The sequence below is a fragment of the Brachyhypopomus gauderio genome, chromosome 10 (genome assembly GCF_052324685.1).
Source record: "Brachyhypopomus gauderio isolate BG-103 chromosome 10, BGAUD_0.2, whole genome shotgun sequence".
Taxonomy (NCBI): domain Eukaryota; kingdom Metazoa; phylum Chordata; class Actinopteri; order Gymnotiformes; family Hypopomidae; genus Brachyhypopomus; species Brachyhypopomus gauderio.
The window spans coordinates 9776542-9848630 of NC_135220.1; the positions used below are offsets into that span (position 1 = coordinate 9776542).

The following is a 72089-nucleotide window of genomic DNA, read 5'->3' on the forward strand; positions in this document are numbered from 1 at the left end:
ATATGGTAAAAATTACCTTCATAATAATAAACCACAGGGGAATAAATACAAAGGCAGCTTCAAATGATAGTTAAGCAATTAATGAAAAAAAAAATTGTACTAACTAAGTTAACATATAGGCTAACATGTTGATTTAGGTTACTAAATAAATATTAGTTGTAGCGAACCAGACAGCTCTCACATTCAATGCTAGCTAAAACTTAATGGTGTAGTACTGGTTTTCAGAGTTAGACATCTAATCTGTTAATCAATCTGAAAGTCCACAGAACAAAACACCACTTTGTTTGACTGAGGCAGCTTACCTTGTTAATGATACACCCGGGAAGAGTAATCCTCAGGGCTTTTTTACAACGGCAGCATCTGAATGTGGGCGGAGCTGAAGGCGGCTTTGAGAAAATACTGTTCTGTACCGTAAAATGATTTACTTCTTTTTAGCATACGGTAATACTGTAAATAACTATTTCCTTTTCACAGTATTACCGTATTTTACAAAAAACAGCATTTTACTGTTGTAATTTAGCTGTTTTTTTACAGTATTACCATATTTTACAAAAAACAGCATTTTACTGTTGTAATTTAGCTGTTTTTTTACAGGAATTTTTTACAGTGTAGATTTAAGTGCCGCTTTTGACACTGTTGATCATGAAATATTTCTTGCTTTTAATATTTTTATTGAGGAAGAGTATCATACACAATTACAGCAATAACAGTGAACAAAGTCATATACAAAGATAGTGCACACAGTTCCTTCATTTAAATTTTTTTTAATTAAACCCTAACACAGACAGACAACAAGTCACACGGGAAGGGGGGAGAAAAGGTTTCCATTTGGAATAGAATGCTGCAGTTTTGCCTCTAACTGTACATCTTATATTTTCTTAAATTGGAGAAAATAAGACGTTTTGGAGCCATAGAGAAAAAGATGGGGGCCTTGTTGACTTCCATGCCAATAGAATCCGACGTCTTGCTAATAGAGATGTGAAAGACAAAACATCAGACTGAGGTGTAGATAGCAAGGGAAAACCAGTAGCCAGGCCAAATATGGCTATTGAGGGACAAGGATCTATATGAATCTTGACAACTTTTGACATAGTGTCAAAATAAAAAGACCAATATTTGTGCAATGAAGGACACAGAAAAAACATATGACAAATTACAAGGTGAGGCATGGCATTTGCCACAGCAATCACTGATTGAATTCTGGTAAAATTTTGCCAATTGGAATGTAGATCAATGAACTCTATGTAAGACTTAAACTGTATTAATTGTAGTCTTGCACATGGTGCGCAGCTACGTATTCTGCTAATAGCTTTGTTCCAATATTGGTGAGAGAGCACAATGCCCAACTCATTTTCCCATGAGGCTTTGATGTTGTCAATAGAATGAGCATTTAGAGCCAAAATATTGAAATAAAGTTTGGAAACAAGACCTTTACAACTGGGCTCCAAAGTGACAGGGCCATTATAGGTTGGAAAGAGAGATGAAACAAAGTGCCTAATTTGAAAATACCTGAACAAGTGTGAAGAGGGTAGTCCAAAATCTGAGCTTAACTGAGTGAAGCTGGAGAAAGTGCCATTCTGGTACAGATCACAAAGGGAAACAATACCTTTGTTAAACCACAATTTAAAAACAGAGTCATGACAGCCAGGGCGGAATAAGTGGTTATTCAATATAGGCATTTTATAAGAGGGAGATATCAGTTTAAACAGAATAGTAGACCCGCAGCAAAACTGTGTTGCAAGAAACTAAAAAAAATATATTTGAAACATAACATCGTTATCATATTATATAAAACAGCAGTTCAGCTGTAACAACCCAGGAAAGCCAAGTACAGTACTGACCTATCAGAACGTCCGGGAAATAATAGTAATAGAGAAAGTACTGTAGCCATCAATTTCATGAGGATAACAACACAGTTACTTAATCAATATACTAATAAACTTTTTGGCCTCTTTTGGCCTCTGATGTAAAGTCATGATGTTTACCATCGCGTGTTATCCGAAGCCGTGCAGAATAAAACAGGCCATATTTAATTCCCTCAATGGTCCGAAGTTGTTTACGGGCTCCGTTGAAGGCAGCACAAGCTCTCGCAGTTTTAGCAGTAAAATCCGGATAGAATGAGTGAGTCATGTTGTTAACTGTAGCGCGCTGTTGTCATCTGGCTTTCGTGAGGATATTTGCACAATCTTCATAGTTATGGAGCCTTGCAATAACCGGTCGTGGCGATTCACCGGGCCCACCTGTCCACCTGTGGACTTTTATCCAGGTTAAAAGCTTCTATAAGAAGTGTGGAAACTGCACCATTAGAGAGTGCAAAAGAGTCACCCTCCAGAATTCCAATGATCCGAATATTTTTTCGTCTGGATCTGCCCTCCAAGTCCTCGCTATTATCCTCGAGTTGTTTAACATTTTCAGTTAAAGGTTCAACTTTAGCCTGTAGAACAGTCGTTTCATCCATACAAGTTGATAAAGAGTGTTCAATATCCGCGACGGTATTTTTAATAGTACAGAATAGGGGTGTATTCAACTAAGGATTTTCATAGTCGAATCTGATTCGTCAGCTTTTCCCTTTAGTCGACTAATAGTCGAATCGGGTTTATTTTTATTTTTTTATTTAGAGCACCTTAAACGGGATCCCGTTCTCATTCAGGACTTTTTTCCTCTTCAAAGTAAAAACCTAAAACACTCAGATAAATGAATAAACACGGTAGGTTGGCTTTATTCAGCTTTTTTTTTATTACTTATTAATTTTTTAATGAAACGTTAGAGAACATTAACCGTCAGTGCGCATTGCGCATATCGAACTGTCAGACAGGCACTGTGCAAAATGTCAAAAATATTTTAAACAAAATATGCCTGCGTGAAAATACAAAAACAATTGCCACACAACAGCAAGGTTGTGTTACGGTTCAAGCAAACAACAACAAAAAATGTTTATATACTTGCCGAGACGCACCGTGACGAGACGACACGACTGAAATGACAAACTTTGTTTCGCCTTACGCGTTTTAAATGGTATGCCATGTTGGTTGTTGTCGTGCGAAATGAAAGACGTTGATGACATAACTTGCACTTTACTTTGTTTGATTCATCTTTGTTTTTCAAAATACTTTTGAAGTTTTTTAGTAGCTGTTATAATCTCGGCAGATGCTACGCGTATTGCGTGTTCAGCTCCGCTCGTTTGGATTGTACAACTGCAGGTTGTGATTTATTAATGTGTAGTAAGGAAGATGACTATTGTTAATGGGCAAACATCATTTTAAAATATTTATTAACAGAAATTAGGATTATTTTATTTGACAACAGGCAACTAATGCTTAGCTGCATCCTTGGGCACCCCCATGTAGTTAGAATTGTACTAAAAAAAAAAAACTAAAACAATGGAACCAAAAACTTGTCAAAATGCAAACGAAAATAAGTTTCAAATAACCAATTATATTAAAAAATATATACTTTTGATATATTTTTTTCTGTTTTGCATTCATAACATATACTTTCTGCTCTTGGGTTTACTTTTGCTTTTGTGGAACTATTGTGTGACGGGCAGGTGTGAGCAACAAAAAGGAAGCGATCACGCCAAGTCTCAGGGAAAAAGGATGGTTTAATATAAAGTGTGCAAGCCTAAAACCCGTGCAATAGATCCAAATTAAGGATATAATGACCAGCGGTCAACTGGTACAAAGACAAGACATATATAGACAGACAAACGACCATCAGGTGGGAACGTGAGGGGCGTACACGACGTCACAAAACAACAACAACACAGCCGCTGTGGACGGAGGCGGCCGGTAGGGGGCCGCCTCACCGTGACAGACCCCCCCACCAAGCCGCACTCCCCTCCACTGGGTGTGTGGCACACAGCGGCTGCACAACAACACGAAGGGGCAGGAAGGCAAGGACAGGCAGGGACACACCTCCTGCAGTCCACGAGCTGAAACACAAAACACATAACATTAGTCAGCTCACCTCCCTGGGCGGGACCCTGGACCGACTGGGCCGTTAACAACACATAACCACGCCCCGGTCGGTCACAGGGCCCTCACGCCCTAACCGGCATTCAGCTGGTAAGCCCCATGGGTGTGAGGACGAGGGGCTATGGCTCCTCTCTCGTCCCTCGTGTGTGTGTGGGTGTGCAGGCTACCTCTCCAAGGCGTGGCTACTTCACCTCCTGGACCTACCTCCTCCCCGAGCTGACCCCTGCCTTCTGCTAGGGGTCACCCCAGCCTCCTGGGGAGCCAACCCCTCCCGGGGCCTCTCATCTCAAGGTGGACTCCTCCACCCAACCCAGGAGCGCCAGAGACCGAGGCCCAGAGCACCCCCGACGCGGGCTAAGGAGCAGCCCCAAGGGCCTCCTGGTCACCCCGGGCAGGAGGGAGGATCTCCATCCCCAGCAGGAGCTTTTCAGACCGGAGCCCCATGGTCCCCAAACATCCGGGGGCCCCAGCCCTCTAGGGAGGGGCTCTTCACGACCGGGCTCCGGTCACCCCACAACACAAGGGGGCTCCTGCCAGGTGGAGACCCCCACAAGGTCCAGGAACACTGCCAAGGAGAAGCACCTGCACAAAGAACACAACCTCACACACACACACCACACACATATACAAACAAGAAACACAAACGTGCCCTTACCCCATTCAGGGCCTCCCTTGGGAGAGACGCCCTCCGTGCCACACCCCCTGGCACGGGACCACAGCCGGTCCCCCCCCAAACACACATTTAAGGGGAGGAGCATGCGTGGAATTACATGTAACAGTTGACAACACGCTAGGACAAAACACACACGCAACTACTAGACAAACAAAACAGTGTACAAACAGACAGACGGGACCCACACATGCGCGCTCTACATACACATACACAATAGTGACGCGCCGCTCCGAGTCGCAGTCGCTCCCCACATAAAACACAAGACACACGGGGAGCGAGGCGACAGTGACGAGCGGCGACCGCGTCACACATGAAACACTTAACATGAAACAACGAGCACGCACACAGATCCACACGTCCGTCAACATGTACACATTTTTCCCACACAAAACATGAAGAGCGCTCCCAGGGAAGACGTCCTGGTCCTCGCCGCACCACAAACACAAACACGGCGGAGCTCTTCAAACAAACAACAAAAACGAAGAGTATTTCCAGGGCGAGAGCCCTGTCCCTCGCCGTGCCACAAACAACACAAAAGCACGGCGGATCTCTTCAAACAAACACCACGCAGACAAACACTTACCACGAGACATGACCACGAACGAAGGAGAAAGAAAAAGAGACTCGGCGGCTTCCGAAGGGTGGCTGGTCATTCTGTGACGGGCAGGTGTGAGCAACAAAAAGGAAGCGATCACGCCAAGTCTCAGGGAAAAAGGATGGTTTAATATAAAGTTTGCAAGCCTAAAACCCGTGCAATAGATCCAAATTAAGGATATAATGACCAGCGGTCAACTGGTACAAAGACAAGACATATATAGACAGAAAAACGACCATCAGGTGGGAACGGATCACGGGCTCCGCCCACCTGAGGGGCGTACACGACGTCACAAAACAACAACAACACAGCCGCTGTGGACGGAGGCGGCCGGTAGGGGGCCGCCTCACCGTGACATATTGAAACAAAAATCACTCCATAGCAAGCTGTCTTGCATCTCTTGCAAGAAGTCTGCTCATCTCAGGATATGTTTGAGATTTGATTTGAGAAAGGTTGAATTATAGTGGCATATTGAATATTTAAAATAGCTCTGATTTTTGTTTTTTTTTACCTTATTTGAAATAGTTTTTGTCTTTTGAAAAACTGCCACTAGGTAAAGATATGTTTACATAAATTTATACAAAAAAACCCTCAGCTACTTGAAATAGAATAATAATCTTCACCCCCCCACCCCCACCCCCACCCCATCTTTGGAGGTCAAATTTATTTTTATGTAAGGATCAGAAAACAACAATTCTGTACCACCACCCTCACCACAGAGAGAGTAGCCTGTTCAGCCATACCAGTCTTATGAAAATGAGGCCATTACATTGATCCTAAATGCAGGAGTACTGTGTGTGTTTGTATGGGGGAGGGGTGGGGGTGGGAATATGCTGGTCCAGAAGAAATCGTCCTCTGGAACAAGGTGAAGGTGAATTGGTGAAGCCACCCCCCACACAAAAAAAAGTCAACATTGCCAGAAATTTATATTCAAGTTAGCTTTATTGGTATATAGGTGTATATATAAATACACCTATAAATATTCTGCACACACCTGGCACTGCCAGATCATCTCTTTTCTGCACTTTCCACATGTGAACCTATCACAAGACACACAACGATTAGTGACACGGTTACTCTTGCAACCACGCCTGACCTGGCACAATGCCCTTTTCCCTGTGTCAGGTGTGGGTGGTTGCTGCTGCTGAGCCTTTTACTTGGCCACCTCCTTGGCTGCCACATGAGCCTGTGCAAGCTCTTCTGTAAGGTTCACCAAAAACTCCGACCGTCTCTCCTTTACCCCAGTGCATGCTTGAAAAAGCACATAGGCATTCAGTGCTGCAATGTCAATCATATTATAAAACACAGCGACTGGCCAACGCCGTGTTCCGCAACGTACAGTGTACTTTCATACCATCTGGTCCATCATATCCACACCACATTTTAGGGTGTTGTAGTCAGTGATTGTGTTGGGCTTTTTTTTCTGTGTGTCCCCAGTCTCCACCGTACTGTGCATGGTACTGAGGATGCATACAGTCTTTCTTCGTTTGGGTGCATAAACGGTCAGTGTGGCACCAGAGGTTGAAAACACCTGTGTGCTGAATTCCTCACGGTCCAAAGTCTTTTTGGCAGAGTCTGGAAGCTCACAACGAATTCTGTTTACTGTGCCAAGGAGGGTGGTCTTCCGGCCCAGCAATCGTTTTGCTAGTGACAGTGAGGTGAAAAAATTGTCTGTGGTAACAGCTCTACCTTTGTCCATAAATGGTTCCATGAGCTTCATCACCACATTTTCCGATTTTCCGAGATATGCTCTCTCCTGCTGACAGTGAAAAACTGTCCTTGTTTCTTTTTGAATAAGTGGACGAATGAGTACGTGTTGGAGGGAGGGGATATATGGGCATGTGTGGGTAAATTTGGAGGTGTATATATGTGCACAGGAGTGTCTATGGGTGTGGTCGAATGTGTGAAGGAATTTATGTTGGGTGAACATGCATGTAGGTGTATATGTGTAAAGGTCTACACATATACACCTACGTAGACCTTGGGGTTCCGGGGTCCAGATTGGCTCCCCGGCGGGGGGGCGGTTGGCCCGCTCTCCTGGGTGGTTGTGGTTCGGGGCGGCCGGGTGCTCCTCGGCGGGAGGTGGGCCCTGCCGGGTGGTGGGTGGCATTCTGGGCGAGTGGCGCCGTGGCTTTGCCGCTGGCCCATGACGGGGGGGCATCCTGGGGAAGGGGGGGGGCATCCTGTTCCCTCTGGTTCCCCCGGATCTGCGCTCCTTGACTGGTGGGGCGCTGTCCGGGGTCTCTCTCTCCTGCCTGTGGGGGCGGGCATGTGAGGGTTTCTGGGAAGTGCGGCTCTGGTACTCCACCGCTCCTTGGGGGGCCGTGGGCGGGTGGGATTCCCGGGTCTTTCTCTGCCCGCCTCTGGCCTCTGGGGGAATGTTGTCGCAGCTATCCACCCTGGCTGGTAAGTACATTCCATACATCTATCCTATGTTGCACTTTTAGGTTGCACATAAACACACACACTCACACACACCCATACATCGCACTCATTTGTACTATATGTATTTGGTTTACTTTCTGTTCTTCTTTGCAGTGGTCATTTGAGCTGGTTGCGTGTTTTATTTTATTATTATCATTATTATTTTTATTATTATTATTATTTTTTCTCTTCTTCTTTCTTTTCCTGCCTCTTTGTCTTTTCCATTTTTATTCTTTCTCTCCCCCTCTTTTCTTGGTCCACCTAACCCCAATATCACTTTGCATATTGTTATCACTATATTATATATTGTTATCACTATACTATATATTATACAGAATTGTTATAATTGCCATTTAATCTGTACATAAAAACAAAGTTGTCCTCCAAAGATGGGGGGGTGGAGGTTGGCCAAAAAAAAAAAAAAGAAAAACTGTCATGCATTTATCTGTAACGTATTGAACAGGCAGAGAGGGATCCAAATGTGGAAGAACACCGCTTTTATTGAAATGAGACGCTGGTACAGAAACAGGCAGGTGTATCACGAGCACTATGACTAGTAGCAACTGCGTTTTCTTGGCGTGGTCAGGACGGTCCAGGGTCATACCGGGGGAGCAGAAGTCAGGAGGTACAGAGGGACTAGGCAGGAGACAAGGTCGGGGACGTAAGCGAGGGTCGGAACACAGGAAAGCGGACAGGTAATAGAAAGGCTTGGTACGCGGCATGAGTCGGCAATACTTCGCGACTAGGAAGTGGAATGTGTAGAGATACAGGGGGGTGTGGTGATGAGCGTCAGGTGAGGCTGGTTAGGTGGAGATCAGGTGGCATTCCTTCCAGTACCCCCCCTCAAAGGAGCGGCTCCTGACGCTCTACGACGAGCCGGGGGTCTGCCGCGGCGCCTGGGAGTGGGAAAGTTGGGGTGCGTTGCGTGGAAATCCGCTATCATGGTAGGGCAGAGGACATCCCTCGCCGGAATCCAGGCCCGCTCCTCGGGACCGTATCCTTCCCAGTCCACTAGGTACTGGAGTCCGTTCCTTCGGCGCCGAGACTCCAGAAGCTCTCGGACGATGTATGTCGGTCGACCGACGATTTCCAGGGGATCCGGAGGGCTAGTGGGCACAGGGGGAGTGGTGAACGGACTATAGTGAACTGGCTTAAGGAGAGAGACATGGAAGACAGGATTGACACGATAATGAGCAGGCATAAGGAGCTTATATGAGACAGCGTTGACTCTGCTGAGTATCTTGAATGGCCCGATGTACCGTGGGCTAAGCTTTTTACTACGCTGTTTCAAATGCAGGTTTTGTGTCGATAGCCAAACCCTCTGTCCCGGATGATAGATCAGGGCAGGAAGACGACGGCGATCCGCGTTGAGCCGGCGTGTGTGCAGGGCGCGGCGCAAATGGACATGTGCCATCTCCCAGGTGCAGGCACTGCGCTTGAGCCACTCGTCCAGGGCCGGGACGTCCGCAGGTGTCTTGTCCCAAGGGAAGAATGCAGGTTGATAACCATAGACACATTGGAAGGGTGTGAGTTTGGTTGCGGAGTGTATGATGGAGTTGCGGGGATATTCTGCCCACGGGAGGTATTTGTGCCAGTCATGTTGGGAGGCACAATACTGACGGAGAAACCTCCCTAATTCTTGATTGTATCGTTCTACCTCTCCGTTAGATTGGGGGTGGTAACCCGAAGTCAGACTAACTGTTATGCCTAGAAGCTTGCAGAACTGCCTCCAGACCCGAGATGTGAACTGTGCTCCTCGGTCTGAGACGATATCTTCAGGTAAGCCGTATATGCGAAAGACATAATTAAACAAATCCAGCGCGGATTCCATAGCAGTAGGTAGTTTGGGGCGAGGAATCAAGCGGCACATTTTAGAGAATCGGTCTACGATAACCATAACAACTGTGTTACCTCCAGAAGTGGGCAGATCTGTGACGAAATCCACAGCGAGGTGAGTCCAGGGCCGGAGAGGAACAGGTAGAGGAAGGAGTTTTCCTGCAGGGAGAGTACGGGGAGTGCGGGATTGGGCGCAGACAGAGCACGCTAACACGTAATCCCTGATGTCATCCTCCCAGGACGGCCACCAATAACGTTGTGAGATGAGGTGTCGTGTACGTGTAATACCTGGGTGACCCGTGCCTGCCGTGTCTTGAGCGAGTTGGAGGACACGCCCCCTAAGGGGTACGGGGACGTACTGTTTACCCTCGGGGCATTCCACGGGACCTGGATCGGTACGCAGGGCTTCATCCAACTCCTCCTGAATCTCCCACCTGATGACTGCAAGGAAACAGGAATCCTGCAGAATATACTCAGGTTCCTTAACAACAGTGTCCTTTTCATACAGTCGGGAAAGGGCATCCGCTTTGACGTTCTTTGATCCGGGTCGGTAAGTTACAGTGAAGCGAAACCGAGAGAAGAATAACGCCCATCTGGCTTGCCGCGGGTTCAGTCGCTTGGCAGATTTCAGATATTCTAAATTCTTGTGGTCTGTATAGACTAAGAAGGGGTGTGCCGCCCCCTCCAACCAATGACGCCACTGTTCGAGGGCAAGTTTAATGGCTAGGAGCTCTCGGTCACCGACGTCGTAATTCATCTCAGCGGCTGACAGTTTCTTTGAGTAATAGGCACAGGGGTATAACTTCGGCGGGTTTCCCTGACGCTGCGAGAGAACAGCGTCTACTCCCACCTCCGAGGCGTCGACCTCCACGATGAACTGGAGCAGGGGGTCAGGGAGATGTAGTACAGGAGCCGACGTGAAAGCCCGTTTAAGGAGTAAAAATTAGCATTTTCAAGGTGGCGATATAAACATTATTTAAGAAAATACCTGAAGTTCCTGAATGTCTACCAGACTGGGTATTTGAATTATTTAATTAAGAATAGAGGTTGTATTGTTAAGTTTACTTCTGTTGTGAACAAACATTTGTCTCAGATTGAGAGAGTTAAATTTTATTTGATAGATGTAAATGCACTTTATATAGTGTAACTGTTTACTTTTTTTTTTTTTTTACAAAGATTTGGGATATTAACACTGGGAAGGCCAACGCTACGAAAAAAGTCGCGAGGAAAATCAGCCGCCGAGTAGCCCCCGCTGTGAAGAGATTAGTGCCCTTTGTCTTGCTAAAGACATGGTGTGTGTTTGAAGCGCCGACCCCCGCTCTCCTTTCCAAAGAAATTCAGCCCGGCCAGTGCATCTGTATATCACAGCTCCAAGAAGCAATTCAAAAGTTATAATCTATCTTTCTTTATAGCGCGAAGATAATTATTCATATGCTGAATAGGAATGAATCCTTTGGTTTGAATCGCGCTAAACATTCTAAGTGAAATAAATCCTCGCGTTGTTTTTGTATTAGGCGTACGTGCTGTGCGATTTTCTCAAGGCAAACCAGACACAGACTAGCCAGTTTTATATGTTTCATTCGCATTTTATGCTTACTTCATCGCACTAAAGAATAAACTACAATAATGTGCATGTAGTAGGCATATGTGTTGTGCGATTTTCACAAGGCAAACCAGACACAGACTAGCCAGTTTTATATGTTTCATTCGCATTTTATGCTTACTTCATCGCACTAAAGAATAAACTACAATAATGTGCATGTAGTAGGCATATGTGTTGTGCGATTTTCACAAGGCAAACCAGACACTGACTAGCCCATTTTATGAGTTTCAAGCGCTGACCACCGCTCCATTTCCAAGGAAATTCAGCCTGGGCAGTTCATCTGTATATCACAGCTTCAAGAAGAATAAACAATCCATTTGTAGTAAGCATACGTGTTATGTGATTTTGTATGTGTTTCATACGTTTTTTATGCTTACACTAAAGAATAAACAATGCGTTGGCGGTACGTGTAGTGCGATGGCAAATTCACAGAATTGTACTGCAGAGTAAACAAATATACATTTTGAATCCACTACAAACTTGTAAGATACCAGTCAATCTGTGTACCTATATTTTTTGTAATGTATCATACTTGCACATTGTGTTAGAGTTTGAGTATATACGCGATTTACAGAAATAATGCCGGTAATAGAACCGTTGTTGTAAAAGTTTTATACACACACACACCCCACCCAGTAATAACAATAAAGATATTCTTGCCTTAGCAATGACAGGGTAAAACAAATGTGTGATGCAGAACACAGGGTTGCCAACTTTTGACGTTCGCTTGGAGTGAGATTTTAACCTGGAGCCGGTGGCGAGTGTATTTTGTTGAGCGGGGGGGCACAAATGGACACAGATTCAGTGTTATATCGCCGGTGGATGGCGCCAGAGCTAGCGAACTAGTAACGTATTGAATCATATATGTGGATCTGAGGTAAATAAACTGGATATTTTTTTCGGTGTGAGATATCGGAAGTGTGGCGTGAGAGCGTGTGAAAACGGTCAAATGCGTGTGTCTCACGCTCAATGCGTGAGAGTTGGCAACCCTGAGAACAACATTATTTTTATTAGAAAAATAGAAATCTCATTTGACATACAGCCAAGTGCGCTTTGAGCATCCCGCAAGCTAACAGTTGCTACATATCCATGGCCCATCCTTTCTACATTTTCGACAGGTGTACTTGGCGCACACAGCACACTGCTCCGAGCTGTGATGTCGTTGCTTTTTCGCCATTGTCTTTTCCTGTAAGAATCGACGCCGAAGTTCCTCAGCAAGAGCATGTAAAAAGTCTCTTCTGCTCTCCGTGGACCTCGTGCATGTCGTATACAAAACATGTGCATTCATCGCTGCCAAGTCCAGCATGTTGTAGAACACTGCAACAGGCCACCTGCGTGTTCCTGCGCGGACCGTATACCCACGCACCTTCTGGTCCATGATATCCACACCGCACTGCAAAGAAGATACATAAAAAGGTTATGTTACATTATAAACATTATAATCATTTTGTCTGACATATATGACATAAAAATTCAATAATGTGACATTATTTATCATCATATACGCATACCTTCATGCTGTTGTAGTCCGTGATCGTGTTTGGTTTCCTTTTGCAGCCTTCGGAGATTGTGACTTGTTTGTGCATTGTGCTGAGAATGCAGACTGCCTTGTTTTTTTTTGGAGCATACGCTGTCAGTATGGCACTTCCTGATGTGTACACGTGTGTGGAAAATTCCTCACGTCCCTTGGTGTTTTTTGCTGGAGGAGGAATTTCTCTTCTGATCTTGTTAATTGTCCCAAGCAGAGCTGTGTTGCATGCAAGCAGTCTGTTGGCCAGAAACAGGGATGTGAAGTAGTTGTCAGTGGTGACGGTTCTTCCCTTGTCCAGATATGGTTCCGTGAGTTTCATGACGACATTCTCTGACAGTCTTTCTCCCTTGGGACGACTGGGGTCCTTTCCCAAATATGGAAAAGCATTGCACATATACTTGGTCTTCAAATCAGCAGCAATCCAAAACTTTATGCCAAACTTGTCAGGTTTTGTAGCGATGTATTGCAGGAAAGGACAGCGGACCTTTGTTGGAAAGAGCTGCTCATCAACGGTGATGTGTTGTCCTGGCGTGTAACACAGAGTGCAGTTACGTACAAAACATTGCCAGATGTCCGAGATTGCAGCAAATCCGTCGCTCTTTACACGTTCCGCACGGGTGTCCTTGTCATTGAAGCGCAAGTACCGCATGATTTCTTTGTAGCGGTCACGCGACATCGTGTCCTTGATTGCAGGCACAGTGTATTTCTTAGACCAACAATCGGCCACCGCTCCAACCGGGCAGAGTATTGCCCGCAGAAAAAGCACTGCAATGAAAGCCATCAACTCGCTGACAGACAGGTTCCAGCTCTGATCCGCTCTGTGGGCTTCATGGACCGTGCAGTGTGTGATTGTCCTCAGCATCTCTATGTCGATCAAACACAGAAAGCTCTGCAACCTGCTTGTGATTCTGCGCTGTAGAAGTAAAATAAAAATCACATCACTTGTATGTAAAAAAATAGGAAATATAAAATAATATATATTTTTTTCATCTTTACATCTACAAAAGAGAAAATATAGTTGGCCAAATTCAGTTCAATGATTTTTCCTATGCACATCCGTGATAACATTACTTATATGTAAATAAAAGAAGAGGAAATATAATATAAATATATTTATAAAATATAACAAAGAGGAAATATAGCTGGCCAAATTCAGTTCAATGCTTTTTCATATATACATCTACAAAAGAGGAAATATAGTTGGCCAAATTCAGTTCAATGCTTTTTCCTATGTACATCCGTGATAACATTACATATATGTAAAAAAAGAGGAAATATAATATAAATATATTTATAAAATATAACAAAGAGGAAATATAGTTGGCCAAATTCAATTCAATGTTTTTTTCCTATGCACTACACTACAACATGCACTACAGTTTCATCTATACAAAAGAGGAAATATAGCTGGCAAAATTCACCTCTGTACTTTTCTTGTATACATCTACGAAAAGAGTTTTTTACATTACCTTGGCATGCTCTGTAGGTCCTGCGGTCTCACTGAACGTAAAAGTGGTGCTGCCGTGTCCAAGACTTCTTACAACATCAGTCTTTTCCCAAGCGGTTCCATCTTTTGCGTTTATGTTCGTTGCAGGCTTACTGACATCCTTAGCAACAGAACGCTTCTTTAGTGGAGGGCTACGGTTTTCTTCATCCGATTGTCCACTCGTATCTGCGCCAGTTGAAAGTGCCAGATCGGAGTCTTCAGCACTAAAACAAAGTTCCTCTCCTCCGTCGGAATCATAGTCATCCATTGCGTTCAGAAGAGCCAAAGCTTGCAAAGGAGTGTAAATCCTCTTGTGTGCCATCGTAGTGTCCGTGTCTTCCTCGCAGAACAAGAAAAATATATGAAATGACTCACCTGTGTTTGTGTGTCCGTTTTTATCCCAGCTTGGAGAAGACCACACCGCACCCATCTTCAACAAGTGTAAATTGTGAACCTTCACGGCAGCTGATGCAAAGGCGCTAATGACATGCGTATCGATACCCGCTAATCACTAACCGATACTTGCGCATTTCCATTTCTTTATATCTGATGGATGAATAGATGTATAGATGAATGGATAATCAGTCTCTGGGTTAAAATTTAATTTAATTGTTCTGTAATTATCTGGAATTAGGTGGAAAAACAAAATTGATATGGCTAGAATTTTTATATAAGTAGTGCTGTTTCATAAAAGCATAATAACATGTAGGCTACAATGCCTATATTAGACTTTCTCTAAATATCTAAATACAGATAGAATATATATAATTTTTATGATATTTCAGAGATTATTTTGTGGCGTTTCCTGTCTATGTAGCAGTGCAAATTATATATATTCTCTACCTGTAAATTAGTGCTGTTTCGTAACGGACGAATTGCAGAAATAACATACATACAATGTTTGATTCTGTCTAAATATCTAGATACGGATAGAATATATATCATTTGTACTGATTGATTTTGATTTTTACTTAATTTTAGATAACACTTGGATAGTATAAAACAAATAACTTCTAGCACATACGCCTACTACAAGTACAATGTTTATTCTTTAGCGCGAAGATTTATTTCAGTTAGAATGTTCAGCACGGGGTCGGCGGGGAAGCGTAAAATACGTATGAAACATATAAAATGGGCTAGTCATTGTCTGGTTTGCCTTGTGAAAATCACACAACATGTATACCTACTACAAATACAACGTTTATTCTTTAGTGCGAAGAAGTAAGCATGAAATGTGTTTGAAACACATAAAATGGGCTAGTCAGTGTCTGGTTTGCCTTGTGAAAATCGCACAACACGTATGCCTACAACGAGCACATTATTGTAGTTTATTCTTTAGTGCGATGAAGTAAGCATACAATGCGTATGAAACACATAAAATGGGCTAGTCAGTGTCTGGTTTGCCTTGTGAAAATCGCACAGCACGTACGCCTACTACAAATACAACGTTTATTCTTTATCGCGAAGATTTATTTCAGTTAGAATGTTTAGCGAGATTCAAACCAAAAGATTAATTCCTATTCATCATAGGAATAATTACCTTCACGCTATAAAAAAAAGATAGTTTCACGGGTTGTAACTTTTGAATTGCTTCTTGAAGCTGTGATATACAGATGGGCTGGTTTTCTGTGGAAAGGAGAGCGGGGGTCTGCGCGGTTTGCCTGCGAACCACATATTATTGTTTGACCTGCTGCCTCAGTGCTCCGCATTTGCATAATAAAAGGATGGCTAATTGCTGGCAAGAAGGAGGGGTGATGTCCTGGAGATCCTGAAATTTCAGTCTTGCTAGTGTTAAAGGATTTTATCCTGCACTGGTCTGTGAATGTGCAATAAATATCAAAAGTTAAACGCCTTTCTGATCTACTCATTTCAACTGACTGTAAAAACTGCTTTTTCAAAAAAAATCCTTATTCATTGGAATATAACTTTTTTTAACTGTAACGCAAATAGTTACTTTCTCTGGTAACGAGTTACTTTTATTATAGAGTAATTCAGTTACTAACTCAGTTACTTTTTTGAACAAGTAGTGAGTAACTATAACTAATTACTTTTTTAAAGTAACGTTCCCAACACTGTTCAGCACCTATTTAATGTCTGTTTGCGCAATGTCTCGTGCTCGTCTTTGTCTAAAATTCGTGCCTGAGTAAGTGTCTGTTGAAAGTGCTTGCGCTGCCGCACTGAGCTTCACGTTAAGTGTTCATTAAAGTTGTATGTTGCACCATTTCTTCGTTCGTCGTGCCTGCCTCCTCTGCACGTTACAGAAAGACGAGCCACAGAATGCAAGGATACATGTCTCGCGGGAAAAAGGGGAAGAAGAAGGCTAAGTGCCATCATGCATCTTCTTCTGCCCCGGTGTACGTGAGGGAGAAGGATGCAGAGGCGTTCTTTGAGGCATCATGGAGAGGGCTACCACACGCTTATGAAAGAGGCTATCCCCCGGCATACCCAGAGGAGGAGTCCAGTGAGCCCATAGTGGTGGGAGTCCAGTGAGCACCCCCCCCCCCCCCCCCCCCGAGTATGAGTTAGAGAGCGGAGAGTCTGGAGAGGAGGAGAGTCCCCCCCCCTCCGTGTACTCGGAAGAGGAGAACGAGGGTGAGGCTGCTTTCCCCCGTGTCTGCAGCTCCCTGGATGTCGAAAGAGGAGGAGAAGGTCAGCCCCCCATCATCGTTGTACTCCATGCCAACAGTGTACGGGGAGGGCGAGGAAGAAGCCAGCCCCACTCCATCGGTCCACTCGACCCCCACCGAGCACCCCGGTGCGGAAGAGGAAGTGGTCAGCCCTCCTCCTTCCATTTACTCGGACCCTATGGAGCATTACGGTGAGGAGGAGAAAGAAGTCAGCCCCCCTTCATCCGTTTAATCTGCCCCCACCGAGTATTACGAAGAAGAAGATGAAATTAGCCCTCCTCCATCCATTTACTCTGAGTCCACCAAGTATTACGGAGAGGAGGAGGACGTCAGCCCCCCTCCATCCGTTTGCTCGCCCCCCTCCGAGCATAACAGCGAGAGCGAGGAGGAAGACAGTGCCTCTGTATACTCAGAGGGGACTGTGCACTTCGAGAAGGGGTGCCCGAGAGGAGAGAACGTTCCTCGTGCCCCCTCGGAGGGGAGCAGCATGAGCTGTTCATGTTACCCGACCTCAGAGGAACCGATGTCGCTGGGTCGGGGCGGCCCATCTCCTCCTATGTTGCACCATTTCTTTGTTCGTCGTGCCGGTGTAACCCAGGTTTCAAACGATTATTTATTATGCATTATTACATAATACATATAAATAATATAAAAATGAAAATCCATATTAATTATAGTATTTTACCAGCGAGCAGACTAACTTGTGGGACCGCCCACTGCGCAAAATGCTGTCCAATCGGGCGAATCGTTTTGGGACCGCCCACTGCGCAAAATGTTGTCCAATCGGGTCAAATAGCTTGTGGGACCGCTCACTACGTAAGATAATGGGCCAATTGGCAATCAAGTAAAGGTTGCCATAATCTTCGCTGCGCGAGTATTTTTTTTTCTTCTTCCAGTTGGCGGTTGAGCGGACAGGACGTATTTGCTGCTACGCGCTAACAACTTTGGATAACACGCTAAAATCTGCGTCGTGAGTGGATACTGAAAACTAAACGTTATCAGCACCCGATAAAGCTAGAAAGCTTAGATTTGCTAAGTTAGCCGCTTAACTGACCGCGAGGAGGACCGTCGGTGATTTTCGTGACTGCCGCTCACGGGAGCTGAATCATCGTCGTGGGTTTAAATTGGATTTGGTGAGTGATAAATTTGTGAAACTTAACATGTTGGCTAAACGATGCAAACAGCTGAAAGAACAACTGCTGGAATGCTATTTTAATGTACGTGGGGAGGAGTAATTGAACTGTTTTAATTTGAGTCCTCTTTTCTGTTGAATTACCGTTGTAAGATAGCTCTGTGCTATTTTCAAGTTTAAAATATTACTGTTAAGTGTTAATGTTAAATGTAAAGATTGGATACTAAAGGCTCTGTATTATGAACAGGCCAGTTTGTGGGGATAGAGACCTGCCGCCTGGTTACAAGGATCTCAGTCGGGCAGGATATTGGATGGCGAGCCACAGCCGATAGGACTAACTTTGAGCATCACCAATTTTTTTCACTCGAGAGGACGTTCTCCATCGTTTGCAAGTAAACTGCACTTGACTCTCACCTAATGGACTGGAGTTAACCCTCTCACAGGAACTGTTGATTGTGAGACTTGATTCACATTACCAACTGCTACAGTTAACCCTTTGATGCGCAACATGGGTCAAAAGTGACCCGGCTGAGTTTTCATTTTCTATATCTTTGCAATAAATTAATTTAATCATTCACCCTTCAATGTATTCCTCAATTAACTTGTTTTTGATCATCAGATATCTTTCATTTATTTTTTCCTTTCTTACTTTTTTGCATCACTACCCCTCTAATGCACAACATGGGTCTAAAAGGACCCGCATTCATTTCCTATGTGTTTCTATGTGTTTTGAGTGTTTCTATGGTATATCTTTTTAATAAATGAACCTGTAATCATTTTCTATTCAAAATATCCAGTAAATATCTTGTTTTTGTTTAGCACAAATCTTAATTTTTATTTTCCTTTCTTACTTTATGAAGAAGCATAGCTTTTGTATTTATATATCAAGTTTACACACATGGGTCAAATATGACCCACATGGGTCAGACACCACCCATATTGTCATTTCACAGCTCAGCACAGCTCCTATTACATATCAATGTAAGTATTGTTTTTTTCAATTGTTCCAACATTGCTTTAGAAAATATTTGATGATAGTGGTGAAATATAACTGTACACACTATAATATTTGATATGAATTGTGAAATGTGCCATATTTGTCAATTGTGATTCTTCACTCCAATCAAAATTTGTCCTCCGCATTTACCCATCTGTGCAATTAGAACACAAACACACACACTAGTGATTACTAGGGGGCTGTGGTGCACACATGCCCAGAGCGGTGGGCAGCCCTAACCCGGGGAGCAGTTGGGGTTAGGTGCCTTGCTCAAGGGCACCTCAGTCATGGCCTCAGGCCTGGGAATCGAACCCACGACCCTCCAGTCACAAGACTAGTTCCACACCACAGGACCATGACTGCCCCATGGATTAAGTTTAGGTTACCTTGAGAGTGACTACCTTACTTCTCAGAAAGTTAAAAGTAATTATCATTTGCTAACTAGTTGTTGACATATATTTGAGATAGCTACATATACTGTAGTTAGCTAACAATTTAGCTTAGTTAGCTTAGCTACCTACTTAGCTAAGTAGTTAACTACCTATAACTACAATAACTACTAGTTATAACTAGTTATACTAGTTACTAGTATACTAGTTATATACTAGTTATAACTACTAGTTACTAGTATACTAGTTATATACTAGTTATAACTACTAGTTATAGTAGATAGCGACTAGTATCTAGTAGATAACTAGTAGATAGCTATTAGTTATAACTACATAGCTAAGTACATTGGTAGGCTACTTAGCTAAGCTATTCAGCCAAGTCACCAAATATAACTGGTTATAACTAGTTATACTTGTTATATACTAGTTATAACTACTAGTTTTATTCGATAGGTACTAGTATCTAGTAGATAACTAGTAGATAGCTACTAGTTATAACTACTTATCTAAGTACATTGGTAGGCTACTTAGCTAAGATATTCAGCCAAGTCACCATAATAAAACTATGCATTTTGTAACGTATTGAACAGGCAGAGAGGGATCCAAATGCGGAAGAACACCGCTTTTATTTAAATGAGACGCTGGTACAAACACAGGCAGGTGAATCACGAGTACTAGGATCAGTAGTAACAGCGTGTTCTTGGCGTGGTCAGGACGGTCCAGGGTCATACCGGGGGAGCAGAAGTCAGGAGGTACAGAGGGATTAGGCAGGAGACAAGGTCGGGGACGTAAGCGAGGGTCAGGACACAGGAGAGCAGACAGGATATAGAACGGCTTGGTACGCAGCATGAGTCGGCAATACTTCGCAACTGAGATGTGCTGGTGAAGTGCTTAAGTAAGGCTGAAGGGGGCGTGGTGATGAGGGGCAGGTGAGGTTGATTAAGAAAGATCAGGTGGCATTCCTGACAGTACCCCCCCTTAAAGGAGTGGCACCTGATGCTCTACGACGTGCCGGGGGCGACCGCGGCGCCGGGGGGCAGGAAAGTTAGGATGTGTAGCGTGGAAATCCGCGATCATCGTGGGGCAGAGGACATCCCTCGCTGGAATCCAGGCCCGTTCCTCGGGGCCATATCCCTCCCAATCCACCAGATATTGTAGACCACCTCGCCGGCGTCGGGACTCCAAAAGCTCTCGGACGATGTATGCTGGACGACCGTCGATCTCCAGAGGGTCCGGAGGTTTATCATACACAGGGGGCACGGTGAATGGGCTGTAGTGAACCGGTTTCAGGAGAGAGACGTGGAAGACAGGGTTAATACGGTAATGTGATGGCAAAAGAAGCTTGTAGGTAACTGCGTTCACTCTGCTGAGCACTTTAAACGGACCGATGTACCGTGGACTGAGTTTTTTACATCGTTGCTTCAAGTTAAGGTTCCGTGTCGACAGCCATACTCTCTGTCCCGGGTGATAAATCAATGCGGGGAGACGACGACGGTTTGCATTGAGCTGGCGTGTGTGTAGAGCGCGCCGCAAGTGTACATGCGCCAGCTCCCAGGTACGGGCACTGTGTTTAAACCACTCGTCTAGGGCTGGGACATCAGCTGGTGTTTTGTCCCACGGGAAAAACGCAGGTTGGTAACCATATACACATTGAAAGGGCGTGAGTTTGAACGCGGAGTGTACAATAGAATTCCGAGCATACTCTGCCCACGGGAGGTATTTGTGCCAGTCGTGTTGGGAAACGCAGTATTGTCGGAGAAACCTCCCTAACTCCTGATTGTAACGTTCAACCTCTCCGTTAGACTGGGGGTGGTGGCCTGAAGTCAGACTAACAGTAATGCCAAGGAGTTTGCAGAACTGCTTCCAGACTCGAGACGTAAACTGTGTCCCTCTATCTGAGACGATATCCTCGGGTAAACCATAAATACGGAATACGTAATGGAAGAGGTTAAGAGCTGTATCCATGGCAGTGGGTAATTTGGGGCAAGGAATGAGACGGCACATTTTAGAGAATCGATCTACGATTACCGTAACAACAGTATTACCTCCGGATGTGGGCAAATCTGTCACAAAGTCGACCGCGAGGTGCGTCCATGGCCGGTGAGGAACAGGTAAGGGAAGGAGTTCTCTCCTGCTGGAAGTGCACGGGGAGTACGGGTCTGGGCACAAACGGAACACGCCAGCACATAATCGCGGATGTCATCCTCCCAGGACGGCCACCAGTAACGTTGAGAGATCAGGTGTCGTGTGCGTGTAATACCTGGGTGGCCAGTGCCCGCCGTATCGTGTGCGAGCTGTAGGATGCGTCCCCGAAGGGATACGGGCACGTATTGTTTCCCCTCCGGACAGTCCACCGGGCTGGGTTCTGTGCGTACAGCCTCGTCTAAGTCCTCTTGTATTTCCCAGCGAATAGTTGCGAGGAAACAGGACTCCGGCAGAATACGTCCAGGTTCATGAGTTGCTTCGTCCTTTTCGTGGATCCGTGACAGGGCATCGGCTTTGATGTTCTTTGACCCGGGTCTGTAAGAGACAGTGAAACGAAACCGGGAGAAAAACAGTGCCCACCTTGCTTGTCGCGGGTTTAGACGTCTGGCTGATTTCAGGTATTCAAGGTTCTTGTGATCAGTATACACAATGAAGGGGTGTTCCGCTCCCTCTAACCAATGACGCCACTGTTCGAGCGCGAGTTTAATAGCCAGGAGTTCCCGGTCTCCCACGTCGTAGTTAATTTCCGCGGGGGTCAGCTTTTTGGAGAAGTAGGCGCAGGGGTATAGTTTCGGCGGGCTTCCCTGCCTCTGAGAGAGAACAGCGCCCACTCCGACCTCGGAGGCGTCGACTTCCACGATGAACTGGAGTTGGGGGTCAGGAAGGTGCAGAATGGGGGCTGACGTGAACGCCTTCTTGAGGAGTGAGAACGCCTGTTCCTCTTCAGCAGCCCAGGTGAATTTCCGATTCTTCCCTCCTTTCAAGAGATTAGTGAGAGGGGTAGCCAACTCACCGAACCCTCGGATGAAACGGCGACAGAAGTTAGCGAACCCCAAGAATCGCTGCAGCTCTTTCGTGGAACGAGGGGTCGGCCAGTTTAAGACAGCTTCTACTTTCTGCGCATCCATGGAGATCTGGCCAGGGGACAGCGTACATCCCAGAAACGTCACCGAGGAGCGATGAAATTCACATTTCTCCGCCTTCACATAAAGATTATGCTCCCGAAGGCGTTGTAAGACTGCCGAGACGTGTCGGCTATGCTCTGAAGCAGACGGGGAATAAATCAGGATATCGTCTATATAAACGAATACGAAGTCATCGATCAGGTCACGGAAGATGTCATCCATAAACGCTTGGAACACCGCGGGGCTGTTTGTTAGTCCATACGGCATGACGAGATACTCATAGTGCCCTCTGGCGGTAACAAAGGCTGTTTTCCACTCGTCGCCCTCTCGAATACGGATCAAGTTGTAAGCGCTGCGTAAGTCCAGCTTGGTGAATATATTCGCCCCCATCAGACGCTCTTGGGAGGCTGTGATAAAGGGGAGAGGGTAAGCATTCTTCGACGTTACTGCGTTTAGGGCACAATAGTCAATACAAGGTCGTAATCCCCCATCTTTCTTCTCAATGAAAAAGAAACCAGCAGCAACCGGGGAGGTGGATAGTCGAATGAACCCCTTCTGCAGAGCCTCGGTGATATAGGACTCCATCGCCTGATCTTCAGGGCGTGATAGAGGGTAAGGTTTCGTCTTACGAGGTAAGGGGGCTCCAGGCAGGAGGTCGATTGCACAATCACAGGGACGATGAGGAGGCAGACGACAGGTACTGTCCTTGTCGAAGACGTCAGCGAATGCGCGATACTGCTCGGGGATGACGTCAGAGAGAGGAGTGTCGGGGCTTTCCACCGAGGAGGACCTGAGTGGTAGGTGCATGCACTTACTAAGACAATTTTCATTCCAACGTACGAGTTCTCGCTTCTTCCAGGAGATTACAGGGTCGTGCATTGACAGCCACGGAAACCTGAGTATGACGGGATCTCGGGGCGTGGATATGAGGAAGAACTCTCTCATCTCACTATGGAACAGACCTACCCGCAACTCTACGGGGCAGGTACGTAGCGTAATCACGCCCTCTCCTATAGGCTGTCCATTCAGTGAATTCACTCTAACGGGGGGATCTATAGGTACGGTGGGAAGGTGTAGGTGGTAGGCGAGGTCCTGGTCTATGAAATCGCCCGCTGCACCCGAATCAACTAACGCAGACAGGTTAGTATCTATGCCGCCCCAAGATATTTGTACGGGTAAGCTAACTTGACTATACTTCAGTAACAATCGGCATGTTAGTGGGGATCTGCCCAGCTGCACGAACTCGTCTGACATCCGAAGACTCGGTACCACATACATTGGAAGGGGGTGCACCAGACGCAGCGACAGGAGCGTCAGTCTTACTGGAGTGGTAAGTCAACAACAACTTGTCAACGTGAATCGACGCTTGGATAAACTCTGATAAAGTGAGGGCTTCACTACGACAGGCGAGTTCAACCTGGATGTTGTCTCGCAGACCACGGCGGAAAACCGTTTTCAAGGCAGATTCACTCCAACCGCTTCCTGCAGCTAGTGTACGAAACTCCCTAGCATAATCGGCAGCACTGCGTTGTTCTTGTTTGATTTCGTAGAGCCGATCGCCCACATCACGTCCGTCCGCGGGATGATCGAAAACAGCCCGGAACACTGCGGTGAACTGACTCTCCGACTGGAGGGCAGGGTCCTGGCTTTCCCACAACGCTGTACCCCAGGCGCCTGCTACTCCCGTGAGGAACGACAGGATAAAGTGGACTCTGTGTAACTCGGCCTGGAACCGGGCTGGATGATACGTGAAGTATATGGAGCATTGCATGAGGAAATTTCGACAGCGATCAGGAGATCCATCGTAGCGTTCCGGTTCTGCTGCAGGAACACTCACGGAGGTGGGAGCAGAGGTCGTGACGAGGCGGACAGCCTCCTGAAGGGCAGCGATGTTAATTCCCTGACTCCGTATGATATCCGTGAGTTGGCGGACCGTTTCAGTGAGAGTCGCGATGGTTACTTCTGCTGGATCCATTTGAAGGCGAAGTATTTCTGTAACGTATTGAACAGGCAGAGAGGGATCCAAATGCGGAAGAACACCGCTTTTATTTAAATGAGACGCTGGTACAAACACAGGCAGGTGAATCATGAGTACTAGGATCAGTAGTAACAGCGTGTTCTTGGCGTGGTCAGGACGGTCCAGGGTCATACCGGGGGAGCAGAAGTCAGGAGGTACAGAGGGATTAGGCAGGAGACAAGGTCGGGGACGTAAGCGAGGGTCAGGACACAGGAGAGCAGACAGGATATAGAACGGCTTGGTACGCGGCATGAGTCGGCAATACTTCGCAACTGAGATGTGCTGGTGAAGTGCTTAAGTAAGGCTGAAGGGGGCGTGGTGATGAGGGGCAGGTGAGGTTGATTAAGAAAGATCAGGTGGCATTCCTGACACATTTGTATGTATTTTGATGTGCATCTGAGAATATTTTTTTACTTGATTATCTTTATCCAGAATATGGCTGTTTGCAAATACACTGCTGAAATGGTTGTAGAAATGCTGCAGAGAGAAACTGATGAGGAAGATGAGGCAATTTGCACTGATTCGGAGTCAGACATTTCTGACGATGATGATGACCAAGCATATTTGCCACCTGGAGTTGTGGATGTGTCTGAGGATCCAGGCCTCCTACACGACTCCTCTGATTATACAGACGACTCATCTGAGGAGTCTGAAGAGGAAACACAGACTCAAGCCAGTAGACTGAGTAAAAATGGATCTTACTGGAATGAGAATCCCCTTTCTCATAGCAGAACAAGAAGCCATAACATTCTGAGGAGATGCCCAGGACCTACACCTGGATCAACAGCTGTTTCTCCAAAAGATGCCTGGGATAGGTTCATGAGTGACAACATTATAGAGGAAGTTCTAAAATACAGCAACTTGGAGGGACGAAGAACAGCCACAGCAAAAGGGAAAGAGTGGAGAAGCATAGGCAAAGAAGAATTTATGGCCTTTATTGGTTTGACCCTCCTTGCAGGGGGGGATAAGAGCTGGGATGTGGCCTTGCGGGAGCTATTTGTGGATCCACTGCAGAACCCAATTTACAGAGCAACCATGGGGCTTAGAAGATTTGAAGATATCCGTCGCGTTATACGGTTTGATGACAAACGGACTAGGGCTCTACGACAGGAAACAGACCACATGGCGGCATTTAGGTATGTGTGGGACTGTTTCCTGGAGAACTGCAGAAGAGGGTTCATCCCTAGTGACTGTGTCACTATAGATGAGCAGCTCGTGGCATTCCGAGGCAGGTGTAAGTTTTGGGAATACATGCCCAGCAAGCCAGCAAAGTATGGTATAAAAATCTTCTGGATGTGCGATGCAAGGGTCCCTTATGCGATAGATGGAATTGTCTATACAGGGAAACAGCCTGGAGAGGAGGTCCAGAGGAAGCTTGGAGAGAATGTTGTCCAACAATTGTGCAGTGGAATCAGACATACAGGTAAATATCCTTTTTTTTTAGCACAATGCCTATATTATTTTTCTCATTATTATTATATTTATAATTTTTTATATTATATATTATTTTTCCTTTTCTCTATAAGAAAAATAGTATAATACATAGAAGAATAGAAGAATACAATGTAATGCAACACATTATGGTGTTAGAATTTAAAGAATTCATTAAGAAATTTACAATATTTGCCCCCTTTCATAGGTCGAAACATCACGATGGACAACTACTTCACCAGTGTCCCTCTGGCTGAGAAGCTCCTTGAGAAGAACCTGACCACTGTTGGTACTCTTCGCCAAAACAAGCCAGACATACCACCTATCATGAAGCCATCGAAGTCACGGGAGATTCATTGCTCCGAATTTGGATTTAATGGCAACATGACCATGGTGAGCTATGTGCCGAAGAGGGGAAAGACTGTTGTCCTCCTGAGCACCATGCATGATGACAAGGCAGTGGATAACAGCAGTCAGAAAAAGAAACCAGAAATTATTCAGTTCTACAACAGAACAAAAGGAGGAGTGGACAGAATGGATCAGATGGTTAACAACTACACATGTAAGCGGAGAACCTCGAGGTGGCCCATGGTTCTTTGGTACAACATGCTGGATGTTTCCACCCTCAATGCTTTTACCAACTTCACCGCACAACATCCTGGTTATATGGATGGTGTGAACAATGCACGCCGGCTTTTTATCAAGGAGCTGGGAAAAGAGCTTGTTATGCCACGTATGAAGAGGCGCATGGAGAGCGTGCCCAAACTCCAAAGGCATGTGCTTGAAGCAATGGAAAGATGTGGCTTAAAAAAACAAACCACAGCCACTACCCAGCCACAACAAGCCAACCCAAACGAGGGCCAAAGAAAGAGGAAGAGGTGTACTCTCTGCCCACTTTCCAAAGATAGAAAGGCCAGTAGCTGGTGTTCTCAGTGCTCCAGGCCTGTGTGTAAGGAGCACAAACATTTAGTTGTAATATGTGAGAGATGTAAATATTGAAAGAACACTTTGTGTTCTAGTTATACGTATAGCTAAGTTTACAGTTCAGTTCAGTAGCTGTGTTATCTATTATCATGGTTCTGTTATTTAGTTCCTGTTTTATCTTGTAGTAGTTGTCCAGTTGTGTTCTGTTTCATATTTACTTCCTGCCTTTGTGTTTTTCCTGCTCATTGTGATTTCTCACACCTATGATTTGATGACACCTATGCCACACCTGCCTTGTTGTATCGTTTGCACATCCATGTCTCCTAGTGTTTTCCCCACCAATCTATGTTCTCCTCCCTCCCCTCTCCTTCTCCCCCCTCTCTTCACTCACTACTAAAGTAAAAAAACATAGTAAGTTGCTTTACAATTTTATATCACACTTGGATAAATGGGTCATTTTTGACCCATGTGTGTAAATTCGATGTATTCATATAAAAACAATTTTTCTTCATGAAGTATTAAAGTAAAAATGAAAATAATGATCGGTGGTAATCAAAAACAATACATTAAAAGAATACATGGAATAATTCAATCATAAAATTAATTGATTTTCAAAGACAGAACTTAAAAAAACCCTGCCAGAGGACAAAACATAGGAAATGAATGCGGGTCATTTTTGACCCATGTTGTGCATTAGAGGGGGTACGCATATGTTGCGCATCAAAGGGTTAATTGAACGCTGATAGAATTGGTTTGTACAGCTGGTTATCAGTGGGTTTAATATCATTTATATATTTTTTCTTTCCTCTTCTTCTTTTTGGGTTCTCATGGAAATGATTGTTATTTGGGTCATTGCTGACAACTGTTGAATATCTTGAAAAGGGTATAGATACTAACCTTAATAACCTTCAATAACCCCTAGGGACTAATATAACAGTTACTACGATAAATTAGCCATAATTATAATAATAATTATAAATACATACACTACATACATTAATATAAATACGAACCTAATGAACAATTATTAGTATTAAATTTACTATTAGTATAATAGATTTAAATTTAATAAGGTATTAATGAGAAGGAATACTTGCATCCTGATTTTTTAATTGAGGCTTTACTGAATTGATTGTATTAGAGGTCATATTTGTTTTCTTTAGGGTTTATTGCTTACCTTTGTTTACATTACTATTCCTTGTTCTATTTGATTTTACTTTAGCCCCATCTAACCGTGTCAATACACTATAGTTTTCATACATCTGGTTTTGTGTCTCTTATTTACACTGCTCCCAGAGTGAGCCTATCTGGTCCATATTTTCCTCTTCTGTTAGAGGGCAATTGTAGAGTAAGCACCCCGAGTGGGGCATTACACCTGCCTCCTCTGCACGTTACAGAAAGACGAGCCACAGAATGCAAGGATACACATCTCGCGGGAATAAGGGGAAGAAGAAGGCTAAGCACCGTCACGCGTCTTCCTCTGCCCCGGTGTACGTCTTCCGCATCTTCCTCTGCCCCGGTGTCGTCCCTGCCTCCTCCGCACATTACATTATTAATATTATTATTATTATTATGATTATTATTATCATTATCTTCTCATGGGACTGATTGTTATGCCTGTGAATATAATGGGACTGATAGATAACTGTTGGTATTTTGGCAACATGTGCTCTTATTGCATTGATCACTGCTCTCTCAACATCAGCATCTCTCTGTAGTCTGACGTTCATTGCAGTTGATCGGTACATTGCTGTTAATGACCCTCTGAGTTATTCAGCCAAAATCACTGTTTGGAAAGCATCTGTATTCCTTATTATTGGATGGGTTTTTTGTTTGCTGTATGTCTTTATCTTTTTATATTTTAATGACCATCTTCTTCCATCTCAGATTATGGTTAGATGTCATGGAGAGTGTGTAATGTATGTAAAATATCCATGGATTACTGTTCATGTTATAGTTATGTTTGTAATTCCTTGTTCTAATATATTGATCTTGTATTCATTCATTTTTAATGTTGCAAAACAACAAGCTGTAGCTGTGAGTTTTGTATTGAATCCTACATCTAACAGACAAGGAACCAAAGTTTCAATCAGTTCTGAAACCAAAACAGCAAAAACACTGGGAATTGTTGTTTGTGTTTATCTTGCATGCTGGATACCATTTTATTTCAGTTCCTTGTCAGTTGAAAGCATGTCTGCATTTTCACTGGTGTGGACTGTGTTTGGGTGGCTAGCATACATGAATTTCTCAATGATTCCTCTTATTTATGCTGTATTTTATTTATGGTTTAGAACATCAGCCAAGTATATTGTAACCTGTAGAACATTGTCCCCATCTTCTAGGTTTATTTTGTTTCAAGAGCATTTCTGATGTCAAACACTATTTGTCACAGTACAGCCCCTGACCCCTCCCCTTTGGGCGTGTGTTTGTCGTCTATGTCTAGATGTCTGCATCTGTGGATCTTCGTGGATGTGGATGTGTCTTAATGTGTTCATTTGTCTCACCTGTGGCTCGTCTCGCTACCACTCGGGGCTTACGTGGTTTGACTATTTAATGTGCGTTCGCGCAGTGTCCCGTGCTCGTTTTTGTTTGAGTCCATCAATACTAAATGTGTAAGTGTTCTATGTGCGCTGTCTGCACCATTCTGTGTTCTAATAAAGTGTCATTTGTGTGAACCGCTGGATCTGTGCCTTGTCCGCCGCCTTACACCCAGCGTCACACTATTACTCAGAAAAGGATGTTGTTCCAAATATGTAACCTTACAAATATTGCAGATAATTTTGTCGAGAGATGATTTATACTAAGAGAATTAAAAACTTTCAATACAATTCAGCGACTACAATAAAAAGACTTGTGAATAAATGTATATATTTATATATATAAGTAACTTTTCTTTTTCTATATTATTTATTATTTATTTATTTTGTTATTTTTCACAATTGAGTATTATATTCAAAGCTATGTCTATCCATAGGAGAGAACCTATTTATGACTTTTTCTAACATACACATAAAATACAGATATATGAGTGAAACGTGGGAATTAGACATACAGTACAGTACATGTTTCTCCTCTGGCGTGGCAGTTTCCATAGGGTTGATTTTACGTGTTTAATACTATATCCTGTGATCAGAAACTGACCAGAGGGGTGTCGGGCATGCAGCTTCCCCATGTCACAGAAGATAAAGTAGTCAAGATTCAATAGAAAGTTGTTTTTCCAAACCATAAGTAGTTTCACCATCGCTAAAGTACTCTTTGTGACGGGCAGGGAGTGCGAACGAAAAATGAAGTGATCACCCCAAGTCTCAGGGAAAAAAGAGGATTTAATGATAATGTGCACCAACTAAAGAGCCGTGACATGATCCAAATTAAGGGTATAATAACTAGCAATTAACAGATACAAAGACAAGACATGTATAGACAGACAAAGATGGGGTTCTAGATATAATATGTGCAGCAGTATTTTTAACCAGTTGTAACTTATGGAGGGATTCAGGGGAGACCAATCAGGAGAGAATTACAATATTCCAGATGAGATGTGTACAGGGAATTAACCAAAATGGCAATATTGTCAGAAGTGAGAGAAGGACAGAGACAGTTAATATGACAAAGATAGACGTATACAGGACGAGTAATGTTATTTACATGTGTTTGAAAAGTCTGAGAGCTATCGAGGGTGACATCCAGACTCTTCACCTGAGGGGAGGGTGAAACAAAGGTGTTGTCAGTGGGAATGGAAAAATTGTTTACTTTTGCAAGATGTGACTTGGAACCATTGAGGAGAACTCCTGTTCTATTGCTGTTAAGTTAAAGGAAAACCAAGACTTTACTTCCTTTAAGCAATCACAGAGAGGAGGGAGGAACAGTATAGAAGTTTTGCTTGAAACCTACAGCTGGGTGTCATCCGCATAACAATGAAACTGGCTATTATGCTTAGGAAAGATATGACCTAGAGGAAGCAGATAAATGATGAAAAGAATAAGACCAAAAATAAATCTGTAAAATCTAACATTTACCTTAATGCTATGCTTTATTTAGTATATGCTAATCACAATAGTCACATGATAAATGTATACGCTAGTGCTGTAACGTTCTGCGCTGGGCAGAACAGGGAGGCGGACACAAACGCTGAGGAGAGCGAGATTTATTCAAGGAAATTCCATGGACAGAGTCGAGATAGCAGGCGCAGGTCATCTCGGGTTGGCAGTCCATACACGAAATATACACAGGCATAACACGAACAGGAAAAACAACAAGGCAGGCAAACCAGGGGAGAACAGGCAAAACACACGGAGGACGGGAAATACAAAAGAGCGAACTCACGTAATGACAATGAACAGGATTAAACAAAAAGACCGATACGGACATGGGAGACACAGGGACTTTTATACACAGAACTAAACTAGGGACAGGTGATGACAATGACACAGGGGCGTGGTAACAAATGAGGAATCATCAAAACCAACGAGCAGGGCGGGACAAACAGGCAGGGAAAACGGACATGAGGGAACCCAGAGTGACAGCTACGAGAGGGGGCGTTGCCCTACGTGACAGGTGCTCTTTACCTATATATGTGTTTTAATCATGAAAGTAGGGCACTGAAGCCAATCAGTGCCTGGTATGGCTCCGGTAGGCCTTAGAATTGTACCGGCATTCCTCTGTCTCGTGATCGGCCCATGCTCGGTGCGGATGTTCCTAGGGTGACCTCGCTCTTATCCATACTGGATGTGCCAGCTGCTCTCTTAGTCTCTAACTTGGAAGTTGCCACGTCGGCTCCGAGAACATCATGGGATCGCCAAGCGTGGATGGGGCATGAAGGGAGGGGCCAATATACATTTGTCAAATCATGTGTGAATTATGCCAAGTTTATCCAATCATATTCATTTAATTATTGAGAGGGGCTGACCACGTTCCTACCACTTCAGCCCAGCGTGTTCGTTTGATTGTAGGAGAAAACAGGAGCCACCAGCCAAATTGTTGCAATGCTATAAAAAGGCTTTATTAATACAGAGATATATCTCGGGGAGAATCTCAGAGACACGAACACTACCTGTGCATTAGAGAATTCTCAAAGAGTATGATTAGATGCAGTCATTATATACTGTTTTCTCCACCCCCTCCAACTCAGCTCTTCTATACCTTACATGGTATTGTTTTTCAAGCATAGAATACTTCTCTTTCTTTTTCTGCAACCCCAACATTTCTTCCAGATGGACATATGGTTCCTGTCTATGGACGGTTGGGTCGGTGAGAGGTCGCCATACATGAAGATGCTGTAAATTCATAGTTTCCCCAACATCGGCACGACCAGGCCTCCACCTTCTGCTTTTTGATCTTGCTCTTTCTACAGTGTGGTTTCGCAACGTTCCTCTCGAGGGTTCACAACTTGGACACATCTTAAAGCAGTGGTTACATTATACTCCTATATTGTATTAAAAGAATAAGCAAAGTATATTTTAGCTAATGCTATTGCTAAGCAAAAAACCCAAAATTACAATATTATCTTGTGATCAACTCATGTTCACCTTGTGAACACCTTGTGTGCTTATGGATTATGAGTATAAAAGAGTTCCGAGAGGGGAATTAGCTCTCTTTTGCAGACGCCTTGTGTGTATGTAACTGAATTATCTGGAATAATCCATACTTAATAAATAAATTTTACTTTATTACCTTACCTAACTGCTTCTGAATTTTATTGTGCTCACCATTTAAGGTTTACAGAATTTCAACCACAAGGTACAGCTGGGTGTCACGTATGGCTACGCCCCCTCTCCTAGCTGTCACTCTGGGTTCCCTTGTGTCTGTTTTCCTTGCCCATTGATCCCGCCCTGCTTGTCTGTAGCCCCGGTTTCTGTCTGTCTGCCATGCCCGTGTCATCATCGTCTTCACCTGTTCCTAGTTTAATTTCATGTATATTAGTCCCTGTGATTCCCCAGTCTGGTTATCTGTGGTTTTGTTCTCTTTGTGCTTTATGCTGTTATCCTGTTCGTGAGTTTGCTCTTTTGTGCCTTCAGTTATGTTTTTCTCTGCCTGTTCTGTGTTTCTCCGTTTTGTTTAGTTGCCTTGTCCTAGTATGCCTGTGTTCCTTTCATGTTCTGGCTGCCCTCCCGGTTTGACCCACGCCTGTCCATTCGACCATGGTTTTGGTATTCCCTTGAATAAATCTCGCTCTCCTCAGCGTTTGTGTCCGTCTCCTCACTCCGCAGCGCGAGCTGCGTTACACTGGGTGTCATCCCCATAACAATGAAACTGGATATTATACTTATGAAAGATATGACCTAGAACAGGGGTGCCCAATGCGTTGATTGCGATCTACCGGTCGATCGCGAAGGAAATGTGGGTTGATCGGTAGCCAATCTGATGTCTAGGGTTTGACACACACTAACAGCCCCCACAGGTTAACAATCAACACCCCCCTCCAACAATTCACACACACGCCACAAAAAAAATTGTTTTGCTTTATTATAGTAGGTAGAGCATTTTGACTTGGTCATCTTATAAGTAGCTCACAAGCTGGAAAGTTGTGGGCACCCCTGACCTGGAGGAAGCAGATAAATGATGAAAAGAATAGGACCAAGGACTGAATCTTGAGGAACACCAGACGTGAAGGGAGATTACTGGAATGAAAATGTCTTTAATTGAATGAACTGAGTGTGGTCAGAAATAAATGATATACAAGTCCAAACGTAAGGGAGGAGGGATTAATGACAAAGGACACATCCAAAGGTAAGGGATGAATGAATAATGATAGTTATCAGAGGCAATATAGAGGGTAAACATGTTTTAACAAGGGGTCCTTCTTTTACTCTTCAGTCAACAAAAAAATGTGATTACAGATGTGACTGAACTCACCTGCACCTGAACTCACTTCATCAGACTTCTTCTGCAGACCTGTTGCTAGCACATAGTCCTAGAATGTTCTAATTCCTCAATAAATCTCCTGGCATATGAATGCTCTCGGGGAGGGATGTTATTCATGACCATTTCTGCAAGTTTGGTTATATGTCTCACACCATGTTTGTTTTTAAATCAAGAAATAGGTGCAGACGAGATCCACTGAACTGTGCCATTTATTATTATTATTATTATTATCTCACACCTAATAGTTAAAGGTAACCTAATGAACTGTCCATAATGGCATCAGACTGAGGTAGGATGACTATGTTCTTTATGACTATACCATACATCAACACTAAATCAGTGTCCACCACAATGTGTGGTTCTCTTATACTTTGCGTGGATTTGATTCTAGAACAGAACCAAATGCAGATCTTAAAGGTTCTGGGGCACCATCAAAGTGAATGTTGAAGTCAGCAACAATAATGATTCTTCCAACCAAAGTGACTAAATTAGGGAGGAAATCTGCATATTCACTGATAAACTCTGAGTAGAGTCCTCATGGCCTGAAGAGACCAGTGAGTGAAAAGGGCTGGTGGGCTTCCCCTTACTGTCAAAATAATTCAAAGGATCAGTTTTCTGGTTCATGTTTAGATAAGATAAGATACATCTTTATTGTCATTGCCACTTTTTCAAAATTGCAGTGCCCTCGATTCAGAATTTAACAATAAGAGTAAAATTTTAAGTAAAATTTTAAGTAAAAAAAACAAAAGGTTCTATTATTTACATATTTAGAAATTTACAAAGTACTGATTTACACCATTGACAATACAGGAAATGGCCCTTATGAAATATTGCACCAGTTTTATACTGATTATATTGCACAAGTATATTGATCCAATGTAGTACAGATTAAATGTCAAACTGTCAGTGAATATATTATACATGACTGGAAACAGCTAAGCTGTGTTTGAATTTAAAGCCATGATAGCTTTAGGGTAAAAGCTGTTTTTGAGGCGGGTTGTCCTGGTTTTAAAAGCCCTGTATCTCCTGCCAGATGGCAGTAGTTAATGTGTCATTGTAAATAACTGCAATGCAGTGAATATCCAGCAGTTTAGCAAAAATAACTGCCACACTGGAATGAGACCAACTGACTACTGCTGCTGGTGTGCCATCTGTGACCACCATAATTAGACATTGGTCCCCAGGTGGCCACTAATGTATGATGTAAGTTATGTTAATATCAGGTGAGTGATGATACAGACTAACTAGCCACTTAGATGTTAGTGGGAGAATCTATAAGGTGTTATAAAATACACTGCAAAGGTACAGAACAGAATGGTATGCTTCATTTAACAGACCTGAATCTTAAGATCACAGCCTATCAGCACAAAATGACAGTTCAGTTCTGCTTTCCTGACAGCAACTCGTCATGCGTAAAGGAGGTCAGAACAGGAACTGGGAATATATTTTTATTCATTCTCCTATCATGTATCTCTGTGTGTACTGTGTTTTTGAACCTGCTGGTGATCATCTCCATCTCTCACTTCAAGAAGCTCCACACTCCAACCAACCTGCTCATCCTCTCTCTGGCTGTAGCTGATCTTCTCGTGGGATTGATTCTTATGCCTGTGAATATAATGGGACTGATAGATAACTGCTGGTATCTTGGTAAAATGGTGTGTGCTGTTGTTTTAGTTATAAATTGTTTCTCATTGGCAGCTTCTCTCTGTAGCATGATGCTGATTGCAATTGATCGGTACATTGCAGTTAATGACCCTCTGAGTTATTCAGTCAAAATCACAGTTTGTAAAACCTCTGGATTCATTATATTTGGATGGTCTTTTTGTCTGTTGTATGTCTTCATCTTTTTATATTTTAATGATCAGGGTTCGTACGGTCATGAAAAACCTGGAAAAGTTATGGAATTTGAAAATAGCAATTTCCAGGCCTGGATAAGTTTTGGAAAAATAAAAAATACTCAAATGTTTTGGAAAAGTCATGGAAATTTGCTTGACACAATAAATGTATGTTGTTCTGATAACCGGAAGAAAAAATTTATAAATATAATATAGCCATTTTTTTTCATTGTGCGGACCGCTAACGTAACTTCACACATTAGTTCACTGCGTTAGTGTCGGACTCCAAGCGGAGCTGTAGATTGTACTTTGATGTAAATCAGCGTAATGCTGGTAAATGCCGATTAAACAATGACTGCTTCAGTTGGACAAATACAAGCTATGGCTTGTGAAAGACAAGGACACGGGGCGTGCAAAATGTGCACGGTTAACGATGGGGTTAGAAACTGAAAAGTCCGTCATAAAGCAGTTTTCGTCGTTAAGCGCGACCCTAGATTTAGATACGTTTTGATCGTAAACACAGTAGGCTATAGAAAAAAAACTAACGATGTCCTCGTGCGTACAACGCAAGAAAGAGCGATCGTGTTGCCGAGATGGGCTGCAGTGGAGCCTGTGCTGCCTCAGCTTATCGTACACAACACTCCACAACACTCCACTGTGCTGCCACTGCTCCTCCGTGCATGCGCGAAATAAAAAAAAAAGTAGGTCGTAACTCCGGTTTATATTGATATTGAAAATACGGTAAATGTTTATTTTTCAATTAAATCACGTGGCTTGTAATTAATTTATGATATACTGTGGAATTTTGGCCTGGATTTTTTCTTATTTTTCATGTCTACCCATATGTTTAGAGAATGTATAGTCATTAAAATTTGCCTCAAAGTCATGGAAAAGTCATGGAAAAGTCATGGAAATTGATTGTCAAAAAAGTGTATGAACCCTGAATGATGATCTGATTGCATCTCCGATTATGATTAGATGTCATGGAGAGTGTGTAATGTATGTAAAATATCCATGGATGACTGTTGACCTTATAGTTACGTTTGTAATTCCTTGTTCTATTATATTGATCTTATATTCATTTATTTTTCATGTGGCCAGATATCAGTCTAAAGCTGTCAGATCTGTGTTGAAAACCTCAAACCAACAAGGACCCAACATTTCAAACAGTTCTGAAACCAAAGCAGCAAGAACTCTGGGAATTGTAGTTTGTGTTTATCTTCTTTGCTGGATACCATATTATATCAGTTCATTGTCAGGTGAAAGTATTTCCTCATTGTCACTGGTGTGGACTGTGTTTGGCTGGTTAGCATACATGAATTCTTCTATGAACCCCATAATATATGCTATATTTTATCCATGGTTTAGAGCATCAGCAAAGTATATTCTAACTTGTAGGACATTGCAGTCCTCATCTGCAAGGATTAATTTGTTTCAAGATCATTTCTGACAATATTGCTTAGAAAAAAGAACAGCCCTTTTGTCAGGAGATTTATTGTAAGATTACTTTAAAATTTAGACTAAAATAAATCAAAGGAAGATTTTGTGAATACATCTATTGTCCTGTACTGTGCAAAAGTCTTAGGCCATCAATAGATAGAAATATATAATGACCATATAATTTTTGCTCAATATCTTTATACAGTCAAAAAATACAGGATATTGGAAGTATTAAAAAAGTCTGAAAGAACAGCTTCAATTGTCTACAGTGGCAAATATTTAGCCTGACTTCACCTTACAGAAGATTTACACTTGCAAAATTTCCCAAAATTCAAGACATGTATTTTGCCAAGGGACGTCACACAAAATACTGCATTTGACTGTAGAATCCATTTTGTTCTGAAAGTTTTAATTATATATATGGCATATATGGCCCCTGATCTTGATTGTAAGTTTGTAAGGTGAAGTCAGGCTCTAAATATTTGCCACTGTAGACAATATATATATATATATATATATATATATATATATATATATATATATATATATATATAAATGGCAAGCAGTTCGGGAAATAATTATAGAATGACTGCTAAGTCTGAATATATGGAATGAAACCTGAGAATATGGAATGAAGTCTGAATATATGGAATGAAACCTTAGAATATGTCATCGACGCACTCACGCCATTTTGTGCTTTCAGTTTGTGGTATTGGGTATGGCGGCAGGCTTTTTAGCCTCACTGATAGAGAAAAATAAAAACAATCCTAGATTTCTTTTTAATACTATTTCTAAACTTATAAAAAAATCAAGCAGGCGCAGAACCTCAGATTCCAGTAAACCTCACTAGTAATGTATTTATAGATTTCTTTGATAATAAAATTGAGAATATTAGACAAAATATAAAAACTTTTATTAGCAATACAACTGATATGTCATCTGGTTTGATTGATATTGATTTAAATTATATACCAGGAGAAAAACTTTTCATCCACTCCCACGATCAGAATTAGAGAAAATAATTTCTTCCTTAAATTGTACCACCTGCACACTAGACTCGGTTCCCTCAAAGTTATTAAAAGAGGTATTACCAGCTGAACCTCTTCTAACTATAGTTAACTCATCCATTACAATAGGTCACGTGCCCAAATCATGTAAATTAGCAGTTATTAAACCTCTGATCAAGAAACCAAATCTTGATCCGACTGTCCTATCTAATTATAGACCCATTTCGAACACATCATTTATATCTAAGATCATAGAAAAAGTTGTTGCCCAGCAATTATGCCTATATCTGCACAGAAATCACATATTTGAAAAGTTCCAATCTGGCTTTAGGCCCCATCACAGTACTGAAACAGCATAAGTCAAAGTAACAAATGAACAAATATTCCATCCAAACATACAATAGTTAAATATGGGGTCCCGCAAGGCTCCATCTTAGGACCACTATTATTTACATTATATATGCTACCATTGGGCACAGTTATAAACAAACATGGTGTCAATTTTCACTGCTATGCAGATGACACTCAACTTTACATATCAGCCAAACCTGACGACAAACTCAGTTTAGGAAAAATTGAGGCCTGTGTAAGAGATATTAAATGCTGGATGTCTCTAAACTTCCTCCAACTAAATGAGGACAAAACAGAAGTTCTCCTTGTGGGCCCTAAGGCCGCAAGACAAAAAATCCCAGATCTAATGCTTAATCTTGCAGACTATCCCATTACACCTGGCACAGTAGCCAAAAACCTAGGCATTATACTCGACTCCGACCTATCATTTGATAAATACATAGATAATACTACTAGGATAGCTTTTCTACATCTCCGCAACATTGCCAAATTAAGAAATGCATTATCACAGGATGATGCAGAAAAATTGGTGCACGCCTTTGTTAGCTCTAGATTAGACTACTGCAATGCACTACTGTCAGGATGTTCAAATAGGAATCTAAATAAACTTCAAATAGTTCAAAATGCCGCAGCCAGAGTTCTGACCAGAACTAAAAAATTTCAGCATATTAGACCAGTCCTATCAGCCCTGCATTGGCTCCCAGTTCCGTATTGATTTAAAAATTCTATTATTAACATATAAAGCACTGCACGGGCTTGCTCCTGAATACCTCTAGGAACTTATTTCCTACTATGAACCCCCACGTCAACTAAGATCACAGGGTGCTGGTCTTTTATTAGTTCCACAAATTAATAAGGTAACCTTTTCTTATAAGGCCCCCCCAGCTTTGGAACAACCTTCCAAAATTCGTACGGAACTCTGACACAGTCACAATCTTTAAGAAATTCTGAGTAAGGACCCGGTGGTCGATAGATGGTCACTAGTTTAAGCTTTGTTTTATTGCCTATGAGATTATTGCCTATTTCACCTATCAAAGCTTTGAATGAGTTAATAGAGGTGGTTGGTTTTACAGTAAAACCTATATCTGTGTCATATATTGTGGCTACTCCACCTCCACGCCCTGTGATACGGGGCTGATGAACATAACTGTATCCAGGAGGAGTTGCTTCATTAAAACTTACATATTCGTTTACTCTAGCCCATGTCTCTGTTAAACAGAGTGCATTTAGTCTGTTATCTGAGATTATTTCGTTTACTATCACAGCTTTTGATGCAAGCAATCTAATGTTTAGAAGTCCTAGCCTTAGCTTAATATTGCTGCTCACTTCATGTTGATTGTTTAATTAAATTTTAATTAAATTTTTAAAACATATCACCCTGTTATTCCTATACCTGCCATGGTTAACAGACACAGTCTCAATGGTTTGGTAGGTAGGGAAGCAAGTTCTACTTAACGAATGGCCGTTTTTTTCATTTTTGGGTGATGTTGTCCCTAACCGTCTGTCTGTCTGTTGTCAGTTTTATGTATCGGCACCGTTATTTTGTTGTTTTGTTGTGTTAGCGCTTGTGTTACGTCCCCCTCTCTACGGGTGCACAGGGTTGTCACTGGGTGTAGGGTGGAATAAGATAAATACACGGCACGGAGTCAAACTGATAGCTACTGGATATTTTACTGGTCCAGAGAGCCAACACACAAAACAGATGTACATAGACAAAAGTTTAGACAAAAGTCGTAACATCTCAAAACGGGCTGAAATGGCAATGCCCATTTACCGTACACATACCACATACACATGTCTGACTACGGTGGGTCACAGGCGGCTTCAAAGCAATGAAAGAAATAAAAAATAAAAAACTTTCCCCTACCTAACAAACCCCTAACCTAACAAACATACAAAAGTGACGCCCGCCTCCTTTCCTAACACCTATACAAAACAATACTACAAACAAGAGAAAGAAACTAACCTACCCCACCGCAGCCTCCCACATGAACACTGAGCACAGTACACGCTCTGGGCTATTCAGGAAACCTGATAACCCCCTACATACACCACATGAAACATACATCTAGAACCATACTGGTTTTCTGCACAACACACCACTCAGCCACATAATATCAGCCACACAACATCACTGTAAAACAGCATTCAGGTGTCTCTGTCATCCGTCCTTGCAGCCATAATTTATGCCAGAATGCCCGCCATCCACAGCGTCCCATTGGTTAGCCGATGAAGCCTTTCTGTAACCGGATTGGTGGAACTTGCCAATGTAGATTGTCCACGGCCAGAGGGCGATTAACAGCAGCAACGAGTCCACCTATGGATGTAGACAGAAAACACAACGTGCACTCCATGCACATAACAGGTGCTAACAACTGTCCGGTCGCTGCTACTCTGTTGCCCTTAGAAACGCAGAGCCGTTGCTCTGCCTTACCGGTGCGCTGCTGAAGTTCCGCTCAGTTTCGGCTGCAGTTAAAAATAAACTCTTGGTTTTGTTCTTGGAAGATGCTCTGGTGTTTCTTCTATCCTTTTATCACATCGATATATTATATTTCAAATTTCTCTAGGTGAAAATCTCCTTCTCCGTACGTTCTCCTCCACAGCACGGGGTCTTGCACCCTCACACGCCGCGAGTCAACCATAGAACTGGCACTATGCAACCGTTCAAACCGTTGAGTTTTCACGAAATGTTGGCTCGTGGACACCAACCTCAAAATGTTGCTGAGGCAAATTGCTCAGGCGAGCGCACATGGTGAGATTTTGGGCACGCGTGCCAGAAAATATCAAACACGTTGGATAAATGTCTCACAGGCACAAGAGGCAGAAAATTTTGTCTCAAGCGTCCGCACACGGCGAGCAACTAGCCCGTTTGCTTAGCTAGTTGCTCGCTGTGTGCGGGGGGCTTCAGACTACAAGAGCACATCCTCCAGACTGATGAGCGCAGAAGAGTCTCTAGTGAATGAATTCAACACCTTCTTTGCTCGCTTTGAGGCTGCAACTGGTAGTGCTAACAGTGCTATTGGCACAGATGACGAAGCCTGTACAGAGATCACCAGAGGACAGCACGCTTCCACCATCATGGAGGGAGACTTGAGGAAAGTCTTTAAGAGGATCAATACCAGGAAAGTGATCGGACCAGATGGAATCTGTAGCAGAGTCCTCTAAGCCTGTGCAGACCAGCTAGCTCCAATATTCACCAACATCTCTGGAGTCTCTCTGCTTGTGTCCTGAGCCTCATGCTTTACCCACTGTACACATACATCTGTGTAGCCATTTCCAGCTCTATTATTACCACTACCACTATTAAGTTTGCTGGTGACACCGTCATCATGGGCCTGATCTCTGAGAATGACGAGAGGGCCCATCTGGAGGAGATTAAACACCTGGACAACTGGTACGAGGACAATAATCTCCTGGAGCCACTGTAGAAGGCCTAGAGAGTGTCATGTAATTTGGAGTTCACATCTCGCAAATCCTATAGACATGGCAGTGTATTTAGTACCTCAGAAGTCTAAGAGACTTCAAACTGTTCTCCAAGGTGCAGCAGAACTTCTACACCTGCACCACTGGGAGCATCCTCACGGGTGACATCACAGCCTGGTTTGGGAATAGTACCAATCAGGATAGACTATCTTTTTAGAGGGTGGTACATTTCCTGATCTGCAAACAATCATTCACAAGCAGTGCCAGACCAAGCCACAATGACTGTACATGTGACAAACTTTGATTTGATGTTAAAATAAAGTTGTTGTTTTTTATGAAGCATTTTTCTTTTTCATAAATTTCATAAATTGTTTTCCATGGATGATATTACAAGATGACACAATCTTGTAAAACTTTTCACATTGTCTGCCTGCTGGCCATCTCTTCAGAAACGAGTGATCATATACACATACTTTTAATAAAGACACGAAGTAGCGTAGCTCTGGGCTTACGGCTGACATACGACAAATGACAAAAAGTGGACTCACAAAGACAAGGGGACTGTATCTACAAAAAGAAAGAACCACACCAGAAATTCTGTATCTGCCAAATAGCTGTCTGTCACCACCATAATTAGACATTTGTTCTCAGGTGACCATAATGTAAATGTTGAATATCAGGTGAGTGATGATTCAGACTAACCAACCACTCAGATGTTAGTGGGAGGATTTATACTGTGCTATAAAAATACACTGCAAAGGCCCAGCAAAGAACAGTGAGCTTCATTTAACAGACCTGCCTCTTAGATGAGCTTCACAGCATATCAGCACATCATGACAATTCAGTACTGCTTTCCTGAGGACAACTCATCATGCAGAAAGGAGGTCAGAACAGGAACTGGGAATATATTCTTATTCACTCTACTGTCATTTATCTCTGTGTGTACTGTGTTTTTGAACCTGCTGGTGATCATCTCCATCTCTCACTTCAAGCAGCTCCACACTCCAACCAACCTGCTCATCCTCTCTCTGGCTGTAGCTGATCTTCTCGTGGGACTGATTCTTATGCCTGTGAATATAATGGGCCTGATAGATACCTGCTGGTATCTTGGCAACATGGCATGTGCTGCTGTTTTACTGATAAACTTTTTCTCGTTGGCAGCTTCTCTCTGTAGCATGATGCTGATTGCAGTTGATCGGTACATTGCTGTTAATGACCCTCTGAGTTATTCAACTAAACTCACAGTTTGTAAAACCACTATATTCATCACGTTTGAATGGACTTTTTGTCTACTGTATGCTTTCATCTTTTTATACTTTAATGACAATCTGCATCCATCTCAGAATATGAATAGATGTCATGGAGAGTGTGTAATGTATATAAAATACCAATGGATGATTGTTGACCTCATAGTTATGTTTGTAACCCCTTGTTCTATTATATTGATCTTGTATTCATTCATTTTTAATGTTGCAAAACAACAAGCTATAGCTGTGAGATCTGTATTGAATACTACATCTAACACACAACGAACCAAAGTTTCAATCAGTTCTGAAACCAAAGCAGCAAAAACTCTGGGAATTGTTGTTTGTGTTTATCTTTTTTGCTGGATACCAAGTTATGTAAGTAACTTGTTAGTTGAAAATATATCCTCATTGTCACTGGTATGGAATGTGTTTGGCTGGATAGCGTATATAAATTCCTCTATGAATCCCCTAATATATGCTATATTTTATCCATGGTTTAGAGCATCAGTTAAATATATTCTAACGTGTAGAATGTTGCAGTCATCATCTTCAAGGTTTAACTTATTTGTGTAACACATCTGATTTTAAAAGTTATTGCTTAGAAAAGGATGTTGTTGCAAGCATTTTACCTTTAGAATACTGCAGGATCTTCTGCCAAGAGAATTTATTCTAACAAAATTTTCCATTTTAAATGGTTAAAAAAAGCATTTGTGAATAAATATATACATATATATATATATATATATATATTTTTTTTTTTTTTATTTGATAATCTTGATAAGACGTTAATTTGATACTCTTATCGGGCGATATAAAAATTATCGCCGTTAATCTATTCTTAAAGTTGGGTTGGGAACTGGGTCAAAATGGGTAAGCAAACTATGATGACTTTCAACTTGATAGTTTAGCTCGGCTGTATTCCTAACCAAATTGCACAGTAGGGGCGAGAACGAGTTTTCAAACCTGTGAATTACAAATCGTACGTGTTTTTACATGGATGCAGCCACGAAGTCGCCAGGTTTGCTTCATGGAAAATTCATTTTTAGGAACGTAAAGTGTTAACGGAGCGGGGCTCGGAGCGGTCGTTTTATGCATGGTCCTAGCGCTAGATTCGTCGCTATTTAAATATTTCTTTTTAACCGTTAAAGCTACAGAGGACCAAAACTGACTTTTGAAAATTACGTCCGTGAGGTTAAATGTACTAAATGTTGGCTTACATTTTAAATATCATGTTTAGCTGAATAAACATGTTATTTAATGGACAGTATGTAGGCTTACAAATTCATGTTCATGTCAACTGAATAAACCGTCGAACACGAGTAGCCTACATTTTATTGAGCATGTTTTTTTTTTCTTCAAGTATCAAAGTAGAACAGCTTCCTCAAGCAGTCATTGATGCATTTTGGAAACAGGTGATGAGCCCCTGGTCTAATGCACCCTCTGTATTAAGAAACCCTATCTCAAAAACTGACTTTTAGTCATTACTTGGGTAGCACGCATATGAACCATTTTAATATAGATTAATCTAGATTAATTTCAAGATTTCAGTGAGATTAATCTAGATTTAAAAAATTAATCTATGCCCACCCCTAATATATATATATATATATATATATAATTTTTTTTACAAATTCTGAATGACTATACTTTCATGCATTGCTACTTCAGTGTTATATCTATCTATCAGAGGTGGGGACTCGAGTCACATGACTTGGACTCGAGTCAGACTCGAGTCATTATTATGAAGACTTTTGACTTGACTTGAAAAAATATTCAGAGATTAGACTTGACTTGTACTTTTACACCAATAACTTGGGACTTGAATTGGACTTGAACCTGTTTACTTGCAAAGACTTGATTTTTTTTTACCCCAAATCTAAATTTTAAAACGCATATTAATATTTATAAAGTGCGCCCCATTAATTTCATTTCCGTCCTTCTGACACAGACCGGCGTTACACCAGATTCTGTGACCGTTGAGTTTTGTGACCACAGGGGGCGCTATTTCACAGTTTCTGTTCAGAGGCACAAACGCTTTACGAATGCTACGTAAACTACGCTGATGCACTTTCTTTACTCGTTTTATTGGTGTCCACGAGCCAAAATATGACAGATGTTTATATTTACATTTATCGTCTCTTAATTACATAAATGTACTTAAACAAGATTTACCATCCCCTCACCATTGCAGCCAACAAAGAAATCATGAATGGGATGTACAGGTGAGCCTTTTTAACTGGGGTCACCAATTCTGACGGCAGCCATCAGAATATGTGACCCCACTGAATCTCCAGGTAACAATAGTAGCCTACACTGTGACCCCACAATATCAGAAAGCAATGAAAAAATAACCCTAACCTTTTAAATTAGTCTATATTTAAACATTTTTTCTAAATGTTTAGAATAACCATTCATAATGACAGCATCTTACTTACGATGAAGCTTGCTATTTTCGTGTAAAATGATGTAACGAAACATTCTTGTTTAAGTAAATTAATGTAATTAAGAGAAGATAAAATGTAAATGATCTGTCATCTTTTGGCTGGCGGACACCAACAAAACGAGTAAAGAAACGCATCAGCGTAGCATTCGTAAAACGTTGGTGCCTGTAAAAAAAAAAGACTCGAAAGGACTTGAAATTCCAAGTTTCAGACTTGGGACTTGACTTGACGGTTGCTTGTCTTGACTCGAGACTTGACTTGAGTTGACTGTCTTTGCTTGAGACTTGACTCGGGACTTGAGAATAAAGACTTGGACTTACTTGAGACTTGCAAAACACTGACTTGGTCCCACCTAGCTAGCTAGCTAGCTAGCTAGCTAGCTATCTATCTATCTATCTATCTATCTAAATAATGGTCCGTTTGGGCCTTTTTCCAACACACATGTAAAGTTTACATTTATGAGGGAAACATTTTTGTGTTAACTACAGAGGTATATTATTCCTCACACAAAGCTTAAGGATTTTAAGATGTATTGAAAAAAGCCTACTAATGCCACACTCATCAGCTGCTTTATTATTTTCTGAACAGTACCAGTTAAAAGTTTAGAGACCTGACAAAATAAGTGTTTTCTATAGTCCGGAGTCTTACTTTTGTAAGACAAAAATTCAGTTGATAGCCTACAGCCTACATATAAATTCATATAGAATGTAATGTCCCTTCTGCAGAGAGTTTGGATTGTGTGTTATTGAAATTTGCACCTTAGTGGTGAGTAAGAACAGTCAGATTCACAGCTAAGATGTTACTGTAAAGTAAAACAAAGTTTAATAGAAGTATTAAAAGTACTAAAGTAAATAGATTGATCCAGAGATTCTGGATCCTCCCCAGATCCTCCAGAATCTCTGGTTTCCTCCCACAGTCCAAAAACATGGAGGTTAGGTAAATTGGCAGTTCCTGACAAATTCTTCAGAGTGTGTGTCTGTGTCTCTCTGTTCACTAAAAAGGTGTGTGTGTGTGTGTGTGTGTGTGTGTGTGTGTGTGTGTGTGTGTGTGTGTGTGTGTGTGCGCGCGCGCGCACTTGTATGCCCAGTGGTGGATGGTGCTCTGCTACTAGGGTTTGTCCTCTCTCCTGTTCCTGCACCCTTTCAGTCCCCCAGGGGGCCGTGGATCCCGGTAGAGAGTACGCTGTGTGCAATGGGCTGCTGCTTCTCGCCGGTGTGTGTGTGACAGGTTGTCTGTGACTTGTACTGGTGTTAAAATTGTAAAGCGCCTTGGGTATTCTGAAAGGTGCTATATAAATCAAACATTCATTCATTCATTCATCAGGTGGAGAATGTTCTGCTTCCCCATGTCATGCAGGTGTCCTTTCTGCTAAGATACAGGGGGAGTGCAGAACATTGTATCTACAGACTAGCCACAACTACTATGAGTTAACACAACTATAAGCTGTTGCAGACATATATTACCACAAGGACAAGAAAGAAGACAGCATGAATGCTACTGGAGCCCTTACAAGTACACAGAAACTATATTACTTGAAATATTACTTGCTGGACATCATATTCCAAAACCACAGGATTTACTATGGAGTTGGCCACTCCTCTGAGATGACTTTCCACAAGATTTTGGAATGTGACGGTGGGAATTTGTGGTCATTCATTCAAAACAGCATTTGTGGTATCGGGCACTGATATTGGACAAGAAGGTCTGACCCACAATTTACATTCCAGTTGATCTCAAATGTTTTCAATTGGGTTCAGGGCTCTGTGCAGACCACTATATTTTCTCCACACTTGTTAAACCATGCCTTTATGGAGCTGGCTTTGCGCACAGTCATGGAACAGGGGAAGGTCTTCCTGAAACTGTTGCTACAAAGTTGGAATCATATAATGGTGTGAAATGTCTTTTTATACTGTAAAATTACCTTCACTGGAACTAAGGGGCCAAGCTCCAGCTTTAGCACAATATCCTTATGAGTAATGTAACAAACCATGGTCAATACACACACACACACACACACACACACACACACACACACACACACACAGTATCTGGCAAATGTCAATTAGCCAAGTGGAGCACGAACGGTGGAGGCGTTTATACTTTCGCGAGCGTCACTGCAGTGTTCTCCGAAACGATAGGCGTTTTGTCCGAAACAATATGTGGTAGAAACACCCCTCAAAACAGGGGAATGAACATTTACCTGACCAATTTTAATGTTGCTATATGTTTCAGGTTTGAAAAGTGCTGGAATTTAGGTTAAAGTACTTTAAAATGCTTGAAAGTGTAACTACTTGGTTTCACAACAAATAGCTGTCTGACTGAATAGTTCTCTTGTATTAGGTTAACAAATACTAGCCTCTTGTAATTCCAGGACGAAACATGAGAGAACGTGAAGACGTGAAGATTGGGCATTTTTTAAATAAACAACCATTAAATAATGTGATAAAAAGCGAATTATTTCGAGTATATGTATAAATATTTAACTTAATTATGTTTAACATGCTGGGAAATATTGAAATGGATGTTGAAAGTGACATACAAGTGCTTTAATTCCACCTTATAAAGGTGTATGAACCCTGAAAACGTAACTTTGTTCATTGCGCTGAAGCGCGGCGCGAAGTTACAATATTCGAGAGGTGCACGACCTCTCGAACCGACAGCGTGAGGCACTCGCGCACACGCGGAGCCACAGCGATTACGTCATTTTCGCCGCGCGGACCCTCGCGCCTCTGGCGAAGCATCAACCAGGCAGGCTTGTTGTTGGGGTGGCGAACGTAAGTTGTTGAGCGGGGGTGGCAAACGTAACACTCGTGACGTAGTGTTTTTTCAATAGCCCTGAAATAAATGCTACGGTTTTGTTTTGGTCCGTATCCAGTTAATCAGGAATGAGATTGGGTCCGGACAGGACTGCGTTCGGGTCCGGATCCGGACCGCGGTCCGCCAGTTGAGTACCCCTGCTCTAGATTATGCTTATTATACCAAAAGATGTTTTGTATCATTCATTCATTTATCATTAATTATGTCTTGTTGTATACAAAATAATGTTGAAATTATACACATACTTTATTTTCAATACACAAACATGTTACAATAACATTAGAACATAAAGAAAAATAGTTCATATCAATATGACTTCCATGAGCTTGGAGGACTGCATCCATACGTCTTGGCAATGACTCAAATTATTGATGAAGTCATCTGCAATGACAAAGTAAGCAGTCTTGCAGGACTTCCAGAGTTCACCAAGATTTTTTGGTTTCATCTTTCAATCCTCAATAATGTTCATGTCTGGTGACTGGGCTGGTCAATCCTGGAGCCCCTTGAACTTCTTTGCTTTCAGGAACTTTGATGTGGAGGCTGAAGTATGAGAAGGAATGCCATCCTGCTGCAGAATTTTCCATCTCCTGAGTTCCTTACCTCAAAATATAACAAGAACCACCAACACATTTTAACCTGCAAATGGGCATGTAAAAAACTAATGTGGGCATTTTTCACCCCAACTGTAAAATGCAAGATAAATGTATTCTACAGCACCTTTAAACAAAAAGAAATAGGTTCTGCTTGATAAGACCATCTGCAGCCACAGTGACCCTTTGTGGATAAGACTGGCCCTGATCTACAACAAAGAAATATGATGCACGCTTACTCTGCCAAAAGACTTTGTTCTTTCATCAAGCATTCCAATAAATACTTGACGAGAAAGCCCATGAGCCAGCTGCTTCAGATCTTGGAAAGACTGGAACAGGTCTACATGGAAGATGGTCTGGTGGTTGATGGTAGCAGGCCAATTTCATGCACTGAGAACAGCTCAGTGTTGGCAAATTTAGTTGGTACCATCCTGAAATCAAAAAGACATGTAAGCAATATGAATTCAGTCTTTTGCATTTAATTGAACTGAATCAAGTACTTACCAACAAGGATGACCTCTTTGCCACAGATCAGCTTTAGCAGGTACACTGTTGAGGTAGACAAAGCGGCAACAGTAGAACTAAATCACAGAAGAAAAGAAAATTAATGGCAACAAAATTAATCAGAGCTGAAAAAACGGATGGCAAACACATTCCACAACTATTTAAAATTATTTAAACGGAGTGTCTATTTGCACCCGGGTACAAGTAGCATTTGCCACACAGCGAGGCTATTTTCACCCCTTAATAAAAAAAAAGAAAGCGAACCCATCTGCGCATGTCTACTAATGAATGCGCGGGAGCGAAAAGGCGCAAATTCAAAGGAACCGAAACGGAGACAGTAGGAAACGGTAAGCAGAATTTGGTTAATAGTTATGTATAAAGGTCCATCACTCAATTTAACTCTACATTTTAAGATATATATTTAAGAAATAGTGTGAGAATTATTATCCAACGAACACTGATATATTTTTGAGCTAATAGGAGCATAATAGTGGCGAACGTAAAGTGTTACCGGGTGGGGGGTGTAAAATGGACACAGCGAGAAAAAAAAGACAGATTTCAAGTGTGCAGAAACAGTCTAAATAGTCGAACTAACCTAGTGAAAACCGGGACATTAAATGATTTTTATTTTTTGCCGGGACCGAATATTAAAAAGAAGGAAAACCGGGACAAACCGGTACAGCGACGTGAAAACCGGGACAGGTGGCAACACTGTAGCTGGCGCTACAGAGCTTGGAGGCGGACACAAACGCTGAGGAGAGCGAGATTTATTAATGGGAATTCCAGTCGTTCAAACAGGCAGGGGTCATAACGGGCGAGCCATCCAGGTTTGACAAATAAACAGGCATGACGATACTAAGAATTAAACTAAGACACCGAACGAACACTTCAAATCAAACACGGGGTAAACGCATACAAACTAGAAAATCAGGATACGGAAAACACAGACGACTGAGCAACGAAACGAGTAGAACTCAGAGACCAGGAAGCGTAGAACACTGAACAAAGAGCACAACACGACCAAAGAGCATGAATAACAAGAGCACAACACGACCAAAGAGCATGAATAACGAGCACAAACTAACCAAATAGAACAAAACAACCGATAACCGATAAGTGAAACACTGGGACTATAAATACACAGAACTAAACTAGACACACAGGTGAAGACACTGATGACACGGGCGTGTCAGACGAGGGGAAACCATGGAGACAGACACGCAGGGAACAACAGCAACCCGAAGTGACAGAGAGGGGGGCGTAGCCCTACGTGACAGTCGCATTGCTATCTTACAAAAACAATTTTATCCAGTCTATTTTTTGAGTTTTGTGTAAAATTATATAATTTTGTCTTTTTGTTCTCTATTTTTGTGTTGTTTCAGTACACACAAAGGACATGAATGTGTATAACAAAAGATGTACAGTCCTTTTGAATTAAGGTTTTTGCATGACAGAGTCAATATGCCAGTCTTATAATGTAATGACTATTTTATATAAGCTAATATTTGTGTTTTCTCCCAAGAAGGAAGAAAAGCTAAAGAACATTTGTGAAGGATACTCCTTCGACAGTTGTGAGGAATTCTAGAGAGCACTGAGATTTATGGAGTGAAGAGGGCTACCATCCAATGCACAAAATTAAAATTTATTTAAACATGATGTAAATAATAAAAACCCCAATTTATTTCTTTTAAAAATGTACAAACCATCCAGAAAAAATGAATTAAAAAGTCAAATCTGTCTTCTGCATTCTGTGAAATTAAATAAAATTAAGGAGGCTGATAATGTACTGGCAGGAAGAACATTTGTATACATCATACTGTAACGCTGGCGACTGGGTGAAGGACGAGACACAGAATCCTGTTCGCTACAGACGTTACTTTATTTGTCTTTACACATATAGCGCAGACAGTGCACGTTTAACACTCAGACATATAGAGACACGTAGACTCAAACAACGACGAGCACAAGACACTGCGCGGACGCACATTAAATAGACAAACTACATAAACCCCACGTGATGACGAGACGAGCCACAGGTGAGACGAATTATCACAGGACGCAACCGCACCCACGGAGATCCACTGACGCAGACGACGTAAACACACGCCCAAAGGGAGGGGTCGGGGACCGTAACGTGACACATACAATGTGGTGTACATATCAGGGTGCTACAGACAGATATTAACTTGTGTTACATTTTGTTTTACCATTATTGTCATGACATTGAAATGTTTGGGGTTCTGACGCCACCCTGCTGTCTTCTAGTAAAAAATCCATTATTAAGCCTACCTTCAACTGATGGAACTTTCTGTGATGTCATTTCTAGCTCGAGAAGAAGTTCGTTTTTTCAGTTAATTTAAACCATCACAAAGTGAAGAGGTGCTCATCCTTATAAGCCGTTCTTGCCCTTGAGAAGGCTTTGCTTTTTTACGAGAGTGAAGGAAGAATTCTATGTATCTGAAGATTGAAGTAAACGTTCAAAACTCGCTTCTGCCTCAGAAATTCTTTCCATCGTTAGCTGTCTGTCTAGTCAAGTGAATGGGCGCCTGACGAGGACAACAATTATTTATCACTGGCAGTGTATATTACATGTAGTATTTACCATGTGATTACTGCCATTAGCGGTAAGCAACTTAGGATAATTAAATTGCTATTTAAATTCTAAGCATGGTAAAGAAAAAGACTCACAAGTGAAAAACAAAATTCAAACTGAGGTCTATGTCACGTTGTGGGGGGGCCCCCTACCGGTCGCCCCCGGTTACAGTGGCAGCGGTCCTGTTTTTGGTCACTTGATGTTCGTCCCTCAGGTGGGCGGGACCCGTGATCCGTCTCACCTGAGGGTCGTTTGTTCGTCTATATATGTCTTGTCTTTGTACCAGTTGACTGCTGGTTATTATTTCCTTAATCTGGAACCATGCACGGGTTTTTGGTTTGCACACTTTCTATTAAACCATCCTCTTTCCCTGAGACTTGGCGTGATCGCTTCCTTTTTAGTTGCTCACACCTGCCCGTCACAGTCTACCCCATAACCCCAAATAAAAGTATCTTCACTTCTTGTAAAATAATTTTGTAAGTAAAATGGAACACAAAAGAATAGTACTAATCTTTGATAAATAAAAATGTTGGGTGCAAATAGTACACACTGCTACGTATAGCCGGGTGCAAATAGCACACACTGCTGCATATACCCGGGTGCAAATAGCACACACTGCTATGTACACCCGGGTGCAAATAGCACACACTGCTATGTACACCCGGGTGCAAATAGCACACACTGCTGCATATACCCGGGTGCAAATAGCACACACTGCTATGTACACCCGGGTGCAAATAGCACACACTGCTGCATATACCCGGGTGCAAATAGCACACACTGCTATGTACACCCGGGTGCAAATAGCACACACTGCTGCATATACCCGGGTGCAAATAGCATCTGCCTTATTTAAAACCTTCATGCTTTATCTGGTGTGACCCATCATTCTGAAGTTAAGGTTAGGGTTGATAGAATCCCTCAAGCATGGCTTCTGGGTTATGAAGGATGTGCTGATGTATCTGTGTATTGCAGAAACTGCACATGAACTGTCTTGGCAAACAATCTCTGCACCTCACAACAGATGTGTTTTGCAAGCAGATGTCACAGATATAGGTGTCTGTGTGCTCTGCGATAAATATGTTTTTAACCATGGCTGATCTAGAAGCTGTAACATTCTGCGCATTGCAGATGTGGCACCTAAGACATGAATGTTGAGAAAGTACATCCTCCTATAAATTTTCATTTTATCGAGGCTGAAGTTTTGTTCACTTTCCTGTTTTAATGTTCAGATGTGGCACCGAAAGATAGTAAATATTCCACCTGCCAAATTGGAGTGCAGTACACATGCTACGCCAGCAGATGACAACCATAGCGCTAAGAGGTCAAGTGAGCTCAGACGTATAGTCAATAGATGAATAGCGCTAACGTTGTACTGTGCTGCGCTAACGTTGTACTGGGCTGTGTTGTATTAAACAGGTGGGTGAAGTGCACAAAACACATACGTTGGTATCAGTTGACATCTATCCAGACATGTGAACAAGTCACTAAGTTGCAAGTAACAAGTAAGTCTCAAGTATTCACAATCAAGTCTCGAGTCAAGTCCCAAGTCAATACAATCAAGTCTCGAGTCAAGTCCCAAGTCTTAAACTTCAAGTCCTAGTCAATCAAAGTCAATCAAAGTTTATTTGTATAGCACTTTTCACAACACATGTCACAAAGCGCTTTACAGTATTTAAAAGGTTAACAATACTATGGGTCCAGAACCCTAGTCAAGTCACCAGATGTAATTTCAATATTTAACACAATTGATGCAGTTGATTAGTAGTATATTAAGTTAGTCAGACTAAATAACGTTAGGCGTTTGAGTGTTTCGGTTCGCTTGAGTGAGATGTCGTTGCAATTGTCGTCGTCGTCACCTAAACCCCCCCCCCCTCGCGTCCGTCCGTCCGTCAGTCCCCCCCCCCCCCCCCCCCCCGGTTTCGAATTATCGTTGGTGCAGACCGCTGACACAAGTCAAGTTGCTCATGTGGACCCTTGTAAAAGTTAATTTCCGACCCCTGAGTTATCACATCCCAGCTAGCTACTTAACCGTTATAGCATTATGTTAAATATACATAGCAGAGACTTACTTTAGTTTGTGCAGCCTCAAATGTCGAACAAAGTTTGAAGTGGTTGCATCTCCATCTCTTATCTGGACTCCACATGTCTTGCATGTCGCAGTTCTTCTTTTATTCACAACAGCATAATCTTTATAATTGAACAGGATCATTTTTGGGAGCATGTTGTTTGTCCTCTACGCACAAATTCAACGCTGCTGCCCCCCTCCCCCCTCCCCCGATCGGTTACAGATAAACTGAGCTGAGCAGTTCACATTTTACAGCACCATTTAATACAAAATGATCCAGTTATGTGATTCTATATTACTTATTATGTTAAAATAAGGGTGACCAGACGTCCTCTTTTTCCCGGACATATCCTACTTTTGAGACCTAAAAAATGTCCGGGAGAAATTTCAAAATCGTCCGGGATTTTGCGAAGGAAGTGTGGGTAGATCGCATGACATTAAAAAGTAGTGTATGAATGACAGGCTATTGTCCATCTGCACTGATAGTTGTATTTTGATTCACATACATGGTAGCCAATCCAACGTCTAGGGATTGACACACGCTAACCCCCCCCCCCCCCACCCCCCCATCAACTATCGACACGCCGCTAAAAAATAAATTTGTAAAAGGTGTACTCCTTTTCAGAAACCCAAATCTGGTCAGCCTAGTTCAAATAAGGATTTCAAGTCTTTTCAAGTCTTAAAGCTCAAGTCCGATTCCAAGTCCAAGTCAGTAAAGGTAAAGTCTAAGTCAAGTCGCAAGCCTTCAGTGATGTTGTCGAGTCAAGTCACAAGTCATCAGTTTAGTGACTCGAGTCCAAGTCATGTGACTCGAGTCCACATGTCTGCGTCTATCTACTTGCAGGACTGTGTTGTTATGAGTGCAAGCTGTTTTGTACGTAGTTTGAAGTGAAGGGAACCTGTTAAGTTATATTTGCTAAAATGCTAACCGACGTCAGTTACTGATGCTGTTACCGTGTAGTAGTAAGCACGCTTTCAACCCCTTTCGGGCATTTCTTGTTAATATTTAGACCTGTTTCCTTATATTTTAATGGTGCTAAAGTTGATGACTGTAATAGACACAAGCTGAGACGTATAGTCAATAGATGAATAGCGCTAACGTTGTACTGTGCTGTGCTAACGTTGTACTGTGCTGTGTTGTATTTGTAACCAGGTGGAAAAAAGTGGTTAACTGTACAGTGTTCACTGTAAATCCATTGTATTATTCACATGCTGGTTGAAGTAACTTTGTAGGTCAGAGGGTGGCGCCATCCCCAGGTGCAAGGGTAATGAGTATCAGAAAGTACAAAATCCTTTTACGCACTTTTGGGACAGACGTGACGAGCACGTTATTTCAATCCGAGACAGTTGGTGTGAGCGAGTTAGGCTACCTGAACAAATGTTCGAGAAACTTGAGAGGCCACTGCCGTTTTTTCTCTGATGTTCATTTCGTTTCATTTCATTTTTTTTATGCAAACGTGCCGCTGCACGCTAGCGCGCCATTTCGAAACAATAAGATAGATAGAGCACAAGTTGCCTGTTTTTTGCTAACTCTTTATTTTACGAGCTCGGAGAACTTAAGTGTTTGATGAGAATAAAGAACCCCTTTTCGTATTTGAAGTCTTGTGTGTTACATTGACCCGGCTTCAAATCTTGGTACCAGGAGTGGGGTTTCTCATTTTTTCTTCTCCGTGTAAAGTGCGTACATCACGGCGTAGTGCTAGCTTTGTATGATAACGGCAGTGGTGAAGAAGTGGCCTAACCAGTGCGGACAGAGGCGGGTTTTTTGTGGCATCGCTGGCCGGAGACTAGACGAGGGGTGACCGGGGCTCGAGTGGCTGTACTGGCGTGGCTGTGAGGGATTCCAGCGAGGCGACCATCAGACTGGGAAGGATTCCAGGTTGAGAGAGCATCGTCCAGGAGCCTCGCGGGATCTCTGGATCTTCGACGAGTTTATCCTTTATTTGATTTTGTATTGACTTTTAAGTAAACTGAGAAAAAAAATGTCTGAATCAGGAAATGTTGAGATGTTTGATGGACATTTACTAGTGGATGAGGATCGCCATGAACATGACGATGAACATGACAATGGAAACGAACAAGCTGATGTGTTACAACAAATAAGTGAGTTAGCTAGAAAACAAGAAGAAGTCATGCCAGTCATATCATCACTAAATACTGAGCCTACCAGGTCTTATGTGTATGTTCCCAGAGAAAGACACATCTCACCTTTTAGTGGAGACATTGACAAAGATGGGAGGAGTGTAGATGAGTTTATTGAGGAAGTAGAAAGAGTTATTTCTGCTAGAAACCAATCTGCACCTGAGCAATTTGATTTTGTGATGTCACTCTTGAGGGGCTCAGCCCTAGATGAGGTACGTTTACGCAAAGCTGATGGTGACGTTGTAAAAGATCTGTTTGTCTACCTAAGAGATGCTTTTGGAGATAAACGTAGTGCTTCCCAGCTATTGCAAAACTTTTATAACTGTAAACAGAAAGAAGGGGAGGACATTCGTGACTTTTCACATGCTCTGGCACAAGCCTTTAGTTGTGTGGTAAAACAATGCTGATGCTGATGCATCAATATCTCTTCATCTCTTCAATGCTGATGCTGATGCATCAATATCTCTTCATTAATCATGTGGATCAGTAACTCCATTGTGAGAATTGCCATTCTTTGGGCTGTTTTATCCATTTTATTTCAGCCTTCAGCTACCCTACAGTATTCATCTGCTGAACTTCTCAAGTTGCGGTTTTACCTGCCGTATGTACCGCTGGTACTCAAACTTCATCCAGACATTGCCCGGCCTTTTCAGCGCAGATACATCCATCGTGGATCCCGACGGAACTTTTCCATCAACGACTCGTCGGCTATAAACTCCATCTGGTCTAAAACTCGACGCCCTCGGAGGCACTCAGGCAGGAAAGTTGATCATGCTGCCTTAGCCAGGATAGCTATGTCAGCTAACTGCTCTCCATCGTCCGATCGCTGTACAGTCAATGTCGGTCTTCTTAACGCCCGGTCTCTCACGGGGAAAAGCCTCCTTCTTCGTGATATCCTCATCGATCGTAAGTTCGACTTTCTTTGTCTTACCGAAACATGGCAACAACCTGGTGACTTTTCCCAGCTAAACGAGCTAACGCCGGCTGGGTTTGTTTACATCTGTAAATCCCGTGTTAGCGGTCGAGGAGGAGGCCTCGCGATACTCCATCGTGATTACCTGAAAACCTCCACTTTCACCTTACCGGATTACCAAACATTTGAAGCAGTAGCTATTCAGCTCAATGGTCCTAAACCCACTGTTATAGCTACCATTTACCGCCCACCCAAGCTCAATAAGGATTTTATAAATGACTTTTCAGCCTGCCTCACACTTCTGTGTGCTCATTTCCCGAACATTATTCTGCTTGGTGATTTTAATATACATATGGACGATGTCAGCTCTCTCAGTACTAAGGATTTTATCTCTTGTTTGGACAGCTTTGGTCTACAGCAATATGTTGACTTTCCAACTCATTCTAAAGGACACACCTTAGATCTGATCTGCTGCACTGGTGTAACTCCTCATAACTGCTCTGCTACTGACTCTTTTCTCTCTGATCATCTGTTAATTTCTTTTACCATTGATATAAATCTTTCTAAAAGCAGGCCGATACGGGATATTACATACCGCAATATAAGAAAAATTAATTTAAATTCAATTTCTTCAGGTATTGATAGCATTCATAGTCCGGGTCCATCTGCCACTACTGATGATCTGGTTAACCACTATAACTCAGAACTTCATTCTCTACTGGACTCACATGCTCCATTAAAAACCCGGACTGTTTCTTTTATTAACTCAGCTCCATGGTTTACCTCCCAGCTGCGTCAGCTCAAAACAGCTGGACGCAGGTTGGAGCGACTCCATCGGAAAACAGGTCTGACAATTCATAAGGACCTATATTTTAACCACCTGCTTCTCTATAAAAACAGTCTTCAAACAGCTAAGTCCAAATACTACTCCCAATTAATCAGCACTTCTGATGGTAATACTAGGGCTTTATTTTCCCTTGTTAACTCCACTCTCCAACCACCGGACTCTTTACCTACACATTTTTATTCTGTTGATCACTGTAATTTATTAATGTCATTTTTTAATACAAAAATCAATCAAATACACCTTCAGTTGCAGGCTGTGACTTCCTACACCTTCCCTGCCCTGGTTTCAGTTCCTCCAATTCCTCCATTTACACATTTTCAGCTTCCTACTATTTCTGATATTACCAAGCTTATTCATAAATCAAAACTATCCACTTCTCAGCTAGATCCATTCCCAACACCCCTGGTTAAAACATGTTTACCCTCCATTGTGCCTCTTATAACGAATATTATTCATTCTTCTCTCACCTCTGGGTGTGTTCCTTCGTCTTTAAAAACTGCTGCAGTCACCCCTATTTTAAAAAGACCCGGTTTAGATCCAAACAACCTAAATAACCTTCGTCCTATCTCCAACCTACCATTTCTTTCCAAAATCCTGGAGAAGACAGTAGCGGCACAAGTTAATTCTCACCTTTCCGACAATCACCTCTATGAACAGTTTCAATCTGGTTTCCGTCCCTATCATAGCACTGAAACAGCTTTAGTTAAAATAACAAATGATCTACTGACTGCAGCAGATTCAGGTTTACTGTCCATACTCATTCTTCTTGATCTGACTGCTGCATTCGACACCATCTCCCATCCTATCCTCCTCCAGAGATTGTCTGATATTGGTTTTTGCAATAAACCCCTGGACTGGTTCACCTCTTACCTCTCTGACCGCACTCAGTTCATTCAGTTAAAAACTTTTGCATCCCAGCCATCCCCCCTCACTTCTGGTGTCCCACAGGGGTCGGTTCTTGGTCCTATTCTTTTTATTATTTATCTTCTTCCCCTAGGTCACATTTTTCGTAAGTACAACATCCATTTTCATTGCTATGCAGACGACACCCAGCTCTACCTCTCTAGCAAACCTAATTCCATCCTTCCACCTTTATCCCTATGTGATTGCCTCCAGGAAGTTAAGTTATGGTTCTCCTCAAATTTTCTCAAACTCAACAGTGATAAAACAGAGGTTCTCCTCATTGGTTCCAAATCTGTCCTCTCCAAAGCTAACAGTTTATCCATTTCTATTGATAACACCTTGGTCTCCTCTTCTCAGCAGGTTAAGAGTTTGGGTGTTGTCCTCGATAGCACTCTGTCTTTTCAATCCCACATAAATACCATCACTCGTTCTGCTTATTTCTATCTTCGTCACATAAATCGTCTTCGTTCTTCCCTCACCTCTGCCGATACTGCCATCCTGGTTCACTCCCTGGTCACATCTCGTCTTGACTACTGTAATTCTCTTTTGTTTGGTCTTCCCCTCAAGTACCTCCAGAAGTTACAACTGGTTCAGAATGCTGCAGCTCGCATAATCACTAAAACTCCATCCACTCACCACATCACCCCTGTTCTTCGACACCTCCACTGGCTCCCTGTTAAATTCCGCATCAACTACAAACTTCTACTGCTCACCTTTAAAGCTATACATCAACTTGCCCCTTCGTATCTCACCGAGCTCCTCCACATACATAGATCTAGCCGGACACTTAGATCCTCCTTATCCATATCACTTACAGTTCCCTCAGCCCGCTTAATCACCATGGGTGCTAGAGCTTTCAGTTGCTCTGCTCCTCGTCTCTGGAACTCTCTCCCACCTGATATCCGCAATATTACTTCACTGGACACTTTTAAATCACAACTAAAAACTCATCTGTTTAGGTCTGCTTACAGCTCCTAGTTTGTGTTTTATCTTGTATTTTTTGTTTTATATCACTGAATGTTTTATGTTTTAATTGCTGCTATATGTACGGTGTCCTTGAGAGCCCTGAAAGGCGCCTATAAATAAAATGCATTATTATTATTATTATTAATATCCCAGCTCTGTAGCTAATGAGAAAGTTGTGTTAAGAGATCAGTTTGTTCAGGGTGTCAGTGATCCCTCCCTAAGACGAGAACTCAAAAAATATGTACGAGGAAAACCTACATCCACTTTGATTGAGGTGAGGGAGGAAGCTTACCTGTGGTCCTCAGAAGTCCCCAGCTCAAAGGTAGTTAGGAGTAAAGTTAATGCCTGCAGTCATGTTACAGCAGAAGCACAGTGCTGTGCAGCTACAGCTATTGAAAACCCAGTGTGTCTTGAGGATGTAATGAAAACTCTTAAAGAGCAAGGCAAAATCACAAATGCGGTTAAGCCTAGTGAGAAGTCAGTCTCAGTTAATGATGTTCTACAAGTACTGGCTGAGCAAGGGAAGGCGATAACTGAACTCACTAAAGCGGTGAAAGAGCTGACTACCCAGAGCAAGAACCCCAGTAGTCCTACACAAAGTAAGACCAAAATGGTTCCCAGATTTACCCCAGATGGCAAGCCTATATGCTTCAAATGTCAAGTCGCTGGTCATGTTGCTAAACAATGTCCACAGAGAAAACACCAAAACTCTGAGCAGCCCTTGGTTTGCAGTCAGTCGGAAAACGCGAGACCCTGGTTGCAGTGAGTCGGGCAAGGCAGGGTAACGTCGTAGACTCACCTCAACCTGAGATAACACGGGAGCAAATCATCGAGCGTGCTATAGGCCAATGCCCAATAGTTGACCTAAAACTTAGTGGCGTACCAGCCCATTGTTTACTTGACACTGGCAGTCAAGTCAGTACTATAACAGACAAGTTTTTCAAAGACCACATTGGTGACCATGAGAACATGCTTGCTACAACTGGCTGGCTCAAGATAGCTGCTGCTAATGGACTTGGCATCCCTTATCAGGGTTATGTGGAACTGGAGGTTGAGACTATGGGTTTGAAAATTCCAAACTGTGGTTTTTTGGTTTTGAAGCCCTCAGCTAATCCTGTTGTTTCTGAAGAGTGCATAATTGGTATGAATGTCATTTGCAGATGCAGACAGCTTGTAGCAGCAGAGTTTGACAGTGCTTTGGGAGGATCCTTAGACTCTGGGTGGAGGACAGCTTTCCAACAGATACAAGTCTGTTGCATTGAGAGGAAGGTGACAGCCAGGGTTGCAGGCAGAGAGAAAGTACGTATCCCGGCGGCCTCAGTGTCCACGGTACTTGTGAGAGGCCACACCAAAACCTCAGGTGCATCCTCTCAGATTATCATTGAACCGGTGACCACACCTCAACCTCCTGGTCTGGTAGTTATCCCAACACTTGTTACAAATGCCAGCCATTTTCATCCCCTCCAGGTTGTTAACTTTTCCTCAGAGGATGTGTGGTTGTGCCCTAGAACAAGGCTAGGCATTATCTCCAACGTTGATTGTGTTGAAAGGGAGCAGACATGCCAAGTAAAGTTTAAGCGCATCTCTGCAGATGTTGAACAGGTTTTAGTGGATTCCAACACCGATCCAACTAGCAGTAAGGTTCAAACCATGTTGGACAAACTTGACATAGGAGGTACTGAGGAAGAGCGAGTCGCTCTCGGTGCATTAGTTTCTTGTTACAGAGATGTGTTTACAGATGATGAGGAAAATCTTGGCCACACAGAAAAGGTGAAGCATGAGATTAAGTTGGTTGATGACGTCCCCGTCACACAACCATATCGTCGTATACCTCCTAATCAGTACCAAGAAGTACAAGAACACATCTCAAAACTTTTGAGGAAAGGGATCATACAGGAAAGTGAAAGTGCTTACGCCTCACCCGTTGTGGTAGTCCGCAAGAGTGATGGTAGCATACGTTTATGCGTAGACTACCGTAAACTAAATCTTAAGACTAGGAAAGATGCATTTCCGTTGCCTCGCATCGATGAGAGTTTTGATGCTTTAAAAGGCGCAAAATACTTCTCCACAGTTGATTTAGCAAGTGGGTATCATCAAGTGGCTATGGATGAGAGAGATAGGCATAAGACTGCCTTCACCACGCCTTTTGGGCTGTTTGAGTATGTTCGTATGCCCATGGGAGTGTGTAATGGCCCTGCGACGTTTCAAAGATTGATGCAGGCAACCATGAGCGATTTGATATTTGACATCATGTTGGTCTATCTTGACGATATACTGGTGTACTCACCATCATTCGAGTCTCACCTGGAAAGGCTAGACATTGTCTTTAAACGTTTGAGATACACAGGACTAAAAGTGAAGTGGGAAAAATGTCACTTTTTGCAGAAGGAAGTTAAATTCCTTGGGCACCAGATTTCTGCAGAGGGCATTGCAACTGATCCCTCTAAGATAGCTGCAGTCAAGGAGTGGTCTAAGCCCACCACTGTTAAAGAGCTTCAGTCATTTCTAGGCTTATGCAGCTACTACAGAAGGTATGTTGAAGGGTTTTCTAAGATAGCAGCCCCACTGCATGACCTTGTAAATCAATGTCATGGTGCTGTTAGTACAGCCAAGTCTAGTCAAAGACTGAGTGCACTGTGGGAAGCTAACAACCAGGATGCATTTGACACACTGAAAGAAAAGCTTGTTACTGCACCTGTTCTGGGATATGCAGATTTCACTTGCCCATTCATCTTGGAGACTGATGCGAGTGGTCAGGGCTTAGGAGCTATCCTATGTCAGCAGCAAGGTGACAAGAAACGTGTCATAGCATATGCAAGTAGACGACTAAGAAATGCAGAGAGAAATGACAAAAACTACAGCAGCATGAAACTGGAGCTGCTTGCCCTCAAGTGGGCAATAGTGGAAAAGTTTCGAGGTTATTTGCTAGGCTCAAAGTTCACGGTTATTACAGATAATAATCCCTTGTGTCATCTAAAAAATGCAAAACTTGGAGCTATTGAACAAAGATGGGTAGCACAGTTAGCTGCTTTTGACTTTGATGTGCAGTACCCGCCCAGGTCGGTGCAACCCTGCAGCTGATGCACTGTCACGGCACCCGTTAGCAGGGGAGCCAGAGCCACATGATGATGAGGAGTTTGATGATTGCATCGCAATTTGCAACCTGATCTGTAGAGGTACCACTCTTGACCCTGAGTTGGTCACAGCAGGAGTCAAATGTTGTCAGCTAAACAAGATTAGGGCTACAGAAGCTGATCAGTGTGGGTCCCATTCTAAAAAAGCAACACCAACCCTTCCAGGCTATTCCAAGGAACAACTACAGACCTTTCAGTGTCAAGATCCTGTGATCAGCATTTTTAAACAGTTTTGGGATCGAGACAGTCAGCCAAGTTCACAGGAAAGAAAGAATCTTCCTGTTAATGTCAAATCATTGTTGAAACAATGGAAATACATTCAGATGCGTGATGGGTTGTTGTACAGAGTAGTGAATGATCACCATTTGGGAGAGTGTTTTCAGTTTCTTGTTCCCAGTTGTTTACAACAGTCTGTAATGCAGAGTGTACATGACTCTATGGGCCATCAGGGAATAGAGAGGACGTTGAAATTGTTGAGGCAAAGAGCATTTTGGGTAGGGATGCACAAGGACATCGAGCACTGGGTCAAAAGTTGTCAGCGCTGTGTTCTCACTAAAATGCCCAATCCAAAAATTCACCCTCCAATGAAATCCTTTTTGGCAACACGGCCTTTAGAAGTGGTGGCAGTGGACTTCACGCTTCTCGAACCAGCCTCAGATGGCCGAGAGAATGTTTTAGTCATTACTGATGTGTTCACAAAATTTACTCAAGCGTTTCCGACACGTGACCAAAAAGCAGAAACCACAGCCAAAATCCTCTTAAAGGAGTGGTTTATGAAGTACGGTGTACCTGAACGTTTGCATTCAGACCAGGGCCGTACCTTTGAATCAGAGGTCATGGCAGAGCTTTGTAAAATGTACGGTGTGAAAAAGACACGCACTACACCACATCATCCCACAGGGAATGCACAGTGTGAATGTTTTAACCGCACGCTCCATGAACTACTGCGTACACTTCCAGCTGACAAAAAGAAACGCTGGCCTGAGCACTTACCCGAGCTTGTATATGCGTATAATGTCACCCCACACGCAACTACAGGGTATTCCCCTTACTTCTTGCTCTATGGGGTAGATCCACATCTTCCTGTGGATGCACTGCTTGCAAATGAAACTGGCAACAACAAAAATCTTGATTGGCTTGCTGTGCACCAACATAGACTCAAAGAGGCCCATGCAAGAGCCAAAGAGTATAGTGAACAAAAGGCAGCGGAACGCATTGCTCAGCATAGTCACAAAGTTTATTGTCCTTCAGTTGAAGTAGGAGAGTATGTATACCTGAGACACAGACCGGCTGGTCGTAACAAAATACAGGATGCTTGGAGTCCAGTCGCTTACCAAGTTGTAGACATCGTAGGTACAACTTACACAGTACAACCTGCAGAAGGAGGGCCTGTCAAGAGAGTGAATAGGGTTGACATTAGACCATGTGTTAATATTCCGGACTTGACCCACAGAAACACTGGAAGAAAGACTGTAACCACATCAGCTGAGACTACTGAATTAGACATTGACTCAGGTGATGAGGGTGAGGATGCAGTGATCATTGAAGAGGTTTCTTTTCATTTAAACCCTCGTCTCAACATGTTCAGTCTCTACCTGTTCTAATACAGGAGGTACACTGTCTGAACTCAAATCAGAGTCCTCTGGCTGCTGAACACAATCATCAACAAAGCAGTTTGCAATAGTTGCAAAATATAGTGCTTTTATACTCTGATAATATTTTAACATATTTAAATACTGCCACGTATCGTGAAAAAATTCTTACTCATGTTTTCACAATTCACATATCAATCAGCTCTAGCTGAAATGTCATTTCTATATAATTCATTAATAGACATATAGTTTGAGTAATGTTAGTCTAGACCTGTGTATTATTTAGGTATACATAACAGGGTTGCCAACTTTTCAAGATCACTTGGAGTGAAATTTAAACCTGGAGGGGGTAGTGAGTGTAAGTTGTTGACGGGGGGGGGGGGGGGGGTCGCAAACGTAAGTTGTTGATGGGGGGGGGGGGGCAACATACATTGTTACTGGGCGGGGTGTAAAATGGCGAACTAGTAACTCATTGAATCAGATATGGATCGGAGGTAAATAAACTAGATTATTTTTTTTGGCATGAGAAATTAGATGTGTGGCGTGAGAGCGTGTGAAGACAGTCAAATGTGTATGTCTCACGCTCAATGCGTGAGAGTTGGCGACCCTGACATAATTAGAGGCACATGCTCTAATTAGGCCAGCTCTAACGCTAGCTAGCAAAGAACATTTTCACCTGTTAAACACCGACACGCATTCTTAGCATGTCAAAAGTAAACTTCTACATGGTGCACTTATTTTGAGGGCAAAAATAGAAATTGTGATACTAGAAATTGTGATTTATAGAAATTGTGATACTAATCAAATCTCAAGTTAATTAAAGGCATGCTAACTAATCTAAGGTAGTTTACTAAGCAAGTTTAAGCACCTGACTGCTTAGACACTCACCGTGAAGAGAGAAAGCGCGCTGTGATTCTGTGTCCAGTGGCTCATGCGGAAATGCACACAGTCCGACAGCTGGGAGGCGCTCACTTTCACTTCAGGCTGTATGAAATGTAGTGCCCTAACTTAGACTCTCCCTTAAACAATCTTTGCTTCAAAACCTTGATATCGATGGTCGCAATCGCGCTCAAATTGCATGGCAACCTTACCAATGTGAGCAGAACTTCACAGTAAGAGTATTTGTCTGAGCACATAAATACATACATATGTTGGGATGTTTTCATACGTGTTCTCGCAAAACGTCAAAATGTCTAATCTTTTTTTTAATCCATCATTATTTAAGATTGCATACTAATCAGTTCATTTAGGTGTATCAGAACCTGAGAAGAACCAGAAACAGAGAATAAAAGAAGGAATACGTTTAGGTGAAAATTACGTTTGTCTCCACACAGAAAAATGTAACCAAAGACAATCCCTAAACTATGAACAGTGATGTCAGTAAAGCGTTACTTAGTAACGCGTTACTCTAATCTTACCACTTTTGTCGGTAACGAGTAATATAACGCGCTACTATTTCCAGTCTAGTAATCAGATTATAGTTACTTATCCACGTAACTGTGCATTACTATTTTTATTTTCCCTAGTAAAAATATATATTTTTGCTTTCTTCTTGGCTCAGTTCTACTTTTGCGTCTGACCTTAGCGCTCGACTCCGCACGCTGCGCGCGACCCTGTGAGAGCGCGAGCGCGTTTTACATGTCATTTTTTGCAGTGTCCTCCTGTAACGATAGTATAATAAACACCCCTTAAAAACAGGGGAATGAACATTTACCTGAAGAATTTTAATGTTGCTTTGTGTTCCACGTTTGAAAAGTACTGGAATTTTAACTAACGTAGCCTACTTTAAAATGCTTGAAATTGTAATGGTATTTAGTTTCACAACAAATAGCTGTCTGACTGAACAGTTCGCTTGTATTGCGTTTACAAATAAGTGTACAAATAATACCGCGCAGCTACACAAATGTAATGTCAGGAGATACTATAGTGACTACTACTGCTCACGACGAATTCCCTAACGGACACTTGGCCACTCAAGGAGTCTGGCCCTTTAAGTGACACTGGGGGGCGGAGCCTGCGCGCGCCAGGGTTGTGTTATCTAGAAAGTTTCCCTCCTCGAGATTTTTCTGCCTCGGTTACCGAACCTGCTTCAATACATTGTTACTGTTAAAAATGCACTTCCAATAAAGTGAGTATTGGAAAATTTTATTTTGCTGCTGAAACTACTAAAGTAACTTGTAATCTAACGTAGTTACTTTTAAAATCAAGTAATCAGTAATGTAACTAAGTTACTTTTTAAAGGAGTAATCAGTAATCAGTAATCGGATTACTTTTTCAAGGTAACTAAGCCATCACTGACTATGAAACATCTTTCTCTCTCTCTCTCTCTCTCTCGCGATTCACTTAAAGATTGCTTTATTGGCATGACCAATTTTAACAAATTTAATTGTTTGCAGCAGTTTAAGAACAAACCTAAACAAAAAAAGCACTAATAGAAAATAAGAACAATTTTAAATACATAAAAAAAATTAATAATGTAATTATGTTGGTCTTTTTAGTGAAGAATTCTGACCTAATAGCACTGGGTATTACGCTCAGAAAGTGCGTCTCTCTCTCTCTCTCAACTCGCAAAACGTCAAATGTCTAATCTTTTTTAGCGTTTGCTTTTAATATACTGTACAGAGAAGATATTGCAATCAGTTTGGACACCTACATATAGCCTAGGGATCATTTTGGTCGGAAATCGGCGAGTATTTACTTGTATTTGATAGCGGCGTAACATCTGTATGCAGCTCTCTGTGTACACATAAGTACGCATTTCAGTGCTTAGTTTTGCGTACAATTTCATACACATGGAGAATGAGACCGGGTTGTTAGTACCAATAAACAGGTGACCAAAAACTTCCACATTCAATCACACACGATGTTCAGAAATACTGTCTTATATCAGAAACTAGCAGCTCTGCAATTTCTATAACAGTCTAGTGCATGTTACGTCATTGTTTCTTGTTAATACCACTATAAATACCACTATCAATTATAATTAGGCCCACAGAAACAGTCATGGGTCTGCAGACATCCTACATCCTTTGCTCATTTAGGATTTTCATCTGGCTCACCTAGACAGGTCTATTCTGCCCCGAGGCTGTCCTCGTTGATGCCCCCCCCCCCCCCCCCCCCCCCCCCCACACACACACACCCCGGACTCGGCTGGGGCCTATGATGGAGTGTGTGTGCTGTTTTTTTTTTTTTTTTTTGGATTTTGCCCTTTTTGAACTTTGGCCTTTCCATATTTGGTATTTTGACCCTCACTCACCTGACATTCTTATCCCACCTCTGGCCCTTGTATTCTCTCTATAAAGTGCACTGCACAATGGTCCCACTACTGTGTTTGAATTGAGTGTGTTAGACTGACGGTCTGGATCGTTCACAGTTAGGTGTAGGTGTCTGCAGCATCTGAATTTTGAGGCACAGCTCGACCCACATTCCAGAGACATGAGTGCTATGGGGCTCTTGCTGACTGACGACAAAAAGTGGTTGCTGTTGCTAAATTCATAGGAGTTTTGGTCGTCCAGCTTTTTTTTATTGAATGAACCCATTTCTCAGAATTTGGTAAGAATTTTCGCAACTACACTCATGTTTGTTAAAAACTTTGTGTGCTTAATTCACTGGAAATCTGGATGATCACATGTTCTGGTTAGGAAAAAACCATCCTTGATACTTCTGTAATGTAATTATTTCTATATGAATATCAAATGTCTCCGAAGGCTGGTTCATTTTGACTATAATCTGTTTCAAAAACCACACCAAAATATGCAAAACAGCAGTCTTGTCACCAGTATAATTTGACATTTGACATCAATGTATGATGAAAATCATGTTGAAAATCAGGGGAGTGATGATCCAGACTAACTAGCCACTCAGATGTTAGTGGGAGGATTTATAATGTGCTATAAAAATACACTGCAAAGGTAGACATGTGTCTGAAGATGAATGTAACAGAGTATCAGCACAACATGACGGCTCAGTACTGCTTTCCTGACAACAACTTATCATGTATAAAGGAGGTCAGAACAGGAACTGGGAATATATTCTTATTCACTTTCCTATCATTTATCTCTGTGTGTACTGTGTTTTTGAACCTGCTGGTGATAATCTCCATCTCTCACTTCAAGCAGCTCCACACTCCAACCAACCTGCTCATCCTCTCTCTGGCTGTAGCTGATCTTCTCGTGGGACTGATTCTTATGCCAGTGAATATAATGGGACTGATAGATACCTGCTGGTATCTTGGCAACATGGCATGTGCTGCTGTTTTACTGGTAAACTTTTTCTCATTGGCAGCTTCTCTCTGTAGCATGATGCTGATTGCAGTTGATCGGTATATTGCTATTAATGACCCTCTGAGTTATTCCACCAAAATCACAGTTTGTAAAACCTCTATATTCATCACTTTTGAATGGTCATTTTGTCTACTATATGCTTTCATCTTTTTATACTTTAATGATGATCTGCATCCACCTCAGAATATGATTAGATGTCATGGAGAGTGTGTAATGTATGTAAAATATCCATGGATGTTTGTTGACCTCATAGTTATGTTTGTAACCCCTTGTTCTATTATATTGATACTGTATTCATTCATTTTTAATGTTGCAAAACAACAAGCTGTAGCTGTGAGATCTGCATTGAATAAGACATCTAACACACAACGAACCAAAGTTTCAATCAGTTCTGAAACCAAAGCAGCAAAAACTCTGGGAATTGTTGTTTGTGTTTATCTTTTTTGCTGGATACCATTTTATTTAAGTTCATTGTCAGGTGAAAGTATTTCCTCAATGTCACTGGTGTGGAATGTGTTTGGCTGGCTAGCGTACATGAATTCTTCTATGAATCCCCTAATATATGCTATATTTTATCCATGGTTTAGAGCATCAGCCAAGTATATTCTAACTTGTAGAACATTGCAGTCATCATCTTCAAGGTTTACGTTATTTGTGGAACATGTCTGATTAGAAAAGTTATTGCTAAGACAAGGATGCTTTTCCAACCATTTAACTTTTAGAAAACTGCAGGATTTATAGTATGCATTTATTCATTTAAACAATTAAAATTTGGAAAGAAAAAATAGCATTTAATAATAATTTTATATATATAGTGCGTGTGTGTGTGTGTGTGTGTGTGTGTGTGTGTGTGTATGTGTGTGTGTGTTTATGTGTGTGTGCGCGAGACAGAGGGGATATACTTTCATGTTTTCTTTTCCATGTGCAATTATGTAATATTCTTCTAAATGTATGCTTATTTTGTATTTATAATTACATAATGGTTATAATTTATTTTGTATTCATCATCTTTTTTGCGAATTATGGTCTATATAGACCTTTTTTTAAACAAAGTTCACATTTATGAGGGAAATATTTTTGTTTTAATTACAGAAGTGTATTATTGCTCACATAAAAATTAAGGATTTAAAATGAATTGAAAAAAGCCTAATCATGCCACACTCATCAGCTGCTTTATTATTTTCTGCTTTATAATATTATTTTTATTATTTATAACAGTACCAGTTAAGTTTGACACCTGACACAATGTTTTTCTTACATTTGTAGTCTTACATTTGTTACATACTTACAAAGTTGATAGTCTGGCTAATAATTTAATTATTTTATTTTGTTTTGATTGTGAACTTGTTTAATACAGTGTCACAAGTGCTCACTTTCTGGCATCCTGTCTCTCATGGTAATGGTTTCCATGTTTTTACACGTCCATCAGTCCTGTAACTGTCCCTTGCTCAGAAACTGACCAGAGAGGATTAGGAAGGACGGTGTCTTACAAGCTGTAATTGTGTTGGACTTGACCTTTCTTATGCCACTTTATTAGAAACACCCATTTTCATTTTAATAGTGTTTTCAGCATTTAGCAGACAAGTACCTTGTCTCCTCATAAAATGGATTCTAACCAGTACAGTAGGTTAGTAGAAGTTAGTAGGAGTAGTAGTTCAAGCTACAACACTGTAGAAACCCATCAATGTTGGTACATAAAATTAGCAAAATAGGTATATACTCAAAATCACAATGATGAGTGCAAAAGTAAACAATATGTGCTAGAGGTTCAGTTACTCAACATTATTATGAATTTCATAGGTGCAGGATCAATGGTCATTAAAATATTCACAAATAGATAAGTCTTCAGTTTTCATTTGAAGACGGCAAGTGACTGACAGCCAGTGGAAATCTAGGACAGAGAATAGTTGTGATGCTTTTCTTCCATGAGACTTCAAAATACTCTAGTGTAATGGATGGTTGGGGGGCTGGACGCAAGTGAAACCATTTTATTAAAAGATCAAACAAAACAGAACTAAGATGATAACATCAAATAAGGAAAACCAAATAAAACTGCAGACAGCAAACTACTAAACCTAACTGAAAGTACAAACACAAAGCAGGGACATTATGAGGAAACATAGTCATGTTTTGCCAAGATAGTGAACCCAAAAAATGCTCAAGAGCCAGGGACATATGAATACTCACAATGACCAACAACCAGGAAGATAGAACAGGATTTAAATACATGAACTAGCAAGGACATAAACTATACACATGTGAGAATGATTACAATGAGGTGGAGAATAAAACAAGGGGCAGAAAACTGGGTAGCTTCTTGTTAGAGATGGTGCTAAATCCTTTGCATGTTACAAAGGTGACATTTGCAAGGCCAGGTCAGGTTTGAAACATGAGATTAGAATGAGAACTAGTTGTCCAAAGTTATGCTCAGCTATGAGCAGCTTCAGATGTCAATAGCTGGGTGAGGTTGTGGGGAGGAAAGGGAGCTCCTGTGATGTACAGAAACTCTGTTTTGCTGGGGTTAAACTTCAAGTGCTGGTCTGTCATCAATGAAGCAACATCACTCAAACATGCTGAGATATGCATGGAAATCTGAGCTTCATAGAGGGGGATGTTCTGGTTTACTATGCAAATTCATTTGAGTGTCTCTGTGGGTACGCTCTGACCATGTTTACCGAGCAAGAGTCGCAGGTTGGTGTTTCAGCCACTGGTCGTCTTGTTGGCTGCTGTGGTCACACTCCTGACTGCTGCCAAGGCTCACAAGTGGGCCGAAGACAGCACCTTGCATAGTTCTTTCATCCTGGGCAGGTGTGGCTCTCTTCTAATTACCTGCCTTTTTGGGTTGAGTCCTGGAAGTTAGTGCCCCAGTACAATGGTCCTACTGGCTGGCTCAGCCCACTACACTCTGTGATTACTATGTAGCATTAGGTACCTCTTCCTCCACACGTCAAAAAATAACTTGTGGCGTCCCCCAAGGATCAATTCTTGGGCCGTTACTATTCAACCTATATATGCTTCTGTTACCACACATCATTAATAAACATGGTATTAGTTATCATCAATATGCAGATGACACACAACTTTATATTTCGCTAGAACCTAAAGCCCTAAAATCAATTTGCTCACTGTTTGACTGCATAGATGATATACAGACATGGATGTCTGACAATTTTCTGCAGTTAAATAAACAGAAGACAGAGGTTCTTGTTATTGGCAGTGATTCACAAAGGAATGATGTCCAGACTTATTTAAATCAAATGAATCTGAATGCCAGACAATGTGTTAAGAACCTGGGCGTCACCTTTGATAATGAGCTCAGCTTCAAATCACACATCATGACTACATGCAAGACAGCTTATTTTCACCTTCAAAACATCGCTAAG

At 42.1% G+C, this 72089-nt stretch overlaps 3 protein-coding genes across 3 annotated transcripts; all 3 read left to right on the plus strand.

The window, feature by feature from the left end:
- The first annotated feature begins 34980 nt into the window (after window positions 1-34980).
- LOC143526265 (trace amine-associated receptor 13c-like) lies at window positions 34981-36895 on the plus strand. Its single transcript, XM_077020907.1, has 2 exons — window positions 34981-35473; window positions 36396-36895. The coding sequence occupies exons 1-2, from the start codon at window positions 34981-34983 to the stop codon at window positions 36893-36895; spliced, it is 993 nt and encodes a 330-aa protein (XP_076877022.1).
- Window positions 36896-40037: 3142 nt separating this feature from the next.
- LOC143526139 (trace amine-associated receptor 13c-like) lies at window positions 40038-43486 on the plus strand. The gene is made up of 2 exons (XM_077020791.1): window positions 40038-40064; window positions 42494-43486. The coding sequence occupies exons 1-2, from the start codon at window positions 40038-40040 to the stop codon at window positions 43484-43486; spliced, it is 1020 nt and encodes a 339-aa protein (XP_076876906.1).
- A 24866-nt stretch (window positions 43487-68352) lies between these two features.
- Window positions 68353-69375, plus strand: LOC143526140 (trace amine-associated receptor 13c-like). Its single transcript, XM_077020792.1, has one exon. The coding sequence runs from the start codon at window positions 68353-68355 to the stop codon at window positions 69373-69375; it is 1023 nt and encodes a 340-aa protein (XP_076876907.1).
- Window positions 69376-72089: the final 2714 nt, after the last annotated feature.

Excerpts from the sequence above, each read along its gene's own strand:
- LOC143526265 (XM_077020907.1), top strand. The coding sequence starts at position 34,981 with ATGACAGTTCAGTTCTGCTTTCCTGACAGCAACTCGTCATGCGTAAAG. Across the intron at positions 35,474-36,395 it reads CTTTTTATATTTTAATGATC|ATCTGATTGCATCTCCGATT; the intron begins AGGGTTCGTACG and ends CCCTGAATGATG.
- LOC143526139 (XM_077020791.1), top strand. The coding sequence starts at position 40,038 with ATGTCTGACTACGGTGGGTCACAGGCG. Across the intron at positions 40,065-42,493 it reads ACTACGGTGGGTCACAGGCG|CACATCATGACAATTCAGTA; the intron begins GCTTCAAAGCAA and ends ACAGCATATCAG.
- LOC143526140 (XM_077020792.1), top strand. The coding sequence starts at position 68,353 with ATGAATGTAACAGAGTATCAGCACAACATGACGGCTCAGTACTGCTTT.